Source organism: Equus caballus, chromosome 12, assembly GCF_041296265.1.
Source record: "Equus caballus isolate H_3958 breed thoroughbred chromosome 12, TB-T2T, whole genome shotgun sequence".
Classification (NCBI taxonomy): domain Eukaryota; kingdom Metazoa; phylum Chordata; class Mammalia; order Perissodactyla; family Equidae; genus Equus; species Equus caballus.
This window is the reverse complement of record NC_091695.1, coordinates 37,957,385-38,029,221: the sequence shown is the minus strand read 5'-3', so window position 1 is coordinate 38,029,221 and position 71,837 is coordinate 37,957,385. Positions and strand designations below refer to the sequence as shown.

Genomic DNA, 71,837 nt, shown 5'->3' with positions numbered 1-71,837 from the left:
GCTCAGGTGTGCAACTCCAAAGTTTCCCTCTGCATTTAGGAGTAATTGCGGGGGGTTTAGGTAGGGTTCTGGTCACCTGTTTCCACCGTCGCTCCTCTGTTGTGTGCTCGCTCCTGCCCTAGATGTGTGTAGATCCTCTGGGGGCGTCCGTTGGAAGAAAGCTGCTTGCGGGTACTAGGCTGCTCGGTCGGGGTCGGAGAGTTTTCACCTATTTCCACATCCTCCCGGAGGAAAGTCCGTCCGCCTTCTGATGTTTAGTCGCGTGGGTATCTCAGACATCCTGAGATGCTGTCTGGATATCCTTTGTCAAGCGATAAGTGTCCAAATAATTGTAGACTCGAAGGGGGAGAGACAAAGAGGACTACTCACGGTGCCATCTTGGATCTTCCTCCTCTCCTTTCATTTCTTATTATATTTATTTGAGCCTTCTTTCTTTTTTTCATAGTGAGTCAGGCTAAGGCTTTGTCAATTTTCTTTGTTGTCTCAAAGAACCAGCTCTTAGTTTCATTGATCTTTTCTACTGTTATTTTTGGTGTCTATTTCATTTATTTCTGCTCTAATTTTTATTATTTCCCTCCTTCTGCTGAATTTGGGCTTGTTCGTTCTTCTTTTTCTCATTCTGTTAGGGGTAGTTTAAGATTACGTATTTGAGATTGTTCTTGTTTGTTGAGGTGGGCCTGTATTTCTTTGAATTTCCCTCTTAAAACTGCTTGTGCTGCATCTATAAGAGCTGATATGGTGTAGTTTAATTTTTATTTGCCTTAGATATTTTTTGTTTTGCCATTTGATTTCTTCATTAACCCAGTGGTTGTTTAGTAGCATGTTGTTCAGTTTCCACGTACTCGTTGATTTCCTGGCTTTTTTCTTGTACTTGATTTCTAATTCCACAGCATTATGGTCAGAAAAGATGCTTGATATAGTTTCAATCATCATAAATTTATTGAGGCTTGTCTTATTTCCCAACAGATGCTCTATCTTTCAGAATGTTCCACGTGCACTTGAGTAGAATGTGTATTCTGCTGTTTTTGGATGGAATGTTCTTGGTAGATCTAAGTCCATAGGGTCTAGTTTTGCATTTAATTCGACTATTTCCTTTTGGCCTTTCTGTCAGGATGATCTATCCGTTGACGTAAGTGGAGAGTTGAGGTCCCCTACTATTATTGTGCTGCTGTTAATTTCTCCCTTTAGGTCTTTTAATAGTTGCTCTATGTACCTTGGTGCTCCTGTGTTAGGTGCATATACATTCATAAGTGGTGTGTCCTCTTGGTGGAAAATCCCTTTTATCATTGTATACTGCTCCTCTTTGTCTCCCATTGTCTTTTTCATCTTGAAGTCTGCTCTCTCTGATAGAAGTATGACAATATCTACTTTCTTTTGCTTGCCATTAGCTTGGAGTATCATCTTCCATCCCTTCACTCTGAGCCTGTGTTTGTCTTTAGAGCTGAGATGTGTTTCGTGGAGGCAGCATATCATCTTGATTTTTAATCCATCCAGCCAGTCTATGTCTTTTGATTGAACAATTCAATCCATTGACATTTAGAGTGATTATTGATATATGAGGGCTTAATGCTCCATTTTACATATTGTTTTCCAGTTGTCCTATATTTCCTTGTTTCTCTTCCCATGTATTCCTGACTGTCATTTCAGTTTTGTGATTTTAGGTTATGGTTTTCTCAGTTTTCTCTTTATTTATCATTTTCATCTCTGTTCTGAGTTTTTGTTTAGTGGTTACCATGAGGTTTGTTAAAAGATCTCTTGAGATAGTCTGTTTTCTGATAGCCACTTATATCCATTAGCCTAAGAAGGTTCCATCCCTTTTCTCTGCCCACCTGTCATTTTTGTCACAAATTATTCTGCTTTGTATTGTGAGTTTGTGATTAAAATGAAGTGTTTATAATTATTTTTGATCATTTCCTTCCATTTATCTTTAATGTTATAATTGTTTACTAGCCCGTTTGATAGAGAGCTGAAATTTTCTGACATTTGTCTGTCTATTTATCTCTTTGTGTAAGGCTTTGTAAACCTTTTCCTTTTTGTTTCAGGTGTGAGGTCATTCTTGATCATTTCTTGTGTGGGGTATTGTGGCAATGAACTCCCTCAGTTTTTGTTTATCTGGGAAAGTTTTTATTTCTCCATCATATCTAAAGGATAGTTTCACTGCATAGGATATTCTTGGCTGAAAGTTCATATCTTTCAATGTTTTGAACATATCATTCCACTCTCTGCTCACCTGTAAAGTTTTTTTGTAGATTTTCTTCTGCCTTGCTGCCCTTAATATTTTTTCCTTCTCATTGACTTTTGCCAGTTTTACTAATATATGCCTTGGAGAAGATCTTTTTGCATTGATATAATTAGGAGTTCTATTGTCTTCATGCACTTGTAACTCCAGTGACTTCCCCAGGTTTTTGAAGTTTTCAGCTATTATTTCTTTGAACAAGCTCTCTGCTCCTTTTTCCCTCTCTCCCCTCTCTGAACAACTATAATCCTTATGTTGCATCTCATAATTGATTTGGATGTTTCTTGAAGAATTTCTTCATTTTTTTTTAGGTCAGTTCTCTCTCCTCCTCCACGTGAAGCACTTCTATATTTCTGTCCTCTAAATTACTCATTCTGTTCTCCATAATGTCAGCTCTGTTTTTTAAATCTTCTAGGTTCTTCTTTTATCTCTGTCATTGTGTTCTTCATATTCAGATTTTCTGGGTATTTTTAGAGTTTCAATCTTTTTTGTGAAGAATTCATTCTGTTCATTAATTTTATTTCTGAGTTAATTTAACTGTCTTTCTGAGTATTCTTCTAACTCATTGAGTTTCTTGCTTGATAACTATTTTGAACTCTCTGTCATTTAGATTGTAAATTTCTGTGAGTTCAGGATAGGTTTCTGGATACCAATTTTCCATTTGATCTGGAGTGTTAATGTATTTATTTATGGTGTTTGGTGAGTTGGACATTTATTGACACATAGTGGTAGTTTCTACTCACAGATTCCACCTGCCACCACTAAGCTGGGCAGGAGCTGTGTTTTCTGAAACTGCCATGACAGCTGGAAGTTGTGCCCATCCTCTGGACATTGTGCCAACAGAGTCCATCTGCATCTGCCCACCAGCCACCACTGCTCAGCATGTCACACGTGCAAGTGCAGGCGCTCTGCGCAGATCCACTGTCTTAGCTGACTAGCCCAGCTGGTGTGCTAGGTGGAAGGAGTGTGGAAGGATGCTCTCATACACACACGTGAGCCTGCTCTGCACTCACTGGCAGTCCCCTTGGGCTGGGCTGCTGTGCTCCATGGGGGCACCCAAGGCATGGTGGAGCCACCACATTGTGGAGCACCCACCATGGGCCAGGATGCAACCCCCAAAGTGAAAGCATTTGTGTGGAGCCCCACACACTCCTCTGCCCCCTCCCAGACTCACACACCAGCTGCCGTGTGTAGACCCATGATGTACATCGCTGCTTCTGGGGAGGGGGAGGAGATCCACTCACATCCTTTCACTGCTCCCTAGGGGCCCAGTACTCCCACCTTCAGATGTATGGCTGTGTTGATCTCTCAGACGTCCTATTATACTATGTGGATATCCTCTGTTGGTTAATGAATGTCCTTTTGGTTGTATCTTAGGGGGGAGAGGCTAAGGGCACAGCTCACTGCACCATGATGCTGACATCATTCCAAAATCTATTTTTCTTGTGAAGAGAACATTTAAAATCCACTCTCTTAGCAACTTTCAAATATACAATACAGTATTATTAAGTACAATCACCAAGCTGTACAAGCTGTGTACTACAATCACTACATCCCCATATCCCCATGACTTCTTTATTTTATAATTGGAGGTTTGTACTTTTTGACTCTCTCCACTCATTTTGCCCACTCCCAACCATGCTATCTCTGAAACCACCAATCTGTAGTCTGTGTCTATGAGTTGAGTGGCTTTTATTTTTAGACTCCACGTGTAAGTGAGAACATATGTACTTGTCTTTCTCTGACTTACTTTATTTAGCATAAGGCCCTTGAGGTCCATCCATGTTATCAAAAATGGCAAGATTTCATTCTTTTACGTGGCTGAGTAATATTCCTTTGTGTAAGTTTGCCCACGTGCGTGTATTTATACCACATTTTCTGTATCCATTCATCCTTCACTAGATACTTGTGCAGTTTCCGTATCTTGGCTATTGTAAATAATGCTGCAATGAACATGGGAGTGCAGATCTCTTTTGAGTTACTCTTTGCACTTTCTTTGGATAAACAGCCAGAAGCGGGATTGCTGGATCATATGACAGTTACAAAAAAATTTGTAACTTTTTGAGGAACCTCCACAGTGTTTGCCCTAGTGACTGCACCAATTTGCAACCCCACCAACAGTGCACAAGTCTTCCCTTTTCTCCGCCTCCTCACCAACACTTGTTACCTCTTGTCTTTTCTATGATAGCCATTCTAATGAGTATGAGGTGATATCTTATGGTTTTGATTTGCATTTCCTGGATGATTAGTTATGTTGAGCACCTTTCATGTATCTGTTGGGCATCTGTATGTCTTCATATGTCTTATTTCATTCCCTTTCCACAGCAACTCTTTGAGATAGGTACTATTATCACCCCCATTTTCCAGGTGAGGAAACTGAGGCACAGAGAGGCTCTCATCACACAGGTGATGGACAGTAGATTCAGGATTTGAGCCCAGAGTCCACGCTTCTTGCTGTTGTACTGCATTGATTCCTGAAATTTATTCTCGTTTTTCTTTCTCCATCATGTTTGTCCATATGGACGTTTTTGCAGACGTATAAAGAGGAAACGGACAACCTACTGTGACACATGTTTTCAAGGTATTGAAGTGGCTCACGTCTGGCCATTTAAAAAAGCTCCCAAATATTATTCTTTGCTCAGTCAGTCCCTGCCTTTTTGGGGATATTAAAGTGGTTTCTTTCTCTTTTTTTTCTATCCGTAATGGATCCACTGTGAAGAATCTTTGATCAGAGAACATTTTTCTCAAATTTTGTGACTTGTATCCAGACCCTGTGGTCAGTAGGTGGGGTGAGTGAGTGGCTTGGTGACTCCTATAACGTGACAGCACTTTACCAGATGGGGGTCCAAAGAAAGAGGAAACTACAGTGATGCAGCTGGTTCCTAATATTCCCACCAACTCTACACTATATGTTTTGAATTTAATTTTTCCAATTTGACATGTCTATAAAGTATCTTAAATGGGGCTCTTTGGTGTTTCTTAAACTTCCAGGAAGGCAGTGAAGGTTGCTACTGATTTGTGCCCTGGATTTCCTCTTGTGTCAAATATCTGTTTCACCCCTTTGACCTTTTGAAGAGGATGTTGTCTATCGAGAGCAGCTCCTCAGATCTGTGGATGAATCGCTGTTGTCAGGACTAGTGGGGCTGAAACATCCTGAGCCCATGAGGCCGCTGTGTTGGGAACTGCTGAGAGCCTTACAGGTCTACTCCTCTTTCGCCCCCATAAACTCTTCTGCAAGCTGAGAGACATCATTCCGCCTGCTGTCTAGAGACTCATTGTCAGTGAAGGTGCCAGGCAGTGTCCAGAGCATTTCCCTGCATTACCGCATTCAAATGCTCCCTAGAATGTTCTAGCACAGCTGCTATTATGAGCTCCATTTTGCAGATGGTGAAATGGAAGCTCTGAGAAGCTAAGTCTCCGTCTTGAGCCCACACTCCAGTTGGTGGTAGTAGACTGAAGCTTAGGTCTCTCTGGCTCCTTATCTCGTGCTCTTTCCCACTCTACTTTCCTGCGTCCAGATGGGGAAACTGAGGCCCAAAGAGCTGAAGTACAGAGTCTGTCTCCTTCTAGAAGACATTGTCTCAGTTCCATTCACACAAGCCTCTTCCTAACAAGAGCTCTGTTTAAGGAGAAACCACTTTTTATTGAAATAGAGTATGAATTGTTTCATTTGGATAATTTAAAAATATATAACAGCTTTATTGAGATATGATCCACATACTATACAATTCACACGCTCCTAGCACACAATTTGGTGGTTTTAGGTATATTCACAGAGTTGTGCAACAGTCCTTTTGCTGGTTTTCAAAATGTAATCAGTCCAGTTTCTTGTGTTGACAACATCTGTCTCCCCCCTGGACACACCTGTTCTCTTTGCTGCCTTCTGCCTGCCTTTCCTCGTTCTCCTCCATGTAATAAGACCTTGGAATGTGCTAGGCTTCAGGCTGAGACATTTGTTTAAAAATCTTTTTTCAGTAGCGTGTCTTTTTTAGGGCAGTTTTGGTTCACAGCGAAATTGAGTGAAGTACAGAGAGCTCCCATACACCATCTGTGCCCCTTCACATGCCCAGTCTCCACCACTACCACCGCCAGCCACTGGAGGGTGCATTTGTTACAGTCAGTGAAAAGACACTGGCACGCGATTATGACCAGAGTCCACAGTTGACATCAGGTTTAGACTTCCCATGCATGATTTCATTCCATCCTCAGAAAGTCCCTGGGTGGTCATTATTAATAAGCCCATTTTACAGATGAGTAAACGGAGGCCCATGGGGATTATGTGCCTCACACAAGGTCTCACAGCCAATGCTCAGCAGAGCCACTTTGGTGACTATCATCCTCTATTCATGGTTCCTTTTGGGTCTTCTCTCCCTGGAGGCAGGAGCCCGCTGGTCCTCACCAGGTGTGTGAGGCCCCTCAGAGGACGAGCTTGGGCAGCTGTCCCCAGTACAACTCGTCCCAGAGCTGCTGAGCCATCGGGGAGAACTGGTGTGCATCTTGCTTCCCCTCCTCTCTCTCTAGATTCCCTGGGAGAAAAGTGGGGACTCTCCCCTCATGGAGACGTGGAGTCTAGCAAAGTGCTAGGAGTCCCCTGGAGACAGTGAGGCCCCCGTCAACCTTACTTCTTTCCTGGGTACCCCAGCAGTGTTACCTCGGAGCCAGCACTCCATCCCCTCCAGCTCCTCTTAAGAACGAACCTGTCTAACACAGAGATTTTATCCATGAGCCCCTCGGGAGCCCAGGCCTCACCCTCACTCCTGAGGGGGTAAGGGGGCACATTCCCAGAGGATCTTGGGGCCTCCCAGCCCCCTCGGCCCTCCCCAGGGCCTTCGATCCCTCCAGGAGCCTCCACTCTACATCCAGCCTCTCCCAGGGCTGCTGGGCCACCTCCTGTTACTCCAGAGCCCTTGTCCTCAGCCCCCAGGGGCCACACTGCATCCAGACAGTCTTCTCCACCGGTTGCCATCCCGACTGGAGCTTCAGCCCTTTCCATGACAGGCCCCAGCCCCTCAAAGACCCCAGTCACCCTCCTCAGGCCTCGCAGACTCTCTCTCACCTCCTCCAGACTCTCTGCAGGCCGGGGTGACACCTCCAGCCCCCAGCAGGACACAATGGGGACCTCTAGGGAAAAGGAGTCCACTGGCTGAGCAGGCCTCCACTTCAGGGCCGTGCCTGAGAGACGGCGGACAGAGGACCCTCTGCCAGTGACCCTGGGACTTTACATGGAGGCTCCAGGGGCCAGTGAGGCTGCTGATGATGGAGACTCATTCCTGCAGGTCTCCTGGACGGGATGGAAAACACCCAGGGCCAGGTCTAGCCTTGTTCCCAAAGAGCATTTAGAATGTGCTGTGAGGACGGGGAAAATGCGTTCTCCATGAGCAGCATCCTCCCTGGACGGCCCGGCCAGCTTGTCTGTGGAGAAATGTGGGGCTGCTGAGCTCCTGCTCTGGAGGAGGAGAGCAGGGAGGCCCTGGGATTCCACTGGGATTGTGCCACCAGCCGTCGTGCGTCCTTCCCTAGGTTTCCTGATTAAAGGATGTCTCAGTCCCCCAGGCTGCCTGCTCATTCACTTCTCACCTTTGGAAAGGTGGGAAAACTTCACTCTGAGACCACAGGTGGTAAACCAGCACCCCACCTCAAATCCCCAGCTTGGGAGCAAAACCTGCACCCACAGGCTGTGCTGGAAGGGGTCTTATGGAACCACTTGGCAGCCTTGGATGCTGGGCAAACTTCCAGGTGAGAAGGGAAAAGACCAATGGAAAGGCTCTGCAGGTTTGTTACTGGCAGGGAACCTCTGAGCTGGAATAGCAGGCAGGCAGCACCTAGGGATGCGCTCAGCATTGGCACCTGAGGGCTGGTGGGAGGGAAGCAGGAGAAGTCGGGCTGCCCTACAGTCCCAAGGTCTCAGCCAACCCCCTGCGGGAGCTCTGAGGCTGGGATGGCCCTTCAGAGTGGTCCTGAGTTGTGGCAAGGGGATGGAGCTTTGTGTCCCCATGTTTACCAGTCATTCTGTCTGGGCTGCCCGAGGAAAGGGACATGACTCGGACAAGGAGCTCCCTTCAGCCAAGGCAATTCCTTCTGAGGTCTGATGGCCAAGAGCTGTCAGCCAACAGCTTTCCAAGCAGCTGAAGAATAAATTCATCAGTCCCAAAGGAGGATCTGGTTGGGACAGCCCAGTTTGCACAACAGACGGAAGGAGGACAGTGCTGTCATTAATGGGGAGAAGTGAGGTGGGGATGGGAAACAGCTATGCCGTCACCAGGCCACCAACTTGCTACCACTGAAACCCAGTTCATTCTGCAGCCCCCATTGCACAGACCCACCCACATGTGCACAGGTCATGCTCCTCTTGGCTCTTCTCTGACCTGCTCCTCACCCCATATCCCAGGGTGAAGTGCCTGCAGTGGTTGCTGGCTGCAAAGGCCATCTGTGGTACTCAGCCGAGAGGTTAGTGCAGTGATGGCATCTTAATCCTTGTATCTTAATCCTTGCAGGAATAATGAATATGGAGTGAGGAGCATGGAAACCAAAGACTTCAGAGATCAAAGGACTTTGAGACCATTTTGCCCAGTAAGCCACAAAGGATGGTTCTGAAGTGTGAGGTCTGGGGTGCCGTGAAACCCAGGTTTGAGCCCTACTCAGCTGTGACGAGCCGTGGGACCTTCATTCTCAGGTCCCTCAAGAGTATAATGTGATCATAACAGCCTTACTTCACGGAGTTGTGACGATGGCATGCGGTCATACTTCCATCCGTCTCGGTGGTTTATGCCTGTGACCCTGTGCAGCCTGCCCAGCTTCACGATCCACCTGGGAATTAGTTTCAGGATGAAAGTGCAGAACATTGGCTGCCTCCACGTTGCAACTTCTCAACAAGCCAGCTGTCAACACGGTAGTGCCTGAAAGTCAGTGCCAATTTTCTCATCGCTGTCCCTCTATGCAGTGAGAATGCAATCTGAGTTGTAGCACTAGTCTCCCTTCTCCCTAGAACTCAAGTAAATGGCATTCATTGTGAATGTTAAAAAAAAGCTGGGGTGAAGAGGACGGGAGGACAGCTGTAAACCTTTTTCCAAGTTGTTCCAAGTTCAAAAACAGGCTTATCTTTGACCCACCCCATCCCCATTTACGGCTGAGACCACAGAGGCCAAGGGAGGTTAGGAGAGTGTCCTCTGGTTGCACAGATTATGAGGGCTGAGCTGCTATGTGAGCCCCATTCTTCTTACTCCCACTCTGGATTGTTTTTCCTTCACATCCCACCGGGTTGTGATCTTCTTGGAGTTTCAGACAGAGAGTTTTATGGGCACAGTTTATGGTAGAGTGCTATGACTATCTTATCTGAGTTTGAGCTCCCCCAGGAGAAGACCCAGAGATAAACATCTGGGTGAGAGTCACTGACCTGGGAGGCGGTCCCAGAGGGCACAGTGAGGGAAAGGCAAGTGATACAGAGAAGGGAAGAAATCCAAGCGAGGTGCTTTTAAGAGTGAATGACTGCTATGGGCCAATGGCACCAAGTTTTTTCGTGGACTCTCTGGGAGAATATGTAGAGCATGCCTCAGAGTTGACCCCAAGGGCCTGAGGATGCCACCCTTGTCTCTCTATTGCCATTGGGCTCTTGGATCTGCAATGCGTCCTGCTGGCCCTAACCCAAGGATCAAGCCTGCGTCATCTGCTCGCTCCCTGGCACAAGAAGGCCCAGGGAAAAAGTGCAGGAGCTGTCTACAGAGGACCTCCAGGCTGGACCAGGGCTCTCACTGCTTCATGCTGTGGCCAACACAGTCCCTTCTCAGGACCCTGGGGGGCTCGCAGCTGTCCTCCTTCCCCCTATGGGCAGTCTGTGTTGTTGTGACATGTTGGGAGGCCCCAGCGGGATCTGACTTGGTAGGTAGATGTTATGCCCACAGTAAGGGCCAGTAGGCATGGCCCCTGCCCAGGGATGCTCCAGGAGGCTGGAGGACCACCTTTGAGACCCCAGATGAGTGCATAGTGCTTTTAATGGATGGGAAGAGCTGGTCTGTTCCTCAATAGCCAGGGCTCCAACAATTGGTAGGGTGTTTGTTCTTGAGTGAATACACCCTGCATTTTCCCTACCTAGGACTCCACACTTAGGGTCTGAGAAGCAGTGGAGGATGGGGAGAATCTGGGAAAGCCTGTTCCACTGTGTCAGTTTCTCTGGATCTGGGAAATTCCCCAAAGGCCAAACCATCATACCCAGCTCCAGAGGCCTGATTTTGGAGATTATTAGATGAACGGGCATGAAGTGAAACCACAGTAGATTTCTACTTAGGATAAATTTTCAGATGTTTAAAAGTAATTTTCAGTAACTTATTTTGAATGTGTAGTACATCCATCCACATCATTAGAAATAAAAACGTAAAATTGCACTCAGTGAGACTTCTCCCCCATCCCACATCTATCCAGGCCCCCTTCTCTTCTCTGTGATCTCTGGTTCTTGGGTGCCCTCTCTCAGGTCATCTTATTTTTTTTCCTTATAATGCAAAGATAGCACAGTATAGGCTGTATTGTCACCTGTTTTTCCTTCTGATTTCCTCCCCAAAGCTCCAGTGAATGGCTGTATGTGCTAATGTTAAGTCATTTTAGTTCTTCTATGTGAACCACCATGACAGCATCACAACTGGCAGACAGGTGATGTGGTTTCAGGACCAGGAAGTGAACCTGGGCCGCAAAAGTGATGAGAGCCGAACTTTAACCACTAGGACATCAGGGCTGACTCTTTTTGTTTGTTTGTTTGTTTGTTTGTTTTCAACTAACAACATCTTCTCAAGGTCTTTCCATCCCAAGAATCTGGTGAGTACTTATTTTTTCCCTTTTACAGCTGTGTAGCAGCTCCTCACATGCATGCACCATAAGCTGTTTAACCATCCCCTGTGGGTGGACTTTTGGGTTGCTTCAAATCTTGCTCTTATAAAAGATGCTACAAAGAATAACCTCATACTTACATCACTTGCACATGTCCAAGTGTATCTTTAAGATAATTTCCCAGAGGTGACGTTACTGGGCCAAAAAGTATGCGCATTTCTGATTTGATAGATATTGCCAATGGTGCTCCTTAGGGATTGTGCCACTTTACCGTCCCAATAGCAATGTGTGAGAGTCCACATTCAGGGACAGTCTGGGTTCCATAGATCAGTGGAACAGAGAACTGTGAGATGAAAATAACACTCCTGGACAAGTGCGAGTGGAAAGGATGGATGAGATGAGCTTAGACCCTGAGGCCCTGAGGAAATGGACAAAGATGAATTGATAGGAGGCCTGAGACTTCAGACGAGGAGTGTGAATGCTTCTTACCTTCTGGAGCAAAGCAGGAAGTGTCAGAGCAGATATGTTAGCACAGGATTTTCCAGTCCAAATGATCTGTTAAGTAGGGAGCCTTTTTAGGTTCTGTTTGGACCCAGGAATCCCAGGGTGAGGGAGTAGAAGAGAGGGTGAGAGGAAGAGGATGAGCTGTAGCTGTGGGGCTGAGAAGGTGGAAGAAGGAAGGGTGTGTCCAGGACCAGAAGCACGGAAAGGGTCTCCAAAGACCTGTCTGCACCCTGGGGCCTCATACACTGCCCAAGTCGTGGGAGGTGCTCAGGAAATATCAGAAACACAAATCCAGCAAAGGAGCCAGGACACCATGAAATTCCGCTCCAGCAACCTGAGAAGTCCATCTGTTGTCCCAGGACAAAATATTACTGGGACAGAATGTTGGTGGGGGTGGGCATGGACCCATCTGTTGTCTTAAGTACGACCTCAGTCAAATCAGATCCACTGTCTCATCTTATCTTAGTTTACTTTCAAAAAGTCATCTCAGAGGGGTGACAACAGCAGTATGGCAGAGTGAGCTGTTCCCTTTCTCCCTCCTCTTTTGAACTACAACTAAATGGACATTCATCAGTCAGTGGAGGATACCCACACAGCACATCAGGATGCCTTAGAGACTCGTGCAGCTATTCATCTGAAGGGGGATGGAGCACCCCTGGGGAGGTGGTGGAGATAGGTGAGCATTCTCCACACCCCTGGCAGCCCAGTACATGCATGTGACTGCTCTCCCAGCTAGAGCACTCATAGCACCACTGCAGCCCAAAGGGATGAGGGTGTGCAACTCAGTATAAATGCAGGAACAGGTGATGGCAGCCCTGAGCCCCTGAATGACTTCCTTCCTATTCAGTGGGGGAGCTCACTGGGTCACTATGGGACCAGTGAGTGGCCCAGGCTCAGACAGACACAGCTGACAGGGCTCACGCAGGGCTCAGAATTCACAGCTCCTACCCTCCTCAAGTGGTGGCAGGTAGAACCTGTGACCAGACACTACCACTATGTGATGGGACAAATCCACTCCACCAAGTAGTGTGAAGAAATATGTTAATACTCCAGCCCAGAAGGAAAAGACAAACACCCAGAAATCTATCCTGAAGGCACAGAAATCTACAATCTAAATGGCAGAGAATTCAAAATAGCTGCCATAAAAATCCTCAACATGGGTCTGCCCCTTTGGTGTAGCAGTTAAGTTCACATGCTCCTCTCTGTGCTCTGGAATTCACAGGTTCAGAGCCGAGGCTTGGACCTAGCACCATTCATCAAGTCATGTTGTGGCAGCATCCCACATAAAATAGAGAAAGATTGACACAGATTTTAACTCAGTGACAGTCTTCCTCAATGAAAAAGAGGAGTATTGGCAACAGATGTGAGCTCAGGGCCAATCTGCCTCACAGAAAAACAACAAAAACAACTCAACAGGTTACAAAAGAACTCAGAAAGACAGTTCAGTGAAAGCAGAAACAAAATTAATGAACAGAAGGAATTCTTCACAAATGAGATTGAAACTATAAAGAAAAACCAATCTGAAATGTTGGAGATGAAAAACAGAATGAATGAGACTAAGAAAAATCTAGATTCCTTAAATAATAGAGTTGATAGTATGGAGAAAATAATTAGCAATCTTGAGGATAGGAATATAGAAATGCTTTGGATGTAGGGGGAAAGAGAACTAAGACTAAAAAGAAATGAAGAAATTCTCCAAGAAATATATGACTGAATTAGGAAATGCAATGTAAGGATTATAGGTATTTCAGGAGAAGAGAGGGAGAAAGGAGCAGAAAGCTGGTTCAAAGAAATAAAAGCTGATACCTTCCAAAACCTGGAGAAGAAAATGGAATTACAAGCACAGGAAATCAATAGAACTCTTAATTATATCAAAGCAAAAAGACCTTCTCTGAGGCATATATTAGTAAAACTGGCAAAAGTCAATGATAAAGGAAAAATATTAAGGGCAGCAAGACAGAAGAGAATAATCTACAAAGGAACCCTATCAGGTTTTCAGTGCAATTCTCAGCAGAGACTTTACAAGCTAGGAGAGAGTCGAATGATGTATTCAAAACAGTGAAAGACAAAAACTTTCAGCCAAGAATATTCTATCCAGTGAAACTACCCTTCAGATACAATGGAGAAACAAAAAAATTCCCAGATAAAAACTGAGGGAGCTCATTGCCACAAGACTCACTTTCTGACAAGAAATGATCAAGAATTACCTCAAAATCAAAAGAAAAAGGAAAAAGTTTACAAAGCCTTGAGCAAGGAGATAAAGAGAGAGAAAAAATCAGAAAATTACACCTCTCTATTAGAGCAGGTTACCAAATGCTCAATTAAAACATTTGAGATAAAGGGAAGGAAAGCATAAAAAGTAACTATAAACACTTCATTTTAATCACAAACTCACAATACAAAACAGAATAATTTGAGACAGCAATAACTTAGACAGTGAAGTGAAAAGGGATGGAACCATCTTACACTAATGGAGATAAGAGGCTATCAGAAAATGGACTATCTCATTTATGAGATCTTTTATACAAACTTCATGATAACCACTAAACAAAAAGTCACAGCAGAGACCCAAATGATAAATAAAGAGATAACTGAGAAATTGTTGTAGAAAATCATCAAACTGAAATGACAGTCAGAAATGGATGGCAAGAGAAACAAGGGAAAAAAGAACAATTGAAAATAAGAGATAAAAATCTCAGTATTAAGTCCTCATATATCAGTCATCATACTAAACGTAAATGAATTGAAGTCTCCAATCAAAACAGATAGAGTGGCTGTATGGATTAAAGAACAAGACCCAACAATATGTTGCCTGCAAGAAACACATCTCAACTCTAAAGACAAACACAAGTTCGGAGTGAAGGGATGGAAGCTGATACTCCAAGGAAATTACAAATAAAAGAAAGCAGATGTTGCTAAACTTATATCAGACACAAGAGGCTTCAAGATAAAAAATGCATGAGAGACAAAGAGGAGGAGTATATAATGATAAAAGAGACACTCTGATAAGAAAATATAACAATTTTAAATATATATGCACCCAACACAGATGCACTGAAGTATATAAAGCCACTATTAACAGATCTAAGGGGACAAACTAAAAGCAACACAATAATAGTAGGGAACCTCAACACCTCACTTACATCAGTGGATAGATCATCCAGATAGAAGGTCAACAAGGAAATAGTTGAAGTAAATGAAAAACTAGGCCAGATGGGCTTAAGAGAAATATATAGAACGTTCCATCCCAAATCAGCAAAGCGCACATTCTTCTCAAGCACACGTGAACCATTCTCAAAGACACACCATAGGTCAGGAAACAAGGCAAGCCTCAACGAATTTAAGAATGTTGAAATCATATCAAGCATCTTTCCTGACTGTAATGCTATGAAACTAGAAAACAACTGCAAGAAAAAAGCTGGGAAAGTGACAAACATGTGGAGAATAAGCAACACGCTACTGAACAACCATTGGATCAATGAAGAAATCAAAGGAGAAATCAAAAACTATCTGGAGACAAATGAAAAGGAAACCACATCATACCAATTCATGGGATGCAGCAAAAGTGGTTCTAAGAGGGAAATTCATAGCAGTACTTGCTCACCTCAACAAACAAGGACAATCTCTAATAAGTAATCTTAAACTACACCTAACAGAACTAGAAAAAGGAGAATAAACAAAGCCCAAAGTCAGCAGAAGGAGGGAAATAATAAATATTAGAGCAGAAATAAATGAAATAGACACCAAAAATAACAGTAGAAAAGACCAATGAAACTAAGAGCTGGTGCTTTGAGAGGATAAACAAAATTGACAAACCCTTAACCAGAGTCACTGAGAAAAAAAGAGAGAAGGCTGAAATAAATATAATGAGAAATGAAAGGAGAAATTACAATGGATACCAAGATATACAAAGGAGTATAAGAAAATATTATGAAAGACTGTATGCCAACCAATAGGATAAACTAGAAGAAATGGAAAAATTCTTAGACTCATAGAACCTCCCAAAACTTAATCTAGAAGAATTATAGAATATGAATAGAACAATAACAATTAAAGATTTCGAAAAAATAATCAAAACCTCCCCCCCCCCAAAAAAAGTCCAAGACCAGATGGCTTCTCTGGAGAATTCTACCAAATATTCAATGAAGATTCCATATCTATCCTTCTCAAAGTATTCCAAAAAATTGACGAAGATGGAAGACTTCCTAAGGCATTCTATGAGATCAAAATCACCTTGATCCCCAAACCAGATAAGGACAACATAAAGAAGGAAAATTACATGCCAATAGAGCTAATGAACATAGATGCAAAAATCCTCAAAAAATATTGGCAAGTTGAATACAGCAATACATTAAAAGGATCACAGACCATGGTCAAGTGGGATTTATACCAGGGATGCAGAGATGGTTCAACCTCTTAAAAAAATAAATGTGATACATAACATTAACAAAATGAAGAATAAAAATCACACAACCATCCCAATAGTTTCAGAGAAAGCACGAGAAGATCCAATATACATTTTTGATAAAAACTCTCAATAAAATGGGTACAGAATGAAAGTACATCAACATAATAAAGGCCATTCATGACAAAACCACAGCTAACATCAAACTCAGTGCTTAAAAAATGAATACTATCCCTCTGAGAACAGGAACAAGAGATGGGTGCCCACTCTCACCACTCCTGTTCAACATAGTACTGGAAGTATTACCCAGAGCAATTAGGCAAGAAAAAGAAATGAACAGAATCCAAATGGGAAATGAATAAGTGAAACTCTTTCAGTATGAAGATGATGTGATTCCATATATAGAAAACCCTAAAGAATCCATCAGAAAGCTATTAGAAATAATCAACAACTACAGCAAAGTTGCAGGGTAGAAAGTCAGCTTACAAAAATCAGTTGTATTTCTATGCTTTCATAACAAACTAGCAGAAAGGTAACTCAAGAATACAACCCCTTTTACAATCGCAACAAAAAGAATAAAATATCTAGGAATAAATTTAACCAAGTAGGTGAAAGATCTACACAATGAAAACTATAAGACATTATTGAAAGAAATCAAAGTTGAGATGAAAAAAGTGGAGACATATTCCATGCATATGGATTGGAAGCATAGACATAGTGAAAATGTCCATGTTAACTAAAGCAATCAACAGAGTCAATGTAATCCCAATCAGAATCCCAATGACATTCTTTGTGGAAAAAGAGCAAAGAATCTTAAAATTTGCATGGAACAACAAAGACCCCAAATAGCCAAAGCAATCCCAAGAAAAAAGCATAAAGATGAGGCATCACAATCCCTGGCTTCAAAATATACTGGAAAACTATAGTAATCAAAACAGCATTATACAGGCACAAAAACAGACACACAGATCAATGGAATAGAATTGAGATCCCAGAAATAAACCCACACATCTATAGACAGCTACTCTTCAGCAAAGGACCCTGGAATACACAATGGAGAAAGGAAATTCTCTTTAATAAATGGTATTAGGAAAACTGAAGAGCCACAAGCAAAAGAATGAAAGTAGACCATTATCTTGTACTACATACAAAAATGAACTCTGAATGGATTAAAGACTTGAATGTAAGACCATAACACTTCTAGAAGAAAATACAGGCAGTACACTCTTCGCCATCTGTCTTAGCACCATCTTTTCAAATACCATGTCTACTCAGGCATAGAAAACAAAAGAAAAATAAACAAATGGGACTACATCAGACTAAAAAGCTTCTGCACAGCAAAGGAAACCAGGAACAAAAGGAAAAGACAGCCCACCAACTGGGAGAAAATATTTGCAAATCATATATCCAATAAAGGGTTAATCTCCAAAATATGTAAAGAACTCATACAACTCAACAACAACAAAACAAACAACCCATAAACAATGGGCAGAGGGTACGAACAGCCATTTTTCCAAAGAAGATATACAGATGGCCGACAGGCACAGGGAAAGATGTTCGACATCACCAACTATCAGGGAAATGCAAATCAAAAGTACAATGAGATATCATCTCATGCTCATTAGAATGGCTATAATTAACAACAGGAAATAACAACTGTTAGAGAGGATGTGGAGAAAAGAGAACTCTCATAGACTTCTGGTGGCAGTGCAAACTAGTGCAGCCACTAGAGAAACAGTATGGAGAGTCCTCAAAAAATTAAGAATAGAACTATCATATGATTCAGCTATTCCACTGCTGGGTATTTATCCAAAGAACCTGAAAACATGAATGCATAAAGATACATGATCCCTTATGTTCACTGCAGCATTATTCACAATAGCTAAGACTCAGAGACAACCTAGGTGCACATCAAGAGACAAATGGATAAAGATGTGCTGTATATACACCATGGGATACTACCCAGCCATAAAAAGGATGAAATCTCGCCATTTGTGACAACATGGACGGACCTTGAGGGTATTATTCTAAGTGAAATAAGTCAGAGGGAGAATGTCAAATACTGTATGATGTCACTTATAAATACAACATAAAAACAACAACAAACAAACACATAGAGACAGAGATTGGGTTGGTGGTCACCAGAGGGAAAGAGGGAGGGAGGAGGGCGAAAGTGATGATTAGGTACAAGTGTGTGGTGATGGATTGTAATTAGTCTTTGGGTGGTGAGCATGATACAACCTACACAGAAATCAAAATCTAGTATGCACACTTAAAATTTATGGAATGTTATAGACAAATGTTACCACAATAAGTGAAAGGAAAAATAGATTTTGTAACTATGTATAGTGACAGATGCTAGCTAGACTTATAGTGGTGATCGTTTTGCGATATATACAGATACTGAATCATTATGTTGTACACCTGAACTAATATAATGTTATATACCATTATACATCATTTTAAAAAAGAAATCAAATATATGATGTTCCTCAACATATAAGTACTCAATACATATTTGCAATTAGTCTTCTGCAAAGTTAATTCAGTTCCTAAATTCTAAATTTTAAAAATGGAAGAAAGCAGAGGAAGAGATTAAGGAAGGAGGTAATGAAGAAGAAAAAAGAACAGCAAACACTCTTGTCTGATGCAACAGCATGGTGTGGCAGAAGGAGCCCTGAAGAGGGTCAGCAAGCCCAGGCATGGGTGTGGGCTCGCCATGTGCTGGCTCTTGAACATAGGCAAGCCACGTTCCCTCTCTGAGCCTGGGTTTCTCACATCCAATCCTTTATGAGTTCTATGTTTCTTAGAAAAAAGCAAAGTGGAAGAAGATGGTGGTGAAACTCCAGGACCAAGAGGCCATCAGACCAGCTGGATAACAATTATTGTGCCAAAGTGTTCCATCTTGGTTCCAACATGATTGGGTTCTTTAGGCTTCATTCCATTGCTTGACTTGATATGTTCATGGAACATTTCAGAACACCTGTGCTCTTGGCAGTGGATGCCCTGCATTAGCGATTCAGTTTCTAGTGCCCCTCAAAGCCTGCTGCCACATGGGGCTAATGGCAAAGTGAATGATGTTTAATCTTTCTGCCAGGCCAGTCCAGCAAGATGAGATTATGTGGCTTCCCTGCTGGCAGCCATGGGTCGTCCCTGGCTGAAGATCAGACCTCACGGAGAACACGTGGCCCTGGAGTCAGGACTCCACTTTCCCTCCTGAGAGGTCCTCTGGGCACAGGGTAGAATGGCTTCTCTGAGTGTCCCTGGATGGAGGCTGTGGCCATCATGAAATGTCCACCTCACACTCCAACCAATGGACAGAAACCTGGTGGACGTGTGTGAGAAGAGAGCCTGGCCCAGGACAAGAGCCTCCCAAGACCAGAGCTTCCTGGCCCCAGCTTCTAGGGTCTCCCGTGTCACTATGCAGTTATGTGAACCTGAGCTGATCACTTGACTCTTCTGAACTGTGTCAAGGAGGACAACGCAGGAATAATTCTTTTAAAGAGATCATGTGTCTGAAAACACTCAGAAAAGCATGAAGAGCCACGGAAGTGCAATCCTTGTTGTGTGGAGGGAGGTTTGCAGAGAAGCAGAGCAATAATGTCAACGCCCTCTTTCTCAGATCACTCACGTGGCCTGAGCAGAAAGCCACCTTGAAGGGTATTGAAACAGGCCCCAAATGGAGAAGAGTGGGAGGTATCCAGGTGGATCTTTGTGGAGTTTTCTAGCCCTGTATTGGTTTTCTACTGCTGGTGATAAAATAACACAAATTTAGCAACTTAAAACAACTCGCATGCATTCTCTCAGGGTTTTCTGGGTCAGGATTCCAGTTTGGCTGGGTTCTCTTTTTCAGGATCACTCACAAGGCTGTAGCCAAGGTGTCAGGCAAGGATGTGGTCTCTTCTGAGGCTCGACTGGAGGAGGGTCTGCTTCCAAGCTCACGTGGTTGTCAACAGGATTCAGGTCCTGGCACATTGTCAGACTGGGAGCCTCAGTTCCTTGCTGGCTGCTGGCTGGAGGCCACGCTCTGTACCTTTCTGTGTGGGCCTCTCCATGGGGTTGCTTGCTTCATCAGACCCAGCCACAGAGATAGTCCATACAAACAGTCAGCTGTCAAGACAGAAGTGACAATTTCATGTAATGGAACCACAAAAGTGACATCCCCTCTGCTTTGCCATGTCCTAATGGTTAGAAGCAAGTCACAGGTCATGGACAGATTCAAGGGGAGGAGATTATAAGGGGCATGGATATCAGGTGGCAAGCATAATTGGGGGCCATTGTAGAGCCAGCCATAAGCCTGGAATGGATGCCACTAAGCACATCACCTTCCCCCAGTGTGTGAAAATCTCTAACGTGGGAAGACTTAGCTATCTTCACCAATCCAAGAGCTTCCCATTAGTGTGACCTGAAGACCAATCTGAGTGGGAATGAAAGAGACCTCCTCTCTCTGCCCTCTTGAGCTGACCACAAACTCCTTGAAGGCGTGGCCTGTGTCCACCTTTCTCATGGACGTACTCCCAGCAACCAGAACATGCCTACTACCCAGCAGGTAGTTGGTGCATAATAAAAACATGTTGAATGAATGTGCAAATGGGTCCTGCAGTTTACTGCCCAAGGATTCTTCCTTCTGCTTCCCAAACATATTTTTCCTCTGTTCAAAATTCCTGTGAGGATCCCACAGACAAGCTGTGCCCCCAAAATCAATGCTTTGGGCTCCAAGCCTTGCAAGTCAGCTCCAGGTGCACAGGGGAACATAGACACTACTTACCCCTCCTAGATGGACTCTGGCCACCACACTCTCACCTCAGGATGACATGAAAGAGCCTGTCTGGAGGACCCAGCACCCAGGGCCCCGGAGAAATGTTCACAGTCCTCACTCAGCTCCTCGGAACTTCGCCTCACCCCCAACTTCATCATCCCACCACTGAATGTGGAGGAGAAAAGCAGAGCATAGACAGATGTTACTCCTGGTTCCAAAGGACCAAAATGGAAGCAGGGATGATGATTGAGTGTTCTCTTCTTTGTCATTTCCTTTAATGGTATCACAACATTTCATTTGAAATGAACCCATGTGTCCCCTCCAAGGAGCCTCCACAGGCAGAGCCTGGTATCCATTCCCTTCACCCCCACCATGTGGCCGTCACTGGCTGAGCCCGTCATCTGCTGTGAAGTCGGGGGCATCAGGTCTCTTGTCACAGAGTGAGATTTGCCTTTTCAAGTGTACAATCTAGAGATAGAATCTTTCCATCACCCAAAAAGATCCCCTGTGCCCCTTTGCAGACAGCGTCTTCCCCTGGCCTCTGACCTGTGTTCACGTCTCACTATTTTCCTTTTCCAGATGCCATATAAACAGAATCTTACAAGTGTTGCCTTTGGAGTTTGGTCTCCTTCACTCAGCACAACGCTCGTGAGATTCACCCGGCAGCTCCTCTGTCTCTACTGCTGACGGCTCGTTCCCCGTGTGGCTGCACCATCACTTGCTCATCCAGGGACAAGTTGAAGGACAGTTGAGTTGTTTCCAGTTTAGGGCAATTATGAAAAAGCTGTTATAAACATTTGTGTGCAGGTATCTGTGTGGACACGTGTTTTTCATTTCTTTTCAGTAAATACCCCGGAGAGGGATGGCTGAGTCCACGGTAAGTGCATGTTTATAAGAAACTGCTCAGCTGTTTTCCAAAGTGACTGTGCCATCTCCCCTCCCACCTGCACTGTAGGAAAGTTCCACGTGCTCAGCATCCTCATCAGCACTTGGTATTGGCAGTTGTTCTCATTTTAGCTGCTGTGTGTGTGTGGCTGGTTAACACTCTATATTTAATCCTCATACGATCCTATACAATTGGTGGTACTATTATGCCCATTTCACAGATGAGTAAACTGAGTCTCCAGGAGGCTGGATCAGCAGTCCTGGGTCTTACAGCTGTTCAGAGACAGGGCTGAGATTCGAACCCAGACTCGGGAGCCAGAGCTCTTCATAAGATTCTCCACGGCCCCCAGTAAACCCCAGGAAGTGGAGTCAGGGAGAAGGCACGGGGAGTAACAGAGACCTGGACTCGAGCCCCCGCTCGGTCACTTCTTACCTGTGTCACCTCAGGCAAGTGGCCACAATGTCTCTGTGCCTCAGTTTCCTCATGTGTAAAATGGTGATAATAATATTACCTACCAGAATGAGCTCAGACTCAGAGGTTGATAAATCTAAGCTGTGTCCCGTAACTGCCAAGGAAGAGAAACACATGAACGATATTGCCCTGTGTAAGTTGCTAGAATCGTTGGCAAAGGGCAAAAACAGCTAATTACGGAATTGTGACCCTACTCTGAGCCACATTCCCAAGCTGCTCTTAATGAAACCAAGTTTACACGGGATTAAACACTGTGTTGAACATGTCGATGCACCATATAATTCATGGAGGAAAATAAATGATGAATAAAACATGTGTCATGTTCTTCAGGGTTGATTCCCCACATCTCAGTCCTGAGCGTCCCTGACTCACCCTCTACCCCCAACCACACTTCCCTTCATTTCCAACTTGAAAGCTACACACAAAAGACTCTGTCCTTCTTTCTTTCTATGAAAAAATATGATGAATGGTTTCAGATATGCACAACGGATACATATAGTACACAAAATAATGATGAGCCCCCACATAACCACAGCCAGCATAAGACATTACTGATCCTTAAAGACCTTGATGACCCACCCCCAGCATATGCCCCTCCTCCCCGCACACCCAGTGATGGCCTGGAGCCAGGGGTCTCCATCTGGTGCTCCCAGGACTTAGCAGACTTTTTCAGGAGATCAGCTCCTCCACGGAAGAGTTGAGATCAACCCAATGATGAGAATGTAGATCAAACACAAAGCCTCAAGGAAGAGAAAAAGACAGAGGAGAGGATGGAGGCACCAGAAGATGTAAAAATATGGGGCAAGGATCTAGATTTGGGGCACAAAGATGTTTTAGTGGGTGAGGTTGAAATGCAAATGTGCTTGGTACTAACCACCACTGGTCCTGAACTTGATCCACAGTGCCCACCCCTCCATGCTCACCCAGAGCACTGGGGGACATTGGGAGCTTTTATAAAATCTGTGTCTCCTGATGCTGGAAAAACCTGGGACGGCCCAGGGAATCCATTTCAGAACAAGAACTGCAGGTGAGCCGGCTACCTCCTGGTGACCTCCCTCCCATATCTCCCCCTCTTCCACAATTCCTCAATAAGTTGCCACTGGACTGCACAGACCGAATAAATCCTACAAAGTGGAGAATCCATTGGGTTAGAAGACGACCCACAAATTCACTTTGGGTTAGCAACTAAAGGAACATGGCCCATCGCTAAGCGGGGAGCTGCTCTCCAGGAACCCCAGCATCTGTCCCACCAGGACAAATTGAGATGACACTGAGCTCATTTGACATCTGTTCAGTGTTAAGTGCATGTTAGACCAATTTTGTCAAAACATTCAGCTTGTCAAGTTTTCATGCAGGCCCTTTTCATTATTTGAGAAATAAGCCACCTTTCCATGGCTCGTTCTCTATGCAGGTGCATCCTAATTGTGGGATGTGGTTACAGTGGAAATCTGCCCAAATAGACACTTCTCAGAACATGGCGCAGGGGTGGGGACTATCATATCGGAACCTTTCTGTTTGGGGTTAGGATAATGGGTGACGTTTGGAGGCTGATAAGGCAGGTTCCCGAGAACTTGTGCTGCATATAAGGAGCAGCTCCTGCCTCTGCTGTACGCCTTCCACCCTTCTTCCCTTCTCTGGAGACTTGGGACCCAGGAAGAACCATGAAGTGGCTGCTGCTGCTCAGCTTGGTGGCGCTCTCTGAGTGCCTTATCTACAAGTGAGTCTGGGGGATACGCGGCAGGAGGAACAGCTTCTGAGGGGTGGTTCCCTTCACTGCTTGTCACACTGTCTTCTTTTCCTCTCTTCTTTTCTTTTTTGCTTGCTCCTTCATACACCTCCTGGCTGTCTTCCATCAACCTGAGTCTCCTTTCTTGTCTCTCTCTGTCCTTTTATGGAGGCAGCAATGCAGATGGGATTAACATCCCAGGCCTTCAAGTCCGTGCTGGATTTGGTTCCCAGCTCCATCAGTGGGCAGAATGCCCTTAGGTGCCCACTGAACATCTTTGCATTTGTGTATAAAAATGGGAGCATCTCCCTTCTTGACTTCCTTCCTTCTTCCTCTCTTGGATCATCTTCCTTTACCTTCCGGGCCTTCCACAGCACCCCATGAGTAGGCTCCTTCCCCAATTACACTTCCTCCTCCAAACCAACCCATTTGCAAATGCTCTGCCACAGTGTTCCGCTTGTCAAAAGGAAGTCCTTGAGGCAGAACCTGCGCGAGAATGGCCTGCTGGAGGACTTCCTCAAGCAGCATCCCCGCAACCCAGCCAGCAAGTACTTCCCCAAGGAGGCCGCCACCTTGGCAGCCACAGAGGGCCTGGAGAACTACAAGGATGTGAGTGCAGGGCAGGTGGTGTGGGGGTGCAGCTCCAAGGACTTGGCTCAGAGGAGAGAGGAGGTGTCAGAGGTTGTGGAAGCTGGACCAGGCTCTAAGCCCTGAGGAAGTAACCCAAGGGTCTGCTCCCTGGATCTCAGAGGCACAGGAAAGGCAGGAAAACTCACAGTCAGAGATGTTGGTCTCATTCCTTTGTTCATTCATTTATTCATTCATTCAGTGTTTATGTGAGCAGAGCACCTCCTTATGTGCCCAGTACTATGCTGGGACCAGGAAAAGCAGCAAGGAACAAAACCAGGCACAGCCCCTGCCCTCATGGGGCTCACAGTCTAGTAGGGAGAGACAATCATCACTGAGCCTCACCATCAATGAAAAGTACAGACAGACCAAGGGCTATGCAGTGAAGGTGACAATGCGAGAGGGTGGCAGCTGGTGGGCAGGAACACTTCCCCAGGGCAAAGAAGAAGAAGCGGGGTTGGAGAGGACAGGCGAGAGTCCCAGAGAGCAGAATGACTTGTGCCAGACCCTGGGACAGCAGGGAGCAGAGTGCATTTGAGGAAAGGAGGCCAGCATTCAGGGATAGCAGAGAGGGAGGGAGGGAGGTGCAGACTGAGGACTCAGGGTCTGTGGATGGAGCCAGACCTGAGTTTCTGATGGGAGTCTGCATCCTCATTGCCACTGAATCATCTTAATCATAGGGGTGACATAATTGGTGTGGAGCTTCAGGAAGATGACTCACTGTTCTATTTGGGGCCCAATGGCCAAGCCATGCCCTTCAGTAGAGATTATGTCTCCCCTGTGAATGGCATAGGGCCAAAGGTAGGAAGCAATGTTGCCTGTTGTTAAGAGCTAAACCTTGAAATCTGCCAGATCCGATGCAAATCTAGGTTCTAATGGTTCCAAGCCATGTGACCTTGGGCAAGTCATTTAAATTCTCTGATCAAGCCTCAGTTTACTCCTCTGTCAAACAGAACCACGAATTTTACCACCAGAGGGTTGTTGTGAGTAATTAACATAGTAACATTTTTTTGGAGGCTTAGCACAAGGCATGACTGGGTAAAAGCTTGGTAAAGCCAGCCCATTTATTCACTTAACAAATGTTTATGAAGCATCTACTACGTGCCAGAGGCTCTGAGCTAGGAGCTGAGGAAACAGTGATGAAGCAGCAAAGTTCCTGGAGCTTTTGTTATAGAGGAGAAGGCAAGTAGGAGACAAATAGCTAAATATCCAAGATAATGTCACATAATGACAAGACCTGAAAAGAAAAATTAATTAAGTAGAGTAATGGGAAGAAGACAAATGGGGGAAAGGCAAATTTAGCTGAAGTGGTCATGGAGGGCCTCTTTGAGGAGGTGATGTGTGACTAGAGCTCTGAATGTTTGAAGAGGAGGAGCAGGCCAAGGAAAGATCCAGATGAGACATTTTCCTAGCAAAGGAATAGCAAATGCAAGTCCCTAGGATGGGAACGAGTTTGTCATCATCAAAGAAGAGCCAGCCCAGCATGGCTAGAACTGCTGGTGAGGGAGACAGGGCTGCCGCTAAGAATAAAAATCCTGACAATGCCCTTCCTCAAAAACTGCTATACACACCTCGATTTAGGAACAAGATATCTCCAGGGGTTTCCATCTTTAGGTGACTTCTTTACCTCCCAATCGACAATTTACTGAATGAGCATTTAATCATTGACTCTGCTAGGTGCTATTCGGTTCCATCTTGTCCTCTGAGATGGTGTGTTCTCTAGGATGGCACGACTAAGACATTCGAGAGGAGAGCTGAAAGGGGACAGCAGATTCTTATTAGGTGTTGATGGTGCTTAGAAGACACAGTCAGAGGGAAACAGGGATGCAATCAGGGAAGACATCAAGGAGAGGAGGCGAGGCAGGGCCTTGAAGGATGGCTGCATTGGACAGGGAGAGAAAGGCAAGGAGAGCAGTGAGGGTGGGGAGCTGAGGAGAAGCCCCAGGAGGCCCTGCTCCCTGGGGGAGTCCCAGGATGGGGAGTGATCTGTGCTGTCCCCACCCCGCAGGAGGAGTACTTCGGCACCATCAGCATCGGAACTCCCCCTCAGGAGTTCACCGTCATCTTTGACACCGGCTCCTCCAACCTGTGGGTGCCCTCTACCTACTGCTCCAGTCTTGCCTGCTGTGAGTGTCTGGCCCTGCCCAGGGCCCCAGCGCCCACTGACCTGGGAGCCCTGAACGCTCAGGGGCTTCAAACAGGTCCAATTTCAAGCCTGCTGGAGTCCCTCAGGGATTCTCTCAGCAGGCATTTCCTGAGCACCCATGTGTGCAGCAAGGGCTTAGGAGCCCTGGGGATAGAGGGTGAATCACACATGGTCCCTGCCTCCAGGGGTTCAGTCCAATGGCAGAGAGCAGCTCTCCTGCACAACCACAGCCAAGGGGAGTAAGGGGGGACCAAAGGGAGACGGGGCTAAAGGGGTAAGAGATGGCCAATTGAGACAAGAGCCTGACATGAGAAAGTGACTCAAAGCATGACTGAGCTGAGCCATGATCTCAGTTTAAAGAAAGAGTCATTGGTTTGCTGAGGAAAGGTGTTTATAATCGAGAGTCATGGACAGCATTTCAAGTTCCTTCCTCTTCTAGCATTTTAACATGACTTTTGATTCAGAGGAGCCCCTGGAATCCTCCCCTTCATAACCTGAACTGTAACATTGTAGGGCTGTGACCGTGACAGTGTAGCTGTGTCGTGGGCTGTTCACAGTGCGCTGTGAAGGGGCTCATTGCCATGGGCAGCCGTGGGCCTGCTCTACTCAGTGTTTGCCTGGGGTCCTTAGGAGGATGGTGGGGTTGACTGGGGACCTTCCTTTGAGAAGATGGTCCCACTTGATCCAACCAGGCAAGAATGGAACCTGGGGATGCTTGGGCTGCAACGTCTGGGGAAAAGGGCACCTTTCTCCTCCAAAGCCCCACCCAGAACCAAGGCAGCCCACCCCAGAAAGACATCACTGGCCACATTTCTCTCTTGGATTTGGAGGTTAACGATGTCATTTCTTGCCCTCCCAGCAGACCACAACAGGTTCAACCCTGAGGATTCCTCCACCTACGAGGCCACTAGTGAGTCGATATCCATCACCTATGGCACCGGCAGCATGACAGGCGTCCTCAGATACAACACTGTCAGGGTGAGCACCTGCTGGCTCACCACCTCCTCCTGCCCAGCCCCAGGGCCAGCTTCTGGGGACCCTGGGGGCCACATTGCACCCCCAGAATCAGGCTATCCAAGCAATACGGGTCTCACTGACGCCAAAGTAACCTGATTTGAGGAGGGGGATGCAGAAGTGGCAGAGACATCACAACATTTCTAGGGGGGACAGTAGTGGGTAAGGGGGTGAGATGCCTGGAGCCATAAGGCAACCTCAGCCCCACCCAAGCTGAGTGCTATGGAATCTGGGGGAGACGAAGGAAAAGGCTCCATTCTCCTTTAGTACCTGCTCCTCTTTCTCTTCCGTCCACCTGCAGCCCCCGTCCAGTTCAAACATGTAAAAAGCACCCTCCAAATTCCAGTGTGCCACAGGGGTCAAGGGCTCTGATTTGCCTGGGGTCTGCTTTGCACCCAATCATCTGAAACAGGAACACATAGACCCCATCTGTTCTGCGGCAAATTCTCACACCAAGTCGCAGACTGTGGCCATCTGGAGATCAGCTAAAATGGTCACTTCCAGCAGAATAACAAGCGTTCCCAGAGACCGTCGCTCTCCCCTCCTTCCAGCCTGAGGCCCCAGAAACCGAGTCCTACATGAGATGAACCAGGGATGCTCTGGGCCTGGGGCTGGTGCCCTGCAGGGCTCACTCAATACAAGCTGGCTGTGAACATCTCGGTTCCCCGACTCGGGTCGGAGGCATTGAGGACACCAACCAGATCTTCGGCCTGAGCGAGTCGGAGCCCAGCTCCTTCCTGTACTACGCTCCCTTTGACGGCATCCTGGGTCTCGCCTACCCCAGCATCTCCAGCTCTGGGGCCACTCCCGTCTTTGACAACATATGGGACCAGGGTCTGGTTTCCCAAGACCTCTTCTCTGTCTACCTGAGCTCGTAAGTCGGGCAGGGAGGTCACGGTCACCTGGCCCAGCAGAGGGCTGTATGGCGCTGGGGGCGGTAGAGAGGGTCTCAGCCAGCAAGGGACCCGAAAGGTCCGTGTCTAAGGCTGAGAGGTATAGCTTTGTAGAGAATGGGGCCAAATCTCTCTCTGATGAAGTCTTCATTCATCTCATTTACCAGCAAGAGGCTTTGTCACCCTGACTTACACAACTCAAATGTCATTAGTCATTTGCTCTCCAGCCCAAGTCCCCTCAAATTGGCCCCCAAAAGACCACCATTTAAAAAGAGTCCATTAAAAACAGGGGCTGGAATTCCATAGCGATGATAAGAAGATTTGAAGGGGACTTATATCTTAAACGATGAAACTTTTAAAAGATGAACGCAAGTTTCTGTCATTAGTTAACAAAATCTAGGTTCCTGTTGTGACTATGAGTTAATTCTAGGACTGAATAAAGTAAGTGTTGGTTTTGCCTGAGTCGAGGTTTATGCAGGAATATCTGAGGGTGTCATCAGTTTTCCTGAGACTCTCAACTTTCCTCTGACTCTCTCATTCTCCTCTTTTGAAGCCATTTGTCATCGTTGATGTTTTTCTTCAATTGTTGGTTCTTCAGCTATAGTCTCAGTGTGTTGCGTTGTCTTGTCAGATATTTACAGGAAGGTTGATGTGGGGTCAGATGAGTGATGACGTTTGTATCTGCAGCCAGTTTTTTGGTGATTAAATTCTCATCATCATCCACATTTGCTTCTCTATCTAACCTGAAACTGTGGAGATTCATAAAATGGATTATTTTATTAACAAAGAAGAAATTTATAACAAGCGTAATTTATAACAAGAGGCCCTTTTATCCTCTTAGTCACTTAATATTCAAGTTGGCTCCTAAACATCCTCTGCCTTTACGGGACTTAGAGATTTCATGGGGCCATCTTATCTCTCAACTAGATCAAGGTTTCTCAGTCTCAGCGCTATGGACATATGGGCACACAATTCCTTGTTGTTCGGGGCTGTCCTATGCATTGTAGGATCTTTAGCAGCCTGCCTGGACTCTACGTACTAGACACCAGTGGCACTTCCTACTCCCACCCAAACATTACAACCAAAACTGTCCCCAGACATTGGCAAATGTCCCCTGGAGGCAAAAGTGCTCTTGACTGAGAATCAGGCATCTATACTATCAAGGCCTTAAGACCAAACGCAGTCACATATTCACATCTCTTGAAGTCCGCACGGCAACGAGAGTGAGGATGTGCTGGAATCACAACTCTGGAACCAGAAAGGCCTGGGTTCTCATCTTGGTCCTGGCACTCCCTGGCTGTGTGACATTGGGCATGTCACCTCATTTCTATGAACCTAAGATTCCTCCCTGTAAAGTGGAAATAATAATAATAGGGACCACTGGATGGGAATTGACGTGAGGATTAAAAGAAACCCTGTCCGTCACACTCAGCATGGCTCCTGGCACTGGCAAGAGCCCAACCAAGGGTAGCTCTTAGGATGCACACAGCGGATGTTCAGATGAAAGAATGAATTCCTGTCTTTTCTCCCCACTTTCAACAGCGATGACGAGAGTGGCAGCATGGTGATATTCAGTGGCATCGATTCCTCTTACTATTCTGGAAGCCTGTGCTGGGTGCCTGTTTCTGAAGAGGCTTACTGGCAGATCACCGTGGACAGGTGAGATGACATTGCCATGGATGGGCACTAACCTGATAGACCTCAGATCTCACTTCTCTATGGACTCATAGTTAAGTGAGCTTTCCAGAATCCCCATGGAACAGCCAGTCAGTGAAACGTACCCCAGAAGGAGAAGGTGGAAGTTGGCCAAGCCAGAGAGATGCTGAGAAAGGCCCCTCCTTGGAGGAGAATAGCTGTCTGGGACCCCAGATGCTCTGCAATGATTAGGAAGCCACTTTCCTTTGCTCACGGAAACAGGACACCAGCATCCCTGAGGAGAGCTGGAGGACCCACCAGTCCTCATGACTTGTCATTTACAGAACTTATGAACCAGCACATGCCCCTCCCACTCTAGGAAAAATGTCACATTCAGTCTATGGATAGGGCAAATGGCTGAGAAGTTGTTTCAGGTGGTTCTTTCTCAACTTCGCCTTCTGGGCTACCCCTCCTCCATGCAGCCTCATTCCCCTGCTGTTCCTCCCCCGACTGACCTGCTAGGGTGACTCCAGGTTTGCCCAGGAGTGAGCAATTTCCTGGGACTCAAGTCTTTGAGTTCTAAAACCAGGACAGTCCTGGGCAAACAGGGACACTAGGTCCCCTTACGTCTGCCCCAGTCATGCTAAAAGCTCATCAGTTCCTCCCACTCCCGCCCCTGCTCCTCTCATCTCCATCCCTCCTTGCATGCCTTCCCTTCTGCCTGGGACATTCTCCTCCAGCTCTTCACCTCCTTGGCCACCTCATGCTGTCTGCTTCCCTGAGAGGGCCTCCCTGGTTGCTCCCCACAACCATCTGGATTGTGTTTCTGTTCCCCCGTCCAGTATCCTGTTCATTCGGCTCTTCCTCTGTCATAACTTATCTTTCCAGCTAGACTGTGAGCTCCCTGAAGCCAAAAACTGTGTAGCTGCCTCATTTGGCATTTCGTCTGCCAGGGGTAGCACAGAGTAGTCACTCAGCGAAGATGTGTTGAGTAAATGAAAGCAGGAATGAATGAGGGCGTGAAGGAGAGAAGCTGAAATTTTATCTATTGGCCAAGGGATGGGGAGGAGGGACCTTCACATGGCTCCCCACTGGGGAGATGTACCCCCTGGGGGCTCAGGGGACCCTTATTTGCATCTTGCTTTCAGCATCACCATGAATGGAGAGTCCATCGCTTGCAGCGGGGGCTGCCAGGCCATTGTTGACACCGGCACCTCTCTGCTGGCTGGCCCACCCTCTGCCATTGACAATATCCAGAGCTACATTGGAGCCAGCGAGGACTACTCCAGCGAGGTAGGCAGGACTTGGCTGCCCCATTGTTGACTGAGGTGGGGGGACAGCCATGCAGAAGGAAGGCAATCCCTTCCAACCCTTGCTCTTTCCAGGCGGTGATCAGCTGCTCATCCATCGACAGCCTGCCCGACATCGTCTTCACCATCAATGGTGTTGAGTTTCATCTGAGTCCCAGTGCCTACATCCTAGAGGTAAGGGGCCTCCGTGTCTCCCACCTACACGTGCCTCCATAGAATGTGGCCACACACTTCCCCTTGGCAGGGGGAGAAAGTGCAGTTCTATGAGCTGGAGCTGACTTCTGCCCTGGACAGCCGTCGAAGAAAAAGAATACATTCAAATTAAATGTGTGAATGAGAATTTCATTGCAGCATCCTCAAGGGGAGAAGGGCAGCAAACACTGATGGCATGAAAATAGGATTTCTAGTTGGACCCCTGTGTCCACGCTCTGGGTCTCAATTACTAGCCCATCGATTCTGAACCAGGTGCAACCTCCTTCAGCCTCAGTTTCCTCATCTGAGAACCACAGCTTCCCCATGCTCAGAGTGTGGTTAGGGTACTCACATGGTATTAACCACATCAACGCTGCAAACATTTGGGCAAATGGCAATCCCAACTTCCATGGGGTCAGGGCTTATGACGCCCCCACTGTCTCTACCAAGTGACACATCTTTTGTCAAATGAGCCACAGGCCAACTCCTTCCTTCTATGATAACTCCAGGTAGAAAACTCATTTTGCCCAGTGGGTCCATGTTATTCAGCAAGTGGTACTGATGCCAAGCCACGACCCAATGAAGCTGATTAATTAGTAGGAGGTCACGTCTGACTAACGCTGGGTGTATGTACAGCTCCCCAGGAGATTCTAATGTGCAGCCAAGGTTGTGGGCCAGTGACCTAGTGAATGAAAAGAACTGACAGCTCGCCACTGGAAGGGATCAGAATAATCAGAAAGGGCTGTGTTGCTGGGGCTTCCAAAATCCTCCCGGCAGCTGAGCTCCCCTAAACCCCTTAGCTCCAATGCTGACATCAGGGTTTGTGCATCTGCCAGAAGCAGTGGATCATGTCTAGTGGTCCCTGGAACCAAGTGCAGTGAACAGCTCATACAGGCAGACCCCAGGCTAAGAAGAGCCGAGTCCCCCCACACGAGCCAGGAAGCTCCTCCTTGCACATGCCACGTAGTGGATGATGGCCCTTGATGCTGATGCCCCAGCACCTGTCACTGCTGAGTCTGTGTCCCATCTGTGGCTTTATTCTTCTTTTCTCCAGGAGGATGACAGCTGCATCAGTGGCTTCGAGGGCATGGACCTTGACACCAGCAGCGGAGAGCTCTGGATCCTGGGTGACGTCTTCATCCGCCAGTACTTTACCATCTTCGACAGAGCCAACAACCAGATCTGCCTGGCTCCCGTGGCCTAAGCCTGAGTCTTTCTGGCCACTTCGCAGGAAGATCTGTCCTCAGTTCTCCCCACCTAGATGTGCATAATTCTCTTGATTGTTCTTCCCATGGGATCGTGGAGGTGGAATGTTGGCCCTGTTCCCTCTCTTTCCAATAACAGAATAAAAGCATAGTCTTCGTAAACATGTTTGTGGAGTTGCTTCTCTTTGTCGATATTTCTCCCTCACATCACTAGCATCAGAACACCAGGGTGGGAGGCAGAAATGACCACTAGGACAGCACCAAACACAGAGACAGTGGCAGCACACACTTCATAATAGAACCAGGAAGACAAATGGGTCTCATCAGGTTGGACTGTGAGCATCATATGAAGACGTGGGGACTGGAAATCCCAGGATCGTTGCCTCCTGATATAATAGAGCCCCTAAGTTCCCGGTTGAGGGAGTCAATTTCACATTTCTCTGAAAGCCAATATGAAATAATGAGGAAAGGAAAGAGATCAGGGGACGTGGCCATTGATGGTGACATTCCTAAGTAGGCCAGGTGAGCAGATTTTTCTGGAAGACATGGGCCAGAGAGGTGACAGAAGCTGACACCCCCAAGTCCACCCTGCTGCTCTCTGTCATTACTGGGTGACCCTGGCTAACACCTGAGACCCCACAGTGCTCTGGTGCAAGACACTGAACTGACCCGTCTCCCCATCAGTAATTAAATAGGCTGATTTTCCAGTCCCTGAGCATTGTGAGATGTGAGGAAGGAACTGAGGGTGCCCCTTAGCAAACAGGAACGATTTAGAGCAGAGTTTCTCAGAGCGAGTTTGGTAAGATAATGTTCAATGGAAAATAGAGTTTCAAAATAAGCATGGAGCATGCTGCATTCTAGGCCCTTCTTCAAGGTTCACAAGGCTCCTTTCCAAGCAAAGCCTCTGAGAAGTCCTGCTGCAGAGTGATCTGTTTCGCTCTAACTCAGCTTAGCTGGATCCCAGTTCCTCATTTGCTGATAACCCTATCACGGTCTTGCACTCCTCAACACCCACAGTGGGACAATTCCCATAGCTCCTGCCTCTGCCGACAGCTGGATTCCAGACAGCCCTCTGAAGACACTGGCCTGAGAGGGAGTGACTTTGGGGTGCTCAGAACAAGATGGCTTTGGAAACCCTGTGACATCATCCCCCAATTTGTCATGTATCACTCACACAAATTAAGATGTCAGGGTCTAGAAGGGATGGGGTGAACTCCACCACCCCATGTTCCAGGTCCCCCAGTGTCACTCATATCCCGTTCGGCCCATTTTCCCCAGCTGAACTATCTTTTTGAAACATAAATTTGATCGCATCCTTCCCTTGCTTAAAATATTTAATTAACGCCTTCCCATGGCACTTGGAATAAGACAATGAACCTTTGGTGTGACTTCCCCACCCTGCAAGTTCTGCTCTCTACCTGCCTTCCCTGTCTCACCTTGATCCCTCTTACCCTGAGCTCCCACCACACTGGCCTTCTTCCACCTCCTCAAATACCCAAACTTCTCCGCCTCCAGACATTTGCACACACTGTTCCCTTTGGGTTGCTTTTCCCTTTTTCTAGCGTCCTGCAGATCTCAGCTTAAGTGTCACCTCCCTGTGAGGCCTTCCCTGCCCACCCTCTCACAGAGCCCGGCCCCCCTTTCCTTCACTTGGCGCATCAGTAATCACGCATTCACGGGAGTACTTGTTTCAGATCCTCCAGGGTAGAGACTCTGATCCTTTAACTGTTGGGGCCACAGCAGCAAGAGCAGGGCCCAGCACATAGCAGACGCACAATGAATATTGACCGAGTGAGGAATTTGAGACGACTTTTTAAAAGGAAGCAAATAGTATAAGACAAAAGAGTGGATCTGATTTGACTGAGGCCATGCTTCAGACCACAGATGGGTCGCTCCTGCTCCCACTGACATTCTGTCCCAGTCATATCTAATCCTGGGACAGACAGGTGGACCTCTCAGGTTTCTGGAGAGGAATTTCCTGGTGTCCTGGCTTCTTGGCTCGGCTTGTGTTTCTGACATTTTCCAAGCACCCACCACACCCCAGGCAGGGGATGCAGGCACATCTTCCTGGACCCTTCCTGTCCTCGTGGTCCTGGCCACATCCTTCCCTCCTCCCCCACAGCTGCAGCTCAGACTCTCCCTCCCAGCCCCTCGTCCACTCCCTCACCCTGGGATTCCTGGATCCAGATAGAAGTTAAAAAGTCTCCCCACTCAACAGGTCATTTGGAAGGGAAAAGCCTGTGCTAACATACCTGCTCTGACACTTCCTGCTTTGCTCCACAAGGTGAGATGGACCCTCCTTCCTCCTCCACAGTCTCAGGCCTCCTCTCCATCCATCTTTCTCTGTTTCCTCAGGGTTTCAGGGGTCTAAGCTCAGCTCCTCCATCCTTTCCATTCACACTTGTCCAGGAATGCTATTTCCATCTCACAGTTCTCTGCCCCACTTGTCTATGGAACCCAGACCCTCCCCAAATTCGGATCTTGCACGTTCCTGCTGAGAGCATAAACTATTACAACCCCTAAGGAGCACTATTGGCAATATCTATCAAAATTAGAAATGTGGATACTTTTTGGCCCATAACTTCACCTCCGGGAATTTCTCTTAAACATACACTTGCACACGTGTTTTATAAAAGCAAACTTTGAAAGAACTCAAACGTCCTCCCACAGGGGATGGTTAAATAACTTATGGTGTGTGCATGTAAGGAGCCACTACACAGCTGTAAGAGGGAAAAAAATGAATATGCTCACCAAGTGCTTAGAATGGAGATTGTTAGTTGAGGAAAAATAAAAAAAAACAGGTGACAAGAGCCATCCCTGATGACCTAGTGGTTAAAGTTCAGAGCGTACCACTTCAGCAGCCCAGGTTCGGTTCCCGGTCATGGAGCCACATCCCCTGTCTTTGAGTCTCCGTGAGGTGGTGGCGGCTCACATGCAAGAACTAGGTGATGTACAGGTAGGATATACAACCATGCACTGGGGCTTTGGTGAGGAAAACAAAAATAAAAACAGGTGACAAGAGGGCCTATACTATGCTATCATTGGATTATTAAAAAACAAAATAAGATGTGCCTGCATATACATAAAGGAACTGAGAGAGAATGCCCAAGAACCAGAGATGCTAGAGAAGAGAAGGGGACCTGGATAGATGTGGGATGGGGGAAAAGTCTCACTGAGTGCAATTTTACATGTTTTCATGTCTAATGATATGGATAGATGTACCACACATTTAAAATAAGTTACTGAAAGGTACTTTCAACCTCTGAAAGTTTATCCCAAGTAGAAACCCACGGTGGTTGGTCTTCAGGCCCTTCCATCTAATAACCTCCAAAATCAGGTCTGATGGTTTGGCCCTTGGGGAACTTCCAAGGACCAGAGAAACTGACACGGTGGAACAGGCTTCCCCACACTCTCCCCATCCTTCACTGCTTCTCAGATCCTAAATGGGGAGCCCTAGGTATGGAAAATGCAGGTGTATTCCCTCAAGAACAAACACTCCCTGCTTGTTGGAGCCCAGGTGCCTAGAATCAGACCAGCTCATCTTGTTCATTAGCAGCACTATGTGCTCATTTTGGTCTCAAATGGGGTCCTCAGCCTCTAGGAGCCAGCCCTGGGCAAGGGCTGAGCACAATGTGCCTTATTGTGGGGAGAACATGTTCCTACCAAGTCACATTCTTGTGCCAGGGAGCGAGCAGACAGGATGCAGGCTTGATCCTTGGGTTAGGACCAGCAGGACGCGTTGCAGATCCAAGAGCCCAGTGGCAAGAGAGTGACAAGGGTGGCATCCTCAGGCCCTCGGGGTCAATTTTGAGGCATGCACTACGTAATCTCCTAGAGGGTCTGTGAAGAAACTGGTTGCCATTAGCCCATACGGTCATCCACACTTAAATGCACCTCAATTGGATTCCTTCCCTTCTCCGTTTCACTTCTCTGACGCTCACTGTGCCCTCTGGGACCACCTCCCATGTCACTGACTCTCACCAGATATTTGTGTCTGAGTCTTCTCCTCGGGGAACTCAAACTAAGATGGTCATAGTGCCCATCATAAACTGTGGCGAAAAATGAGTCTCTCTGACACTCCAACAAGAAGAACCCAACAAGGTGGGCTGTGAAGGAAAAAAGACCAGAGTGGGAGTCAGAAGAATGGGGCTCCCCTCCAAACTCAGCCCTCATAATCTGTGAAACCTTAGGACACTTTCCTAACCTCTCTGGACCTCTGTGGTCTCAGCTGTAAATGGGGGGTGGGTCCCAGATAAGCATGTTTTTTACTTGGACCAACTTGGGAAAAATGTTTACAGCTGTCATCTGATCCCCACACCCCAGGTTTTTTTAAAGTTCACAATAAACACCATTTACTTGAGTTCTAGGGAGAGGGGAGACTAGTGCTACAACTTGGATTGCATCCTCACTGCATAGAGCGACAGCGATGAGAAAATTGGCACTGACTTTCAGGCACTACCGTGTTGACAGCTGGCTTGTTGAGAAGTTGCAATGTGGAGGCAGCCAATGTTCTGCACTTTCATCCTGAAACTAGATCCCAGGTGGATCGTGAAGCTGGGCGGACTGCACAGGGTCACAGGCACAAACCACTGAGAGAGATGGAGGGCTGACCGCATGCCATGGGCACAACTCCATGAGGTAGGACCGTTATGATCTCATTATTCAGATGAGGTCACTGAGACCTCAGTTCACACATCTCGTCACAACTGAGTGCGGCTCATACCTGCATTTCACGACACCCTATACCTAATACTTCACCACCACTCTTTGCAACTTACTGGAGAAAATGGTCTTAAAGTCCTTTGCATCTCTGAAGTCTTTGGTTTCCATGCTCCTCACACCATAATCATTATTCCTGCCATCATACATGGATTAGGATCCCATTACTACACTAACCTCTCGGCTGGGTATCCCAGATGGTCTTTGCAGCCGGTAACCACTGCAGACACTTCACCCTGGGATATGGGGTGAGCAGCAGGTCAGAGAAGAGCCAAGAGGAGCATGGTCTGGGAGAATGTGGGTGGGTCTGTGCAGTGGGGACTGCAGAATGAACTGGGTTTCAGTGGTAGCAAGTTGGTGACCTGCTGACAGCATAGCTCTGTCTCCCATCCCCATCTCACTTCCCCCCATTAATGACAGCACTGTCCTCTTTCCATCTGTCATGTAAACTGGGCTCCCCCATCCAGATCCTCCTTCAGGACTGATGAGTTTATTCCCCAGCTGCTAGGAAAGCTGTTGGCTGACAGCTCTTGGCCATCAGCCCTCACAAGGAAATTTCCTTGGCGGAAGGGAGCTCCTTTCCCAAGATCACGCCCCTTTTCCTGGTGCAGCCCTGGCAGAATGACTAGTCAACGTGGGGGCACAAAGCCCCATCCCCTTGGCCAACTCAGGACCACTCTGAAGGGCCATCCCAGCCTCAGAGCTCCTGCAGGGGGTTGGCTGAGGCCTTGGGACCACAGGGCAGCCCGACTTCTCCTTCTGCTTCCCTCCCACCAGCCCTCAGGTGCTAATGCTGAGTGCATCCGTAGGCGCTGCCTGCCTGCTATTCCAGCTCAGAGGTTCCCTTCCCGGAACCCAACCTGCAGAGCCCTTTCCATTGGTCTTTTCCTTTCTCACTGGGAAGTTGCCCAGCATCAAAGGCCACCAGGTGCTTCCACAAGACCCCTCCCAACCCAGCCTGTTGGTCCAGGCTTTGCTCCCAAGCTGGGTAATGGATGTGGGGAACCAGTTTTCCCCTGTGGACTCAGAGTGAAATTCTCCCACCTTTCCAAAGGCTAGAAGCGAATGAGCAGGCAGCTTGGGGGACTGAGACAGCCTTTAATCAGGAAACCTCAGGGAAGGATGCAGGACACCTGGTGTCACAATCCCAGAGGAATCCCAGGGCCACCCCTCCTCTCCTCCTCCAGAGCAGGAGCCCAGAAGCCCCACGTTTCTCCACAGACAAGTGGGCCATGCCATCCAGGGATGATACTGCCTGTGGAGAACGCATTTGCTCCATTCTCACAGAACATTCCAAATGTTCTTTGAGAACAAGGCAACATCTGACCTTGGGGGTTTTCCGTCCCCTCCAGGAGCCCTGCAGGAGTGAGCCTCCAGCATCAACAGCCTCACTGGCCCTCAGAGCCTCCCAGAAGCTCCCAGGGCCACTGGTAGAGGGTCCTCTGTCTGCCATCTCTCAGACACGGCCCTGAATGGAGGCCTGCTCACCCAGTGGACTCCTCCTCCCTAGAAGTCCCCACTGGGGCTGCTGGAAGTTGGTGCCGGAGGTGTCAGCCAGGCCTGCAGAGAGTCTTGAGGTGGTAGGAGAGTCTACGAGGCCTGAGGAGGGTGACAGGGGTCTCTGAGGGGCTGGGGCCCATCATGGACAGGGCTGAAGCTCCAGTCAGAATGGCAACCAGCAGAGAAGACTGTCTGGATGTGGTCTGGGCCCCAGAGGATGATGACGAGGGCTCTGGAGTAACAGGTGGCCCAGGAGCCCAGGGATACGCTGGAGGTAGAGTAGAGGCTCCTGAAAGGGTTGAAGGCTCTGGAAAGGGCCGAGGGGCTGGGGGGTCCCAGCCTCCCCCAGTCCCAAAGGGAGTGAGGGTGCAGCTTGAGCTCCTGAGGGGCTCATGGGTAAAGTTAGACATGTTCATTCTTTTACTTGTTTTTTGGAGGAGGATAGCCCTGAGCTAACATCTGCCATGAATCCTCCTCTTTCTGCTGAGGAAGATTGGCCATGAGCTAACATCCATGCCCATCTTCCTCTATTTTCTATGTGGGATGCCTGCCACAGCATGGCTTGATGAGCAGTGCCTAAGTCGATGCCTGGAATCCAAACCCGTGAACCCTGGGCCAGTGAAGCAGAACTCACGAACCCAACCACTACACTACCTGGCTGGCCCATAGACTCGTTCATTCTTAAGAGGACCTGGAGGAGACGGAGCACTGGCATCTGAACCAATGCTACTGGGGGCCCCAGGCAGGAACGACAGTTGATGGGGGATTCAGTGCCTCCAAGGGGGCTGCAAGCCACTTTGCTGAACTCCACGTCTCCATGAGGGGAGAGCCCCCACCTTTTTCTCAGGGAATCTAGAGAGAGGTAGGGAAACAAGATGCACAGCAGTTCTCCCCAGTGGCTCAGCAGCTCTGGGACGAGTTGCACTGGGGACACCTGCCCAAGCTCGTCCTCTGAGGGGCCTCCCTCACCTGGTGAGGACGGACCAGCCGGCTCCTGCCTCCAGGGAGAGGAGACCAAAAGGAACCATGAGCAGAGGATGATAGTCACCAAAGTGGCTCTGCTGGGCATTGGCTGTGTGACCTTGTGTGAGGCACATAACTCCTCCTGGGCCTCCATTTCCTCAATTATAAAAAGGGCCTATTAGTAATGACCACCCAGGGCCACTCTGAGGACTGAAGGAAATGATGCATTGGGAAGCCTCAGCCTAAACCCGAATGTCAACTGTGGACTCTGGGTGATAGTCGTGTGTCAGTGTAGGTTCCTTGGTTTTAACAAATGCACCCTCTCTGTACATTCTGCTGAATTTTGCTGCAAACCCCAAACTGCTATAAGGAAATAAAGTCTACTGAAAAAAGATTTTTAAAAAAATGTGCCAGCCTGGGGGCCAGGCCTGTGACATAATGGTTGGGTTTGGTGTGCACGGCTTCAGTGGCCTGGGTGCGCTGGTTCAGATCTGGAGCAGTGACCTACACCACTCACCAGCCACGCTGTGGCAGTGGCCCACATATAAAGTGGAGGAAGATCAGCACAGATGTTAGTGCTGGGCTAATCTCCACTGCAAAACAAAACAAAACAAAGTGTCAGCATGGAGCCCAACAGGTCCTAAGTCCTTAATATGTGGAGGAAAACATGGAGAGTCAGGAAGAAGGCAGCAAAGAGAACAGGTGTGACCAGGGGGAGATGGATGTCGTCATCACACAGAGATTAGAATGATTACATTTTAAAAATAAGCAAAGGACAGTCACACAACTCTGTGAATATACCTAAAACTGCTGAATTGTATATTTGGAGTGTGTGAATCATATGGTATGTGAATTATATCTCAAGAAAGCTGTTATTTTGTTTTTAATTATCCAAAGGAAATAATTCATATTCTATTTCAATTAAACGTGATTTCTCCTTAAAAGGAGCTCTCGTTAGAAAGAGGACTATGGTGAACACAGCTGAGGCAGTGTGTTCCAGTAGGAGCCAGGCTCTGTACTTCAGCTCTTTGGGCCTCAGTTTCCCCATCTGGAGGCAGGACAGCAGAGTGGGAAGGAGCATGAGGTAAGGAACCAGAGAAACCTGGGCTTCAGTCCACCACCACCAATTAGAGCACAGACTCAAGACAAAGACTTAACTTCTCTAAGCTTCCATTTCCCCATCTGCAAAATGGAGGTCATAATAGCAGCCACGGTCCAACATTCTGGAGAGCATTTGAATGCGGTAATACAGGTAAAATGCTCTGGACACTGCCTGGCACCTTAGCTGATGACGAGTCTCTAGAGAGCAGGGGGAATAATGTCTCTCAGCTTGCATATGAGTTTATGGGGGTTAAAGTGGAGTAGAATCTGTAAAGCTCTCAGCAGTTCCCAACACAGTAGCCACACAGGCTCAGCATGCTTCCAGCCCCACTAGTCCTGACAGCAGCAATTCATCCACAGATCTGAGGAGCTGCCCTCAATAGACAACATCCTCTTCAAAAGGTCAAAGGAGTGAAACAGATATTTGACACAAGAGGAAATCCAGGTCAGAAGTTAGTGGAAAAATTCACTGCCTCGGTGGAAGTTTTAAAAATCTTAAATAGCCCAATTTAAGGTACTTTATGAAAGTGTTAAATTGGAGAAATTTAATTTAAAATGTATAGTGTAGAGTTTGTGGGAGTATGATGAACCAGATGCATCACTGTAGTTTCCTCTTTCTCCAGGACCCCCGTCTGGTAATGTGCTGTCACATTGTAGGAGGTACCAAGCCACTCACTTACTCCACCCATTGACCACAGGGTCTGGACACAAGTCATAAAAGTTGAAAAAAAGTTGTCTGACCAAAGATTTTCACAGTAGGTCCATTATTGACAGAAAAAAAGAGAAATCAACCAGTTAAATATCACCCAAAGTGCAGGGGGAAGGAAACCAGAATATTTGGGAGCTCTTTAAAATGGCCAGTGTTGGACCACTTCAATACTTCAAAACCATGTGTTATAGCAGGTGGTCCATGTCCTCTTTATACCTCTTCCAAAAGCTCATATGGACAAACACAATGGAGAAAGACAAACACATGAGAATAATTTTCAGGAGTAAATGCAACATAACAGGTAAAAGCATGGACTCTGGGCTCAAATCTTGGATCTACTGCCAATCAGCTGTGTGACCTTGAGCACCTTACTTTGTCTCTCTGTTCCTCAGTTTCCTGCCCTGGAAAATGGGGATGATAACAGTACCTATCTCAAATAATTCCTGTGAGAAGTGTTTGAAATGAGATGTATAAAGACATACAGATGCCCGATAGGTACATGGAAAGCTGTTCAACATCACTAATGATCAGGAAAATGCAAATCAAAAGCACAAGATATCACCTCACACATGTCAAGATAACTATTTTCAAAAAGACAAGAAATAACAAATGTCGGTGAGGAGGTGGAGAAAAGGGAACCCTTATGCACTGTTGGTGGGGTTGTAAATTGGTGCAGTCATATGGCAAACACTATAAAGGTTACTCAAAAAATTAAAAATTTTTTGTAACTACCATATGATCCAGCAATCCCATTCCTGGGTGTTTATCTGAGGAAAATGAAAACTAACTCAAAAGGCATCTGCACTCCCATGTTCATTGGAGCATTATTTACAGTAGCCAAGATATGGAAACAACCTGAGTGTCCATTGAAGGATGAGTGGATAAAGACAACGTGAGATATATATATATATATACCAACTTACACACACACATGCACAAACGTACACAATGGAATATTACTCAGCCATGTAAAAGAATGAAATCTTGCCATTTTCAATAACATAGTTGGACCTCGAGGGCCTTATGGTCACTGAAATAAGCCAAAGAGAGAAAGATAAATACAGTGTTTTCATTATATGTGGAATTAAAAAACCAAAACACTGAACTCATAGATACAGACTGCAGATTGGATGTAGCCAGAGGCAGTAGGGGTGGGGGTGGGTGACATGAGTGAAGAGAGTCAAAAGGTACAGACATCCAACCATATAATAAAGAAGTCTTGGGGATATGAGGATGTACTGTACAGCTTGGTGAGTGTAGTTAGTAATACTGTATTGTATATTTGTAAGTTGCTAAGAGAGTAAATGTTAAAAGTTCTCCTCACAAGAAAAATAGATTTTGGAGTGACATCAGCATCGTGGTTCAGTGAGCTGTGCCCTTAGTCTCTCCCCTCTAAGATAGAACCAAAAACATATTCATTAACCAACAGTGGACACCCACACAGCACAAGAGGACGTCTGAGAGATCCATGCAGCCATATGTCTGAAGGTGGGGGTACTGGATCCCCAGGGAGCAGCGGAAGGTTGTGAGCAGATCTCCTCCTCCACACCAGCAGCAGTGATCTAGGTCATGGGTCCACATACAGCAGCCAGCACACGACTCTGGGAGCAGGCAGGAGAGTGGGCAGGGATCCACACAAATGCTTTCACTTTTGGGTTTGCATCATGGCTGGTGGGGTCATGCCATAGTGAGGTGGCTCAGCCATGAACTGAGTGCCCCTAACAAGCCCAGCAGCCCAAGTGGGCTACCAGAGAGTTCAGAGCAAGCTAATGTGTGTGAATGCGTGTGCACCTCCCCTCTCCTCCTACCTGATTACCAGCTTGGCTGGTTGGCCAGGGTAGCTGATCTGCACCAGAGTGCCTGTGCCGGTAGTGGCAGGTGGGATCTGTAACCAGATACTACCACTATGAGCCGGCAAAGGTCGACCTAATCAAACACCATGAAGAAATACATTAACACTGGAGATCAGATGGAAAATTGGTCTCCAGCACCAATCATGAACTCACAGAAATTTAGAATCTAAATGATGGAGAATTCAAATAGTTGTCATAAAGAAACTCAATGAGTTACAAGACTACTCAGAAAGACAGTCCAATGAATTCAGAAATAAAATTAACGAGCAGAAGGAATTCTTCACAAAAGAGATTGAAAGTCTAAAAAAAAAAAAACAAATGGAAATCCTGGAGATGAAGAACACAGTAAATTAGATTAAAAAAATCTAGAAGTCTTAAAAAAACAGAGCTGAAATTATGGAGGACAGAATTAGTAATTTAGAGGACAGAAATAAAGAAATGTATCAGGTGGAGGAAAGAAAAACACTAAGACTTAAAAAAATGAAGAAATTCTTCAAGAAATATCTGACTCAATTAGGAAGTGCAACATAATGATGATAGGTATTCCAGAGGGAGAAACGAGCAGAGAGCTTGTTCAAAGAAGTGATAGCTGAGAATTTCCTAAACCTGGGGAAAAAAATGGAATTACAAGTACATGAAGTCAATAGAACTCCTAATTACATCAATGCAAAGAGACCTTCTCCAAGGCGTATATTAGTAAAACTGGCAAAAATCAATGACAAAGAAAAACTATTCAGGGCACCAAAGCAGAAGAAAATAGTCTACAAACCAACCCTATTAGGCTTTCAGTGCATTTCTCAGCAGAAACTTTATAGATGAGGAGAGAGTAGAATGATATTTTTTTTTAAAAAGTCAAAGTCAAAAACCTTCAGCCAAAAATACTCTATCCAGTGGAACTATCCTTCTGACATGATGGAGAAATAAAACCTTTCACAGATAAACAAAACCTGGGGGAGCTCATCACCACAAGATATCCCCTACAAGGAATGATCAAGAATGACCTCACACCTGGAATAAAAAGGAAAAGGTTTACAAATCCTTGAGCAAGGAGATAAATAGATAGACAAAAATAAGAAAATTGTAGCTCTCTATCAGAATAGGTTAGCAAACACTTAATTATAACAATAAAGATAAAAGAAAGGAAAGCTTCAAAAATAATTATAAACACTTCATATTAATCACAAACTTACAACACAAAACAGAATAATTTGTGACAACAATAACTTAGATGGGCAGAGAAAAGGGCTGGAATCTGCTTAGGATAATGGAGATAAGAGGCTATCAGAAAATAGACTTTTTCATCTCTCTCTCTGTCATCTATATCTATCATAAAATGGACTATCTCATGAGATCTTTTATACAAACTTCATGGTATCCACTAAACAAAAATCAGAAAAGACACACGAATGATAAATAAAGAGAAAACTGAGAAAACTGTCACAGAAAACCTGAAACTGAAATGGCAGTCAGAAATATACAGGAAGAGAAACAAGGAAAATAGAGAATAACAGTAAAACAAGGGATAAAATGGCAGTATTAAGTCCTCATATATCAATAATCACTCTAAATGTAAATGGATAAATTCTCCAATCAAAAGACACAGAGTGGCTGGATGGATTAAAAGACAAGATGTAATGATACACTGCCTCCAAGAAACATATCTCAGTTCGAAAGACAAACACAGGCTCAGAGTGAAGGGATGGAAGATGATACTCCAGGGAAATGGCAAAGAAAAGAAAGCAGGTATTGCCATGTTTATATCAGACTAAGCAGACTTCAAAATAAAAAAAGTCAATGAGAGACAAAAGGGGACGTGTGTAATGATTAAAGTGATATTCAACCAAGAAGACATAACATTTATGAATATATATGCACCTAACACAGGAGCACCAAAGTACATAAAGCAACTATTAACAGACCAAATGGGAGAAATTAACAGCAACACAATAATAATAGGGGATCTCAACACCCCACTTACATCAATGGATATACCATCCAGACAGAAAGTCAACAAGGAAATAGTTGAATTAAATGAAAAACTAGATCAGATGGACTTAATAGATACACCAAGAACATTCCATCCAAAAACAGCAGAATACACATTCTTCTCAAGTGCACACGGAACATTCTCAAAGATAGACCAAATGTTGGGAAACAAGGCAAACCTCAATAAATTAAAGAAGATTGAAACCATATCAAGCATCTTTTCTGACCATAATGCTATGAAACTGGAAATCAACTATGAGGAAAAAGCTTGGAAAGTGACAAACATGTGAAGCCTCAACAGCACACTACTAAACAACCATTGGATCAGCGAAGAAATAAAAAATATCTGGAGAAAATTGAAAATGAAATTACATCATACCGACTCTTATGGGAAGCCAGAAAAGAGGTTCTAAGAGGGACATTCACAGCCATACAGGCCTACCTCAACAAACAAGAAAAATCTCTAATAAGCAATCTTAAACTACACCTAACAGAAATAAAAAAGAAAGACAAACAAATCCCAAAGTCAACAGAAAGAGGGAAGTAATAAAAATTACAGCAGAAATAAATGAAATAGAAATTTTAAAAAACAGTACAAGGATCAATGAGACTAAGAGCTGGTTCTTTGAGAAGATACAGAATTGACATATCCTTAGTAAGACTCACTAAGAAAAAAAGAGAGAAGGCACAGATAAGTAAAATTGGAAATGAAAGGAGAAATTACCATGAATACTACAGAATTACAAAGGACTACAAGAGAATACTATGAAACACTACATGCCAACACATTGGAACACCTAGAAGAAATGGATAGTTAGACTCATAGAACCTCCCAAAACTGAATCAAGAAGAATTAGAGAATCTGAATAGACCTATCATAAGTAAAGAGATTGAAACAGTAATCAAAACTTCCCAAGAAACAAAAATCTTTGACCAGATGGCTTCTCTGGAAAATTCTACCAAACATTCAAAGAAGATTTAATTCCTATCCTTCTCAAACTATTCCAAAAAATCAAGGGAGAGGGAACATTTCCTAACACATTCTAGGAGGCCAATATAATGCTGATAACCAAAATCAGTCAAGGACAACACAAAAAGGAAAATTACAGGCTAATATCCTGATAAACACAGATGCAAAATCCTCAACAAAATATTGGCAAACAGAGTACAGAAAGACATTAAAAGGATAATACACCATGATCAAGTGGGATTTATACCAGGGACACAGAGATGGTTCAGCATCTGCAAATCAACCAATGTGATAAACCACATTAACAAAGGGAGGGATAAAAATCATATGATCACCTCAATAGATGCAGAGAAAGAATTTGACAAGATCCAACATCTATTTATGATAAAAACCCTCAAGGAAATGGGAATAGAAGGAAAGTACATCAACATAATAAAGGCCATACATGACAAAAAATACAGCCAACACCATACTCAATGTAGAAAAACTGAGAGTCATCCCTCTGAGAAGAGAAACAAGACAAGGGCGCACAATCTCGACATTCTTATTCAATGTGGTACTGGAGGGTTTTGCCAGAGCGATTAGCCAAAAAAAAATATATCCAAATAGGAAAGGAAGAAGTGAAACTCTTTCTGTTTGCAGATGACGTGATTCTATACTTAGAAAACCCCAAAGAATCCACTGGAAAACTATTAGAAATAATCAACAACTACAGCAAAGTTTCAGGGTACAAAACCAATGTACAAAAATCATTTGCATTTCTATACTGTAATAACAACCTAGCAGGAAGAGATCTCAAGAATACAATCCCATTTACAATCTAAACAAAAAGAATAAAGTGTACAGGAATAACCTTAACCAAGGAGATGAAAGACCTATAAGATTTTGTTGAAAGAAATTGAAGAATGTAAAGAAATGGAAAAATATTGAAGGCTCATGGATTGGAAGTATAAGCACAGATAAAATGTCCATATCACCTAAAGCAATCTACAAATTTAATGCAATCCCAATCAGAATCCCAATGACACTCTTCACAGAAATAGAGCAAAGAATCCTAAAATACGTGTGGAACAACAAAAGATCCCGAATAGCCAAAGCAATGCTGAGAAAAAAGAACAAAGCTGGAGGCATCACAATCCCTGACTTCAAAGTATACTACAAAGCGATAGTGTTCAAAACAGCACAGCAGTAGCACAAAAGCAGACACACAGATCAACAAAACAGAATAAATCCCAGAAATAAAACCAGACATCCATGGACAGCTGATCTTTGGCAAAGGAGCCACGAACATACAATGGAGGAAGGAAAATATCTTCAAAAAATGGTGATGGGAAAACTGGACAGCCACATGCAAAAGAATGCAAGTTGACCATCACCTTACACCATACAGAAAAACTAACTCAGAATGAATTAAAGACTTGAAGGTAAGACCTGAAACCATAAAAATCCTAGAAGAAAATATAGGCAGTATACTCTTTGACATCAGTCTTAGAAGGATCTTTTCGAATACCATGTCTCCTCAGACACGGGAAACAAAAGAAAAAACAAACAAATGCATCTACATCAGACTAAAAAGCTTCTTCAAGGCCAAGGAAACCAGGAACAAAATGAAAAGACAACCCACCAACTTGGAGAAAATATTTGCAAATCATATATCCAACAAGCGGTTAATCTCCAAAAGAACTCATACAACTCAACAACAACAACAAAAAACAACCTGATCAAAAAATGGGCAGAGGATGTGAACAGACATTTTTCCAAAGAAGATATACAGATGGCCAACAGGCACATCAAAAGATGTTCAGTATCACTAGTCATTAGGGGAATACAAATCAAACTACGATGAGATATCACCTTCCACGTTAAAATGGCTATACTTACTGAGACAAAAAATGAGAAATGTTAGAGAGAATGTGGAAAAAGGGAACCCTCATACCCTGCTGGTGGGAATGCAAATGGTGCAGCCACTATGGAAAACAGTATGGAGATTTCTCAAAAAATTAAAAACAGAAATACCATATGATCCGGCCATCCCACTACTGGGTATTTATCCAACGAACTTGAAATCAACAATTCAAAGAGACTTATGCACCCCTGTGTTCATTGCAGCATTATTCACAATAGCCAAGACCTGGAAGCAACCCAAGTGCCCATTAACTGATGAACGAATAAAGAAGACGTGGTAGTATATATATACATACATACGTATGTATACACACACACACACACACACACACACACACACAATGGAATACCATTCAGTCATAAAAAAGGACAAAATCTCCCCATTTGAAACACCATGGATGGACCTGAGGGTATGATATTAAGTGAATTAAGCCAGACAGAGGGAGACAAACACTGCATGATTTCACTCATATGTGGAAGATAAATACACGGACAAAGAGAACAGATTACTTGTTGCCACAGGGGAAGAAGGGGTTGAGGGTGGGTGAAAGGTGTAAAGGGGCGCACGTATCTGGTGATGGATAAAAATTAGACTATTGTTGGTGAGCATGTTGCAGTCTATACAGAAACTGATAAACAATAACATACACCTGAAATATCACAGTGTTATCAACCATCATGACCACAATAAAATAATTTTAAAAAGAAAATAACTAGACTTACCATGGGATCACTTTGCAATATATACAAATGCAGATCATTATATTGTACAGCTGAAACTAATATAATGTTTAATGTCAATTATACCTCAATAAAAAAACAAATAAAATATATGATGCTCCCTGACATGTAACAAGTACTCAATGCATACTAACCACTACTCTTCTGCAAAGTTGATTCAGTTCCTAAATTCTAATTTTTAAAAATGGAAGAAAGCAGAGGAAGAGATTAAGGAAGGAGGTAATAAGGAAGAAAAAGGAACAGTAAACACACTTGTCAGATGGCACAGCACAGTGTGGCATAAGGAGAATTAACGAGGGTCAGCAAGCCCAGGCATGGGCGTGGGATTGCCACATGGTGGCTGTGTGACCACAGCCACATACCCTCTTTGAGCCTGGGTTTCTCACAACCAGCGCTTTACAAGTTCCATGTTTCTGGGGAGAAGAGCAAAGTGGAAGATGGTGGTGAAACTCCAGGACCAAGGGGCTGTCACAAGGTCTACCAGAGACCAACTTGATAATGCTTATCCTGCTTCAGTGTTCCATCTTGGTCTTTCCATGATTGGGTTCATTAGGTTTCATTCCATTGCTTTGATTTCATATGTTCAGGGAACATTTCTGAACACCTGTGCATTTGGCAGGGGGTGACTTGCATTAGCAATTCAGTTCTCAGCACCCCTCAAAGCCTGATGTCAGGCAGGGCTAATGGCAAAGTAAACGACATTATCTAATCTTTCTGCCAGGCCAGTCCAGCATGATGAGATTACTTGGCTTCTCTGCTGGCAGCCACTGGTCGGCCCTGGCTGAGGATCAGAACTTACGGATAACTTGTGGCCCAGGAGTCAGGACTCCACTTTCCTTCCCAAGAGGTCCTCTGGGGACAGGGTAAAATGGCTTCTCTGAGTCCCCCTGGGATGGAGGCTGTGGCCATCATAAAATGTACAACTCACATTCCAACCAATGGACAGAAACCTGATGGACGTGTGTGAGAACAGAGCCTGGCCTGGGACAAGAGTATCCCAAGACCAGATCCTTCTGGGAGCCAGCTTCTAGTCCCTCCCGTGTCACTATGTAGTTAAGGGAACCTGAGCTGATCTCTTGACTTTTCTGAACTGTGTCGATGGGGACAATGCAGGAATAACATGTTTTTAAGAGATCATGAAAAGCATGAAAAGCCACAGAAATGCAATCCTTGTTGTGTGGAGAGAGGTTTGCAGAGAAGCAGAGCAAGGATGTCAACGCCCTCCTTCTCAGATCACTCACATGGCTGGAGCAGAAAGCCACCTTTAAGGGCACGGAAATGGTCCCCAATGGAGAAGAGGAGGAGGCAGCCAGGTGGATCCTTGTGGAGTGTTCTAGAGATTTCTAGCCCTGTATTAGTTTTATACTATTGATCACAAAATAACACAAATTTAGCAACTTAAAACAACTCACATGTATTATCTCAGGGTTTTGTGTGTCAGGGATCCAGTTTGGCTGGGTCCTCTGTTTCAGGACCTCTCACAAGGTTGCAGTCAAGGTGTCAGCCAGGATGTGGTCTCATCTGAGGCTCAACAGGAGGAGGGTCTGCTTCCAAGCTCACGTGGTTGTTGAGAGGATTCAGGTCCTGGCAGATCGTCAGACTGGGGGCCTCAGTTCCTCTCAGGCTGTTGGCTGGAGGCCACTCTCTGTTCCTTGTCATGTAGACCTCTCTATGGGGCAGCTCGAATCATCAAAAGCAGCAAGAAAGAGAGTCCATACAGAGTCTGCTGGCAAGTCAGAAGTAACAGTCTCATGTAACGTAATCACAAGAGTGACATCCCCTCTGCTTTGCCATATCCTACTGGTTAGAAGCAAATCACAGGTCCTGCACATGTTCAAGGGGAGGAGATTACAAGGGACATGGATATCAGGAGACAAGGGTAAATGGGACCATTGTAGAGTCTGACAAAAGCCTGGAATTGGTGTCACCAAACATGTCAGTCTCCCGCAGTGTGTTAAAATCTCTCATATGGGAAGACAATTATCTTCACCAATCCCAGAGTTTCCCAGTAGTGTTACCTGAAGCCACATCTGAGTGGAAAGAAGAGAACCCTCCCCTCTCTGCCCTCTCTTGAGCTAACAACAAAGTCCTTGAAGGCATAGCTTATTTCCATCTTGCTCATGGATGTGCTCCCAGTGACTAGAACATGCCTACTACCTAGCAGGTAGCAGGTGTATAATAGAAATGTATTGAATGAATGGGTGAATGGGTCCTGCAGGTTCCTGCCTGGGCAGTCTTCCTTCTGCTTCCCAAACGTATTTCTCCTCTGTTCAAAATTCCTGTATGGATCCCACAGACAACATATGCCCCCAAATCTATGCCCACTCTTGGGCTCCAAGCCTATAAGCAGCTCCAGGGTGCACAGTGGAGTGTGGACACTATCTACCCCTCCTAGTTTGACTCTGGCCACCCCACTTACACCCCCAGGATGACAGCAAAGAGCCTGTCTGGAGGGCTCAGCACCCAGTGGGTCTGAGAAATGTTCACAGTCCTCACTCAGCTCCTTGGAGCTTCGCTTCACCTTCCAAATTTGTTGCTCCCGTCTCCCAAAAAGGAAGAGAAAAGAAGACTGTGGACAGATTTTACTCCTGGATCCAAAGGACCAAATGGAAGCAGAGATGATGAGTCGGTGTTCTCTTCTTCTTCATTTCCTTTGATGGTATCACATTTCATTTGAAATGAACCCATGTGTCCCCTCCAAGGAGCCTCCACAGGCAGAGCCTGGTATCCATTCCCTTCACCCCACCGTGTGGCCGTCACTGGCTGAGCCTGTCACCTGCTGTGAAGTCAGGGGCATCAGGTCTCTTGTCACAGAGTAAAATTTGCCCTTTTAAGTGTACAATCTAGAGATAGAACATTTCCACCACCCAAAAAATTTCCCCTGTGCCCCATTGTAGTCAGCCTCTTCCCTCGGTCTCAGACTTGTTTTACGTTCTTATTATTTTGCCTTTTCCAGATGCCACATAAACAGAATCTTACAAGTGTCGCCTTTGGGGTTTGGCCTCCTTCACTCAGCACAACGCTCGTGAGATTCACCCGGCAGCTCCTCTGTCTCTACTGCTGACGGCTCGTCCCCCACGCGGCTGCACCACCACTTGCTCATCTAGGGACAAGCTGAAGGACAGTCGTGTTGTTTCGAGTTTGGGGCAGTTATGAAAAAAGTTGTTATAAACATTTGCTTGCAGGTCTTTGTGGGGACATATATTTTTCATTTCTTTTCAGTAAATAGCCAGGAGCAAGATGGCTGAGTGTAACTGCACGTTTATAAGAAACTGCTCAGCTGTTTTCCACAGTGGCTATGCCCTCTCCCCTCCCACCTGCACTGTAGGAAAGTCCCACGTGCTCAGCATCCTCGTCAGCACTTGGTGTTGACTGTTGTTTTCATTTCATCTGCTCTGTGTGTGTGGCTCGTCAGCACTTTATATTTAGTCCTCGTACAAACCTATGAAATTAGTGGTACTATTAATCCCACTTCACAGATGAGGAACCTGAGTTTCAGGGAGACTGGATCACCAGTCCCGGGTCTTACAGCTATTCAGAGTCAGGGCTGGGATTCAAACTCTGACCCTGGAGCCAGAGCTCTTCATAAGAATCTGATTTCAGAACCCCATCCCCAGATATGGCTAGCTAATGACTGGTGATCTCCCTCCTCCACAATTCTTCAATTGGTTTTCACTCCACTGGATAAATCCCACAAAATAGAGAATCCATTGGTTGGGAGGCATTTTCTTTTAAGAAGACAAGCTTTCTAAGTCATTCACCCACTAGTATGAATTTTCCCAGGTTGCTTTGCTCCATTGCAGCTGATTCCGGCAAGTTTTAAGCATGGGGCTCCTGGGAGAGTCAGACCCAGGTGGAATCTCAAAGGTGGAGGCTTCCAGCAACCTGAGAGCGTGGGAGAAGAGCAGTAGGAAGAGAAGGGGTACAGAAAGTGAGGGGCACAGATTCCAAAGACAAACCTGGCCTCTTTTAAGTGTGCTTCCTCCAGGAAAGGAACGCAGCATTCTTCCACTTGTTTCGCTCCCTCCTCTTCCTCTGTACTGCACGCACCACTGTCCCAGGACTCGGCCCCATTGTCATAAGCATAATATTATGCAAGAGCATAATAAGGCCCATAGGCTAGTTAGACACCCAAGAACCCCACATAATGACATTTCTGTGGGGAGGTCGGTCCTGATTCCCCAAACCACTGACCCACAAATGTGCTCTGGGTTAGCAGCTACAGGAAAGTGGCCTATTGCTAAGTGGGGTTGGCTCACCAAGAATCCCAGCATCTGTCTCACCAGGAGAAATCAGGGTACACTGAGCTCCTTTGACATCTGTTCAAGGTTAAGTGCACCTTAGACCAACTTTGTCAAAATATTCAGCTTGACAAGCTTCCATGCAGCCTCCTTTCATTATTTGAGAAATAAGCCAACTCTCCATTTCTTGTTCTCTGCAGGTGCATCCTAATCGTGGGATGTGGTTACAATGGAAAGCTGCCCAAATGGAAACTTCTCAGAACATGGCTCAGGGGCAGGGACAATCTTATCGGTAACCTTTCTGTTTGGGGTTAGGATAAAGGGTGACGTTTGGAGGCTGATAAGGCAGGTTTCCCGAGGACTTGTGCTGTATTTAAGGAGCAGCTCCTTCCTCTGCTATACGCCTTCCACCCTTCTTCCCTTCTCTGGAGACTTGGGACCCAGGAAGAACCATGAAGTGGCTGCTGCTGCTCAGCTTGGTGGCGCTCTCTGAGTGCCTTATCTACAAGTGAGTCTGGGGGACAAAAGGCATGAAGAACAGCTTCCAAGGAGCTGCTTCCCTTCACTGCCTGTCACCCTGTCTTCCTTTCCTCCCTTATTTTTCTTCTTCCCTTCTTCCTTCATACAACTGCTTCCTGTGTTCCCTCGACTTGAGTCTCCTTTCTTGTCTCTCTCTCTGCCCTTTTGTGGAGGCAGTCCTGTAGATGTGGTTAACAGCCCCGGTCCTCAAGTCCAGTGCGGCTTTGGTTCCCAGCTCCATCACTGGGCCAGGCGACTTTGGGCAACCACTGAACCTCTTTGAAATAGGGTAGAAAAAAGAGGAGCATCTGCCCTCTTGACTTCCTTCCTTCTTCCTCTCTTGGACAAGCTTCCTTTACCTTCATGGCCTTCCACAGCACCCCATGAGCAGGCTCCTTCCCCAATTACACTTCCTCCTCCAAACCATCCCGTTTGCAAATGCTCTGCCACAGGGTTCCACTTGTCAAAAAGAAGTCCTTGAGGCAGAACCTACGCGAGAATGGCCTGCTGGAGGACTTCCTCAAGCAGCATCCCCGCAACCCAGCCAGCAAGTACTTCCCCAAGGAGGCTGCCACCTTGGCGGACACCCAGCCCCTGGAGAACTACATGGATGTGAGTGCATGGCAGGTGGTGTGGGGGTGCAGCTCCGAGGACTTGGCTCAGAGGAGAGAGGAGATGTCAGGGGTCATGGAAGCTTGACCAGGCTCTAAGCCCCGAGGAAGTAACCCAGGGGTCTGCTCCCTGGATCTCAGAGGCACAGGAAAGGCAGGAAATCTGACAGTCAGAGACGTTGCTCTCTTTCATTTGTTCGTTCATTCATTCATTCAGTGTTTATAGATGAAGAGCACCTTCTTATGTGCCAGGCACCGTGCTGGGCCCTGGGAAAGCAGCAGGGAACAAAACCAGGCACAGCCCTTACCCTATGGGGCTCCCAGTCTAGTAGGGAGAGACCATCATCACTGAGCACCACCATCAATGCAAAGTACAGCCAGACTGAGGGCTATGCAGTGAAGGTGGCACTGTGAGAGGGTGGCAGGTGGCGGGCAGGGACACCTCTCTGGGGCAATGAAGGAGAAGCAGGGGTTGGAGAGGACAGAAGAGAGTCCCAGAGAGCAGGACAGCTTCTGCCAGCCCCTGGGACAGCAGGGAGCAGAGTGCATTTGAAGAAAGGAGGCCAGTGTTCAGGGAGAACAGAGAGGGAGGGAGGCGCAGAGAGAGGCCTGTGGGGTCGGTGGGTGGAGCCAGATCAGAGTCTCTGATGAGGTCTGTGTTCTCATGGCCACTGAATCATCTTAACCAGGGGGGTTGACACGATCAGTGTGGAGTTTCAGGAAGCTGGCTGACTCTTCCATTTGGGACCCAATGGCAACACCCTGCCCTGTGGTAGATATTGTGTGTCACCTGTGTGAGGGCACAGGGTCAACAATAGGAAGCACTGTTGCCTGTGGTTAAGAACTTAGCCTGTGAAATCTGCCAGACCTGGTGCGAATCTGGACTCTAATGGTTCCGAGCCACGCGACCTTCAGCAAGTCATTTAAATTCTTAGAGCGAGCCCCAGTTTGCTCGTCTGTCAAACAGCACCCCAGATATCTACCACCAGAGGGTTGTTGTGAGTAACTAACAAAGTAATGGCTTTTTGGAGGCTTAGCACAGGGCCTGGCTCTTGGTAAGAGCCTGGTAAAGTCAGTCCATTTATTCACTTAACAAATATTTATGAAGCATCTCCTATGTGCCAGAGGCTCTGTGCACGGAGGTAAGGAAACAGTGATGAAGAAGCCAAGTTCCTGGAGCTTTATTATAGAAGAGAAGGCAAATAAGACACAAATAAATAAGTATGCAAGATAATGTCATGTAATGACAAGAGATGAAAAGAAAACTCAATTAGTTAGACTAACGGAAAGAAGAAGAATTGAGGAAGGGCAAATTTAGATGAAGTGGTCAGGGAGGGCCTCTTGGTGGAGGTGATCTTTGACTAGAGCGCTGAATGATTAAAGAGAAGGAGCAGACCAAGGAAAGGTCCAGAAGAAAGATTTTCCTTGTGCAGGCATAGCAAGTGCAAAGGCCCTGGGATGGGAACGAGCTTGTCATCATCAAAGAAGAGCCAGACCAGCGTGGCTAGAACTGCTGGCAAGGGAGACAGGGCTGCCACTAAGAATAAAAATCCTGACCAAAAAAAAGCCCTTTCTCAAAACCCACTGTGCACACCTTGCTTTAGGAACAAGATATCTCCAGCGGTTTCCATCTTTACCTGACTTCTTTATCTCCTGATCGACATTTTACTGAATCAGCATTTCAGCATTTACTCTGCTGGCTGCTATCAGGTTACCTATTGTCCTCTGAGACGGTGTGTTCTCTGGAATGGCACGACTAAGACATTCAGGAGGAGAGCTGAAGAGGGGACAGCAGATTCTTATTAGCTGTTGATGGTGCTTAGAAGAAACAGACAGAGGGTAACAGGGATGCAATCAGGGAAGACGTCAAGGAGGAGGGGAGGGGAGGCGAGGCTGTGCTTTGAAGGATGGATGCACTGGACAGGGAGAGAAAGGCAAGGAGAGCAGTGAGGGTGGGGAGCTGAGGGGAAGCCCCATGAGGTCCTGCTCCCTGGGGAGTCCCAGGATGGGGAGTGACCTGTGCTGTCCCCACCCCGCAGGAGGCGTACTTCGGCACCATCAGCATCGGAACTCCTGCTCAGGAGTTCACCGTCATCTTTGACACCGGCTCCTCCAACCTGTGGGTGCCCTCAATCTACTGCTCCAGTCTTGCCTGCTGTGAGTGCCTGGCCCTGCCCGGGACCCCAGGGCCCGCTCACCTGGGAGCACTGAACACTCAGGGGCTTCTAATAGGTCCAATTTCAAGCCTGCTGGAGTCCCTCAGGGATTCTCTCTGCAAGCATATCCTGAGTAGCTACATGCCCAGCACTGGGATTAGGTGCCCTGGGCATAGAGGGTGAATCACACATCGTCCCTGCCCCCAAAGGGATTCAGTCCAATGGCAGATAGCAGCTCTCCTGAACAACCACAGCCCAGGGGACCCAAAGGGTCTTGGGGCTAAAGGGCTACAGGAGAGACAGCAGGGTCAAGAGCTTCACAAACAAAGTGATTCAAAAGCATGACTGAGGAGAACCATGATCTCACTTTTAAAAGAAAAATCATTGGTTTTCTAAGGAAGAGAGTTTGTCATTGGGAGTCATGGACAGTGTTTCCAGTTCCTTCCTCTGTCAGCTTTTTAGCCTGACTTTTAATTCAGTGGAGGGGCCCCTGGAATCCTCCCCTTCATAATTTGAGCTGTAACATTGTAAAGCTGTGACCGTGACATTGTAGCTGTGTCATGGGCTGTTCGCAGTGTGCTGTGAAGGGGCTCCTGCCATGGGCAGCCGTGGGCCCGCTCAGCTCAGTGTTTTCCTGGGGTCCTTGGGAGGACTGTGGGGTTGGTTGGGGACCTTCCATCAGGCAGTCGGTGCCAACTGGTCCAACCAGGCAGGAACAGAACCTGGAGATGTTTGGGCTCCAACATATGGGGAAAGGGCACCTTTCCACTCCAAAGCCCCACCCCAAACCAAGGCAGCACCCCCAGAAAGACATCACTGGCCACGATTCTTGCTTGGGTTTTGAGGTTGATGATGTCACTTCTTGTCCTCCCAGCTGACCACAACCGCTTCAACCCTGAGGATTCCTCCACCTACCGGGCTACCAGTGAGTCCGTCTCCATCACCTACGGCACCGGGAGCATGACAGGCGTCCTTGGATACGACACTGTCAGGGTGAGTGCCTGCTGGCACACCACCTCTTCCTGCTCAGCCCTAGGGCCAGCTTCAGGGGACCCTGGGGGCCACAATGCACCCCCAGAATAGGCTCATTCCATCAATATGGATCTCAGTGACACCAAAGTAATCTGGCTGGGGGAGGAAGGTGAAGAGGTGGCAGACATGTCACAGACATTTCTAGGTGTGATAGTAGAGGGTAAGGAGGTGCTATACCTGGAGCTATTAGCTATCCTCAGCCCGACCCAAGCTGAATACTAAGGATTGGGGAGCGAGGTAGGAAAAGGCTTAGTTCTCTTTAAGCACCTCCTTCTCTTTCTCTGCCTTTGGCCTGCTGCCCCTCCCAGTTCAAAAGCTTCAAAGCCACCCCCCCTCTTCGGTGTGGCTGGGATCAAGGGCTCTGATTTGCCTGGGGTCTGCTTTGTATCCCATCATTAGACACAGGAACACAAAGGACCTGTGTTTTCTGCAGCAAATTCTCACAGCAAGTCGCAGACTGTGTCCATCTGGAGATCAGCCACAGTGGTTACTTTCAGCAGAATAACAAGCATTCCCAGAGACCATCCCTCTCCTCTCCTTCCAGCCCTATGCCCAAGAAGACGAGTCCTACATGAGATGAACCAGGGACACTCTGTGCCCAGGGCTGGCACCCTGCAGTGCTCACTTAACACAAGCTGGTTGTGAACATCTTGGTCCCCCCACTCAGGTCGGAGGCATCGAGGACACCAACCAGATCTTTGGCCTCAGTGAGACAGAGCCCGGCTCCTTCCTGTACTACGCTCCCTTTGACGGCATCCTGGGTCTCGCCTACCCCAGCATCTCCGCCTCAGGGGCCACTCCTGTCTTTGACAACATATGGGACCAGGGTCTGGTTTCCCAAGACCTCTTCTCTGTCTACCTGAGCTCGTAAGTCGGGCAGGGAGGTCACGGTCACCTGGCCCAGGGGAGGGCTGTACGGCGCTGGGTGGGGAGAGAGGGTCTCAGCCAGCAAGGGATTTGAAAGGTGTCTAAGGCTTGAGAGGTGTAGCTTTGGAGAGAATGGGGCCAAATCTCTCTCTGATGAAGCGTCTTCATTCATCTCATTTACCAGCTGAGTCTTTCTCACCCTGACTTACACAACTCAAATGTCATTAGTCATTTGCTCTCTAGCCCCAGTCCCCTCATCATTGGCCCCCCAAAGACCACAATTTAAAATGAATCTACTAAAAACAGGGGCCAAAATTCCATAGTGATGAAAAGAAGATTTGATGGAGACATATATCTTAAGCAGTGAAACTTAAATGATGAACGCAAGTTTATGTCATTTGTTAACAAAACCTAGGTTACAGTTGTGACTATGAGTTAATTCTAAGAATGAATAAAGAATAAACCAGTGTTGGTTTTGGTTGAGTCGAGGTTATGCAGGAATATCTGAGGGTGTCGTCAGTTTCCCGACGCACTCAGCTTTCCTCTGAAGCTCTCATCCTTCTCTTTTGAAGCCATGGTCATTGTTGATATTATTCTTCAATTGTGAACTCTTCTGCTCTACACTCATTGTGTCGCATTATACTGTCAGATGTTTACAGGAAAGTTGATGTAGGCTGAGGTGAGCAAAATAATTTTTCTGTGGCCAGTACTTTGATGATTAATTTCTTATTATCATCCACATTTGCCTCCCTATCTAACCCGAATCTGCAGAGATTCAGAAACTGAATTCCAGTAACAAGGAGGAAATCTAAAATATCCTCTTGGTCTCTTAACATTCAAGTCGGCTCCTAAACATCCTCTGCCCTTATGGGACTTAGAGACTTCTTGGGGCCATCTTCTCTCCCCAACTAGATCAGGGCTTCTCGATCTCAGCACTGTGGACATTTTGGACAAACAACTCCTTGCTGTGGGGGGCTGTCCTGTGCATTGTAGGATGTTGAGCAGGCTGCATGGCCTCTACATACTAGACACCAGTGGCGCTTCCTACCCCAACCCAATCATGGCAATGAAAAATGTCCCCAGACCTTGGCAAATGTCCCCTGGGGGCAAAGCTGCCCCTAGCTGAGAACCAGAGAACTCTACTATCAAGTTCTCAAGAGCAAACGCTGTCCCACATTCACTTCTCTTGAGGTCCCCACAGCAACGAGAGTGAGGATGTGGTGGAACCACAACACTGGAACCAGAAAGACCTGGGTTCTCATCTTGGTTCTGGCACCCCCAGGCTGTGTGACCTTGGGCACATTGCCTCACTTCTATGAGCCTGAGATTCCTCACTGTCTAGTGGAACCAAGAATAATAGTGTCCACTGTTTGGGTGTTGATGTGAGGATTGAATGAAACCCTGTCCGTCACACTCAGCACAGCTCCTGGCACTGGCAAGAGCCCAGTCAAGGGGATCTCTTAGGACGCCCACAGCAGATGTTCAGTTGAATAAGTGAATTCCTGTCTTTTTCCCCAACTTTCAACAGCGATGACGAGAGTGGCAGTGTGGTGATGTTCGGTGGCATCGATCCTTCCTACTACACTGGAAGCCTGCACTGGGTGCCTGTTTCTAACGAGGGTTACTGGCAGATCACCATGGACAGGTGAGATGGCCGTGGATGGGCACTGTCCTGGTGTGGGCCTCAGATCTCATTTCCTTATAGACTCCTAGTTAACTAAGCTTCCCAGAATCCCCCTGGAACAACCAGCCAGGGAAATGTACCCCAGGAGGAGAAGGTAGAAGTTGGCCAAGCCAGAGAGACGCTGAGAAAGGCCCCTCCCTGGAGGAGGAGAGCTGTCTGGAACCCCAGATGCTCTGCAAGGATGAGACAGCCATTCTCCTTCTGCTCATGGACACGGGATACCAGCATCCCTGAGGACAGCTGGAGACTCAACAGTCCACACGTCTTGGCATTTAGAGGAACTAAGAACTGGCACACGCTCCTCCCACTCCAGGAAAAATGTCACTTTCAGTCTAGGGACAGGGCAAAATGGCTAAGAAGTTGTTTCAGCCCCTTCCTTACCCTCTTCGCCTTCTGGGATACCCCTCCTCCATGCAGCCTCATTCCCCCGCTGTTCCTCCCCCGGCTGACCTGCTAGGGTGACTCCAGGTTTCCCAGGTGTCAGCAGTTTCCTGGGACTCAAGACTTTCAGTTCTAAAACCAGGACAGTCCTGGGCAAACTGGGACACTCGGTCCGCTCACGTCTGCCCCAGCCGTGCTAAAACTTCCTCAGTTCCTCCCACTTCCACCCCTGCTCCTCTCGTCTCCATCCCTCCTTGCCTGCCTTCCCCTCTGCCTAATGCGTCCTCCTCCAGCTCTTCATTTTCTTGGCCACCTCGGGCTGTTTGCTTCCCTGGGAAGCCCTCCCTGGTTGCTCCTTACCTCCAGCACCCTCACCCTGGATTGTGTTTCTGTTCCCCTGTCCTGTACCCTGCTCATGTGGCTCTTCTTCTGTCATAATTTATCTTCCCAGCTAGACTGTGAGCTCTCTGCAACCAGAAACTGTGAGGTTGCCTCATCTGGAATTTCATCTCCCAGGCCTAGCACAGAGTAGACACTCAGTGAAGATCTGTTGAGTAAATGAATGAATGAGGGCGTGAAGGAGAGAAGCTGAAATTTTATCTATTGGCCAACAGATGGGGAAGAGGGACCCTCTGGGGTAACTTCGTTCCTCCCTGGGCAGATGTATTCCCTGGAGGCTCAGGGGACCCTCTCTTGCATCTTGCTTTCAGCGTCACTGTGAACGGAGAGTCCATCGCTTGCAGTGGGGGCTGCCAGGCCATTGTTGACACTGGCACCTCTCTGCTGGCTGGCCCAACCTCTGCCATTGACAATATCCAGAGCTACCTTGGGTTCAGCGAGGACTCCTCTGGTGAGGTAAGCGAGACTTGACTGCCCCATTATAGACCGAGGTGGTGGGTCCGCCATGCAGAAGGAAGGCAATCCCTTCCAACCCTCACTCTTTCCAGGGGGTGATCAGCTGCTCATCCATCTACAGCCTGCCTGACATCGTTTTTACCCTCAACGGCGTTGAGTTTCCTCTGCGTCCCAGTGCCTACATCCTAGAGGTAAGGGACCACTGGGCCTCCCACCTACATGTGCCCCCATAGAATTTGGACACATATTCCCCCTTTGCATAAGGGAAAGTGCACTTCCACAAGCTGAAGCTGACATCTGCTCTGGACAGCTGCTGGAGAAAAGAATACGTTCAAATTAAACGTGTGAATGAGAATTTGGATGCAGCGTCCCCAAGGGGAAAAGTGTGACAAACAGTGGTGACGTGAAAATAAGATTTCTAGTTGAACCGCTGCATCCTTGCTTTGTTTCTCAATTACTAGCCCATTGATTCTGAGCCAGTTGCAACCTGTTTTTTTTCTTTTTTTTTTTTTTTTTTGAGGAAGATTAGCCCTGAGCTAACATCTGTCACCAATCCTCCTCTTTTTGCTGAGGAAGACAGGCCCAGAGCTAAAATCCATGCCCATCTTCCTCTACTTTATATGTAGGATGCCCGCCACAGCATGGCTTCACAAGCAGTACGTAGGTCTACACCCAGGATCCTAACGGGCAAAATGCAGGCACCGAAGCAGAATGTGCAAAATTAACAACTGTGCCACCAAGCCGGCCTCAGTTGTAACCTGTTTTAGCCACAGTTTCTTAGTCTGATATGCAGTTTTCCTCATGCTCAGAGTGTGGTTGGGGTAGTCACATGATATTGACCATAAATGCTACAAATGGTTGGTTAAATGGTGATCCTAACGTCCATAGGGTCAGGGCTTATGGCACCCCTGCTGTCTCTACCAAGTGACAAATCTTTAGTCAAATGAGCCACAGGCCAACTCCTTCTTTCTATGATAATGCAAGTAGAAAACTCCTCTTGCTCAGTGGGTCAATATTATTCAGGAAGTAGTACTGATGTCAAGCTATCCCCCCTCAAAGAAGCTGGTTAATTTGTAGGGGGTCAGCCCTGACCAATGTGGCTTGGGGTGGTGGGTGCAAAGCTCCCCAGGAGATTCTAATGTGCAGCCAAGGTTGTGGGCCAGTGACCTAGTGAATGAAAAGAACTGACAGCTCGCCACTGGAAGGGATCAGAATAATCAGAAAAGGCTGTGTCACCAGGGCTCCCAAAATCCTCCCAGCAGCGAGTTCCCCTAAACCCCTTAGCTCATGCTGACGTCAGGGTTTGTGCATCTGCCAGAAACACTGGACAATGTCTAGTGGTCCCTGGAACCAAGCACAGTGAACAGCTCATACAGGCAGACCCCAGGCAAAGAAGAGCTGAGTCCTCACACACAAGCCAGGAAGCTCCTCCTTGCTTGTGTGCCATGAAGTCGACGATGGTCCTTGATGCGGATACCTCAGCTCCTGTTACCGCTGAGTCTGTTTCCCATCTCTGGTTTTATCCTCCTTTTCTCCAGGAGGATGACAGCTGCATCAGCGGCTTCGAGGGCATGGACCTCGACACCAGCAGTGGAGAGCTCTGGATCCTGGGTGACGTCTTCATCCGCCAGTACTTTACTGTCTTCGACAGAGCCAACAACCAGATCGGCCTGGCTTCTGTGGCCTAAGCCTGAGTCTTTCTGGCCACTTCAAAGGAAGATCTGTCCTCAGTTTCCCCCTTCTAGATGTGCATAACTCTCCTGATTGTTCTTCCTGTGGGATCATGGAGGTGGAATTTTGGCTCTGTTCCCTCTCATACCAATAACATAGAATAAAAGCACAATCTTCTGAAGCACATTTGTAGGGTTACTTCTCTTTGCCCGTATTTCTCCTTCACATCATCAGCATCAGAACACCAGTTTGTGGGGGCAGAAATGACCACTTGGACTGCACCAAACACTGACAGTGGCAGCACACACTTCAGAGTAGAGCCAGGAAGACAAATGGGCCTCAGCAGGTCTGGCTGTGAGCATCGTATGAAGACTTGGGGACCAGAAATGCCAGGCCCGTTGCCTCCTCATAGAATAGGGCCCCTAAGCTCTTGGTTGAAGAAGTCAACTTCTCATTTCTTCCAAGGCCAATAAGAGATAATGAGAAAAGGAAAGAGATCAACTGACATGGCCATTGATGGTGACATTCCAAAGTGGGCTATGCGGGTGCTGCTGTCTGTAAAACATGGGCAACAGAGGTGACAGAAGCTGACACTCTACAGCTGCTGGGCTGCCCTCTGTGGTTACCTGGTTGATGCAGACTAACACCTGAGACCCTGTCAACACTCTGGATGCAAGACACTGAGCTGATCTATTTCCCTGTCGGTAATTAAAGAGGATGGTTTTCCAGTCCCTGAGGGTTGTGAGATGTGAGGAAGGAACTGAGTGTGCCCATTAGCAAACAGGAACGATTTAGAGCAGAGTTTCTCAGAGTGAGTTTGGTAACAAAATGTTCAATGGAAAATAGAGTTTCAAAATAAGCATGGAGCACGCTGCATTCTAGGCCCTTCCTCAAGGCTCACAAGGCACCTTTCCAACCAAAGGCTCTGAGAAGTCCTGCTGCAAAGTGATCTGGTTCACTGTAACTCAGCCCAGGTGGATCCCAGTTCCTCATGTGCTACTAAATCTATTACAGTCCTGAGCTCCTCAGCAGCCACAGTGGGAAACTTCCCATAGCTCCTGCCTCTGCCGACAGCTGGATCCCAGACTGCCCTCTGGAGACACAGGCCTGAGGGCTGCAGCTGGGCCCCCACGCTGAGAGGGAGTCACTTTGGGGCGCTCAGAACAAGATGGCTTTGGAAATCCTGTGACATCATCTCCCAAGTTGTCATGTATCACTCATACAAATATGAGATGTTGGGGTCAAGAAGGGGTGAGGTGAGCTCCAGCACCCCGTGCCCCAGGTCTCCCAATGTCACTCATGACCTCTCTGGCCCATTTTCCCCAGTTGAACGATCTTTTTGAAACATAAATTTGATCACATCCCTCCCTTGCTTAAAACCTTTAATTAATGCCTTCCAATGGTGCTTGGAATAAGACAATCAATCTTTGGTGTGGCTTGCCAGCACTGCATCCTCTGGTCCCTACTCACCTTCCCTGCCTCACCTTGATCCCTCTCACCCTGGGCTGCCACCACACTGGTCTTCTTCTACCTCAAATACCTAAACTACCTTTCCTCCTCAAGATCTTTGCACACACTGTTCCCTTTGGGTTGCTGTTCCCTTTTTCTACCATCCTGAAGATCTCAGCTTAAATGTCACCTCTCTGTGAGGCCTCCCTGTCCACTCTCTCACAGAGCCCAGCCCTCCTTTCCTTCATGGCACTTGGTACACTGGTATTCATGTATTCATAGGAGCACTTGTTTCAGATCCTCTAGGGCAGCGACTGTGATCATTTAACTCTTGGAGCCCCTGCAACAGACCAGGGCCTGTCACATAGCAGATGCACAATAAATATTTGTTGGCTGAGTGATGGATTGGAGACGACTTTTTAAAAGGAAAGAGCTAGATAAGACAAGAGAGTGGATCTGATTTGACTCAGACCATGCTTTAGACAATAGATGGGTCCACTCCCACCCACACTGATGTTCTGCCCAGTCATTTTTGGCCCTGGGACAAACAGGTGCACACCTCAGTTTTCTGGGGAGGAATTTCATGGTGTCCTGGCTCCTTTGCTTGGTTTGTGTTTCTGACATTTCCTGAGCACCTCCCATGCCTCAGGCAGTGTGTGAGGCCCTGGGGATACAGACACATCTTCCTGGACCCTTCCTGTCCACCTGGTCCTGGCCACACTCTTCCTTCTTCCCTCTTCTCCCCCTGCAGCTGCAGCTCAGACTCTCCCTCCCAGCCCCTCTCCTGCTACCTCACACCCTGGGATTCCTGGATCCAGACAGAACCTAAAAAGGCTCCCCAATCAACAGGTTATTTTGACTGGAAAACTCTGTGCTAACATATCTACTCTTATACTTCACACTTTGCTCCACAAGGTAAGATGGATTCACAATCCTCCTCTACAGTCTCAGGCCTCCTCTCCATCCATCTTTCTCCATTTCCTCCAGGCCTCTAGGTCTAAGCTCAGCTCCTCCATCCTTTCCATTCACACTTGTCCAGGAGTGTTATTTTCATCTCACAGTTCTCTGCTCCACTCATCTGTGGATCCCAGACTGTCCCCTAATGCAGATTGTCCCACATTGCTGGTGAGACTGTAAACTGGCACAACCCCTAAGGAGCTCCATTTGGCAATATGTATCAAAATTACAAATGCATGTCGTTTTGGCCTGATAACTTTACGTCTGGGAATTTATCTTAAAGATACACCTGCATACGTGCAAAATGATGTAAGTTCGAGGTTATTCTTTGTAGTATCTTTTATAAGAGCAAGATTTGAAATGATCCAAATGTCCATTCACAGGGAATGGTCAAACAGCTTATGGTGCATGCATGCAAGGACATGCTATGAGCTGTAAAAGGGAAAAACTGATTATGCTCACCAGGTGCTTGGGAGGGAAAGATCTTGAGAAGAGTTCATTAGGTGAAAAAACACAAAACAAGAGTGACATCAGCAACAAGATAGAGTGAGCTGTTCCCTTTGTCTCTCCCCCTTCGAACTCCAACTAATTGGACAGTGGAAGATACCCACACAGCACATCAGGATGCCTGAGACCCTTGCAGCTTTACATCTGAAGGTGAGTGGAATACCACCCCCCCCCGGAAAGGTGATAGAGATAGGTGAGCACTCTTCAGCCCACTGGAAGCCTTGTGCACTTCTGTGACTGCTCTCCTGCCTGAAGGCCCCCAGCACTGTTTTGGCCCTGATGGTGGGAGTGCTTCTCTGTGTGACTGTGGGTACAGGTGGTGGCAGCCCTGAGTCCCCATGTCATCACCTTCTCATCCAACGGGAGAGTCCACAGTACCATCATGGTCCCTGAGGAGTGGCCCATGCTCTGACCCAATGGGGAGGCCCCACCCACCAAACACAATGGCTGGTGTGACCTAGGAGTGGACAGCGGCAAATCAGCATAACCAGGCAAACAAGTTCCTGGCTTCTGCCAATGCCCATTGTACTTCTGCAGCCCCAAAGGGGATAGTACATGTTGGCGGGAATGTGGGATCAGGCAGCATCAGGCCTGAACTCCCTGTGTGATTGCCTTCCCATTCAGTGGGAGAGCCCACAGGGAGGGTTTCAGGCTCAGACAGGCACAGCTGACAGGAATCATGGTGGGCTCAAAATACGTAGCTCCTGTCCCTGTGTCCCCAGTTGCTGCAGGCGGAATCTGCTATCACCATGCAAAAGCACAAATCCATCCCGTCAAATAGTATGAAGTATATTAATGCTCCAGACCAGAATGAAAAAGACAAACAACCAGAAATCAATCCCAGAAGGTGCAGAAATTTGCAAACTAAATGACAGAGAATTCAAAATAACTATCAGAAAAAAGCACAGCAAGTTATGAGGGAAATCAAAAAGACAGTTCAATGAAATCAGGAACAAAATTAATGAACCGAGGGAAATCTTAACAAAAGAGATTGAAACTATAAAGAGAACCCAATCAGAAATGTTGGAGATGAAAAACACAATGATTGAAATAAAGAAAAATCTGAAGTCTTTCAATAATAAAGCTGATATAATAGAGGAAAGAATAGCAATTTAGAGGACAGGAATATAGAAATGCTTCAGATGGAGGAGGAGAGAAAACTAAGACTAAAAAGAAATGAAGAAATTATTCAAGAACTATCCCACTCAATTAGGAATGCAACATAATAATTATAGGTATTCATGAGGGAAAACTGGGGAGGGAGAAGCAGAGAGCTGGTTCAACAAAATAATGGCTGAGAACGTCCCAAACTTGGGGAGGGAGTTGGAGTTACAAGTCAAAGAAGCTAATAGAACTCCTAATTATGTCATTGTAAAAAGACCTTCTCCAAGGCATATTTTAGTAAAAACGGCAAAAGTAAATGGCAAAGAAAAAACATTAAGAGAAGCAAGGCAGAAGAAAATAATCTTCAAAGGAACTCTTATCAGGCTTTCAGCAGATTTCTCAGCAGAAACTTTCAAGGCTAGGAGAGATCTTTTTGAACGAAATATTCAAAATTCTGAAAAACAAAATTTTCAGCCAGAAATACTCTATCCAACAAAAATATCCCTCAGATATGAAGAAGAAATAAAAATTTTCCCTGATAAACAAAAGCTGAGAGAATTCATTGTAACAAGACCCACCCTACCAAATGTGATCAAGAAGGCTTTCATACCTGAAAAAAAGAGAAAGTGTTTGCAAAGCCTAGAGCAAGGAGATAAATTGGTGGACAAAATCAGAAAATACCAACTCTATCAAAATAGATTAGCAACCACTTAATTATAAGATTAAAGATAAGGGAAGGAAAACATCAAGAATAAATATAATCACTTCATTTTAACCACAAACTCACAGCAAAAAAATGGGATAAGTTGTGATAACAATAACTTAGGGAAGAGGAAAGGGATGGAATCTGCTTAGACTAAGCAAATAAGATTCTATCAGAAAATGGATTATCTCATCTATGAGATCTTTTATACAAATCTCACAGTAACCAATAAACAAAAAATCAGAACAGAGACACAAATGACAAATAAAGAGAAAACTGAGAAAACCATCATAGAGAGCCACTGAACTGAGGAGGTAGTCTGAAATATATGGGATGAGAAACAAAGGAAATACAGAACAACTGGAAAACAAGTGATAAAATGGCAGCATTAAGCCCTCATATGTCAATAATCACTCTAAATGCAAATGGATTGAATTCCCCGATCCAAAGACACAAATTGGCTGGATGGATCAAAAAACAAGACCCAACAATATGCTGCCTCCAGAAACACATCTCAGCGCTAAAGACAAACACAGACTTAAAGTGAAGGAATGGAAGATGATACTCCAAGCTAGTGGCAAACAAAAGAAAGCATGTGTCGCCATACTTCTATCAAAGTGGGCTTCAAGATAAAAAGGCAATGAGAGTTAAAGAGGGGCAGGATATAATGATAAAAGGGACACTCAACCAAGGGGACATAACACATGTAAATACATATGCATCTAACACAGGAGCACAAAGCACATAAAGCAACTATTAATTGACATAAAAGGAGATGAAACAGCAACATAGTAACAGTAGAGGACCTTAACACCCCTCTTTCATTAGTGGATAGATCAGCCAGAAGAAAGTCAACAAGAAAATAGTGGAGCTAAACAAAAAACTAGGTCAGATGGACTTAATAGATATGAATAGAATCCTCCATCTAAAATCAGGAGAATACACATTCTTCTCAAGTGAACATGGAACATTCTCAAAGACAGACCATATGTTGGGAAACAAGCAAAGCCTCAATAAATTTAAGAAGATAGAAATCACATCAACCTTCTTTTCTGACCATAATGTTATGAAACTAGAAACAACAACAAGAAAAAACCTGGAAAAACACAAGTATACGGAGATTAAACAACACGCTCCTGAACAACCACTGGACCAATGAAGAAATCAAAGGACAAACAAAAAAGAATCTGGAGACAAAGGAAAATGAAAATCATCACATCAACTCATATGGGTTGCAGGAAATTGGTCCTAAGAAGGAAATTCATAGCAATACAGGCCCACCTCAACAAACAAGAACAATCTCAAATAAGTAATCTTAAACTACACGTAACAGAATTAGAAAAGGAAGAATAAACAAAGCCCAAAGTAAGCAGAAGAAAGGAAATAATAAAAATTATAGGGGACAAAAATGAAATAGAAACCAAAAAACCAGTGAAAGGATCAATGAAACTAAGAGCTGGTTCTTTGAGAAGATAAATAAAATTGAAAAAACACCTTGCCAGACTCACTAAGAAAAAAAGAGAGAAGGCTCAAAGAAATAAAATTAGAAATGAATTAGGAGAAATTAGAAAGATATCACAGAAATACGAAGTATTATAAGAGAATACTATGAAAAACTATATGCCAACAAGTTGGATAACCTAGAAGATGTCAATAAATTCTCAGCCTCATACAACCTCCCAAAACTGAATCTACATAGACCAATCGCAAGTAAAGTGATTGAAGCTGGAATCAGGAAACTCCCAGAAAACAAAAGTCCAGGACCAGATTGCTTCTCTGGAGAAATCTACCAAACATTCAAAGAAGATCTAATACCCATCCTTCTCAAACTATTCCAAAACATTGAGGAAGATGGAATGCTTCCTAACTCATTCTATGAGACCAACATCACCCTGATCCCAAAACCAGACAAGGACAATAAAAAGAAGAAAAATTACAGGCCAATATCACTGATGAACATGATGCAAAAATCATCCATAACATATTGGCAATATGAATACAGCAGTACTTTAAGAGGATCATACACCATGATCAAGTGAGATTTATATCAGGGACACAGGGACACTTCAACACTCTCAAATCAATCAATGTGACACACCAAAATAACAAAATGAAAAATAGAAATCACATGAACATCTCAATAGATACAGAGAAAGCATTTGACAAGATCCAATAATCGATTTTTGAAAAAAACCTCTCAATAAAATGAGTACACAAGGAAAGTGCCTCAATATAATAAGGGCCATATATGAAAAACCCACAGCCAACAACATATTCAATGGTAAAATACTGAAAGCCATCCCTCTGAGGACAGGAACAAGACAAGTTTGCCCACTCTTGCCCCTCCTATTCAACATACCACTGGAGGTATTGGCCAGAGCAATTAGGCAAGAAAAAGAAATAAACAATCTCCAAATCAGAACGGAAGAAGTGAAACTCTGAATGTTTGCAGATGACATGATTCTATTTATAGAAAACCCTAAAGAATCCATCAGAAAACTATAAGAAATAATCAACAAGTACAGCAAACTTGCTGGGTAAAAAATTAACTTACAAAAATCAGTTGGATTTCTATAATCTAATAATGAACTAGAGGAAAGAGAACTCAAGAATACAATCCCTTTTATAATCATAATAAAAAGAATAACATACAGGGAATAAATTTAACCAAGTAGGTGAAAGACCTATATGCTGAAAACTATAAAATGTTATTGAAAGAAATGGATGATGACATAAAGAAATAGAAAGATATCTATGCAAATAAATTGGAAGAATAAATATACTTAAAACATCTATATTACCTAAAGCAATCTACAGATTCAATGCAATCCCAATTGGAATCCCAATGACATTCTTCATGGAAATAGAACAAAGGATCCTAAAATTTATATGGAACAACTAAGGACATGGAAAAGCCAAAGGAATCCTGAGGAAATGAACAAAGCTAGATGCATCACAACCCCTGACTTCAAAATATACTACAAAGCTATAGTAATCAAAACAGCATGGTTCTGGCACAAAAACAGACACACAGGATAATGGAACAGAATTGAAGACCAGACAGAAAGCCACCCATCTGTGGACAGCTAATCTTAGACAAAGCAGCCAAGAACATACAATGGAGAAAGGAAAGTCTCTTCAATAAATGATGCTGGGAAAACTGGACAGCCTCAAAAGAAGGCAAGTCAGTCATTATCTTACACCATACACAAAAACTAACTCAAAATGGACCAAAGATTTGAAGGTAAGACCTGAAACTGTAGAACTCGTAGAAGAAAATATAGGCAGTACACTCTGACATTGGTCTTAGCAGCATCTTTTTGAATAGTATGTCTACTCAGGCATGGGAAACAAAAGAAAAAATAAACAAATGGGACTACATCAGACTAAAGAGCTTCTAAAGGCAAAGAAAACTAGAAAGAAAATGAAAAGACAACCCACCAACCGGGAGAAAATATTTGCAAATCATATATCCGACAAGGAGTTAATTTCCAAAAGAACTCATAGAACTCAACAACAAAAAACCAAACAACCCAATCACAAAATGGGAAGAGGGTAGGAACAGACATTTTTCCAAAGAAGATATACAGATGGCCAAGAGGCACATGAAAATATATTCATCACTAATCATTAGGGAGATGCAAATCAAAATATAATGAGATATCACCTTAAACCTGTTAGAATGGCTATAATTACCAAGACAAAAACTAAGAAATGTTGGCGAGGGTGTGCAGTAAAGGGAACCCTCTTACACTGCTGGTGGGAGAGAAAACTGGTGCAGCCACTATGGAAAACAATATGGAGATTTCTCAAAAAATTAAAAATAGGAA

The 71,837-nt window shown here is 45.8% G+C and overlaps 2 protein-coding genes across 2 annotated transcripts; both read left to right on the top strand.

The window, feature by feature from the left end:
* The first annotated feature begins 23,736 nt into the window (after nt 1–23,736).
* LOC100059273 (pepsin A-like) lies at nt 23,737–32,822 on the top strand. Its single transcript, XM_001501857.4, has 9 exons — nt 23,737–23,792; nt 24,251–24,410; nt 26,437–26,554; nt 27,434–27,548; nt 28,259–28,462; nt 30,024–30,140; nt 31,265–31,409; nt 31,502–31,600; nt 32,673–32,822. The coding sequence occupies exons 1-9, from the start codon at nt 23,737–23,739 to the stop codon at nt 32,820–32,822; spliced, it is 1,164 nt and encodes a 387-aa protein (XP_001501907.2).
* Nucleotides 32,823–53,889: 21,067 nt separating this feature from the next.
* Nucleotides 53,890–63,471, top strand: LOC100059232 (pepsin A-like). The gene is made up of 9 exons (XM_001501845.6): nt 53,890–54,019; nt 54,483–54,642; nt 56,681–56,798; nt 57,672–57,790; nt 58,497–58,696; nt 60,225–60,341; nt 61,472–61,616; nt 61,709–61,807; nt 63,155–63,471. The coding sequence occupies exons 1-9, from the start codon at nt 53,964–53,966 to the stop codon at nt 63,302–63,304; spliced, it is 1,164 nt and encodes a 387-aa protein (XP_001501895.2). The 5' UTR covers nt 53,890–53,963; the 3' UTR covers nt 63,305–63,471.
* The last annotated feature ends 8,366 nt before the right edge of the window (nt 63,472–71,837 follow it).

Bases quoted from the DNA above. Each gene is read 5' to 3' on its own strand.
- LOC100059232 (XM_001501845.6), top strand. From the start codon at position 53,964: ATGAAGTGGCTGCTGCTGCTCAGCTTGGTGGCGCTCTCTGAGTGCCTT. The intron at 57,791-58,496 runs GTGAGTGCCTGC...CCCCCCACTCAG, and splicing joins TTGGATACGACACTGTCAGG to GTCGGAGGCATCGAGGACAC. The intron at 58,697-60,224 runs GTAAGTCGGGCA...AACTTTCAACAG, and splicing joins TTCTCTGTCTACCTGAGCTC to CGATGACGAGAGTGGCAGTG.
- LOC100059273 (XM_001501857.4), top strand. From the start codon at position 23,737: ATGAAGTGGCTGCTGCTGCTCAGCTTGGTGGCGCTCTCTGAGTGCCTT. The intron at 23,793-24,250 runs GTGAGTCTGGGG...GCTCTGCCACAG, and splicing joins TCTGAGTGCCTTATCTACAA to TGTTCCGCTTGTCAAAAGGA. The intron at 26,555-27,433 runs GTGAGTGTCTGG...TTGCCCTCCCAG, and splicing joins CTGCTCCAGTCTTGCCTGCT to CAGACCACAACAGGTTCAAC.